The following is a 72,089-nucleotide window of genomic DNA, read 5'->3' as shown; positions in this document are numbered from 1 at the left end:
AGGACTGACACTCTCACTTTCTATGATTTGAACTTTTCCTGTGAGTCCAGTTTTAGATTCCGGTGCTTCACTTCAGGTTTATTGTACCCCTTGGACCTTCTTATTGACGATGAAACATAGAAATAGCATCGGAATTAAATTCAAAAGGCACAATGCCGACTTATGTAAAAGAGGACTGACACACTCACTTTCTATGATTTGAACCACTCCTGTGAGTCCAGTTTTAGATACCGATGCTTCACTTTAGGTTTACTGTATCCCTTGGACCTTCTTATTGACGATGAAACACAGAAATTGCATCGGAATTAAATTCAAACGGCACAATGCCGACTGAAGTACAAGAGGACTGACACTCTCACTTTCTATGATTTGAACCTCTCCTGTGAGTCCAGGTTTAGATTCCGATGCTTCACTTAAGGTTTACTGTATCCCTTGGACCTTCTTATTACGATGAAACACAGAAATTGCATCCGAATTTAGTACAAATGCCACAATGCCAACTTACGTACAAGAGGACTGACACTCTCACTTTCTATGATTTGAACCTTTCCTGTGAGCCCAGTTTTAGATTCCACAGCTTCACTTCAGGTTTACTGTATCCCTTGGACCTTCTTATTGACGATGAAACACAGAAATAGCATCCGAATTTAATACAAATGCCACAATGCCGACTTAAGTACAAGAGGAGTGACACTCTAACTCTCTATGATTTGAACCTGTCTTGTTAGTCCAGTTTAAGTTTCTGATGCTTCACTTCAGGTTTACTGTATCCCTTGGCCCTTCTTATTGACGATGAAACACAGAAATTGCATCGGAATTAAATTTAAAGGGCACAATGCCGACTTAAGTACAAGAGGACTGACACTCTCACTTTCTACGATTTGAACCTCTCCTGTGAGTCCAGTTTTAGATTCCGATGCTTCACTTAAGCTGTACTTTATCCCTTGGACCTTCTTATTGATGATGAAACACAGAGTTTGCTTCCGAATTTAATACAAAAGGTACAATGCCGACCTAAGTACAAGAGGACTGACACTCTAATTTTCTATGATTTGAACCTCTCCTGTGAGTCCAGTTTAAGATTCCGATGCTTCACATCTGGTTTACTGTATCCCTTGGACTTTCTTATAGACGATGAAACACAGAAATTGCACGTGAATTAAATACAAAAATCACAATGGCGACTTAAGTACAAGAGGACTGACACTCTCACTTTCTATGATTTGATCCTCTCCTGTGTGTCCAGTTTTAGATTCCGATGCTTCACTTCAGGTTTACTGTATCCCTTGGACCTTCTTATTGACGATGAAACACAGAAATTGCATCCGAATTTAATACCAATGCCACAATGCCGACTTAAGTACAAGAGGACTGACACTTTCACTTTCTATGATTTGAACCTCTCCTGTGAGTCCAGTTTTAGATTCCGATGCTTCACTTCAGGATTACTGTACACCTTGCACCTTCTTATTGACGATGAAACACAGAAATTGCATCCGAATTTAATACAAATGGCACAATGCCGACTTAAGTACAAGAGGACTGACATTCTAACTTTCTATGATTTGAACCACTCCTGTGAGTCCAGTTTTAGATTCCGATGCTTCACTTAAGGTTTACTGTATCCCTTGGACCTTCTTATTAACGATGAAACACCCAAAATTGCACCCGAATTTAATACAAATGGCCCAATACCGACTCAAGTACAAGAGGAGTGACACTCTAACTTTCTATGATTTGAGCCTCTCCTGTGAGTCCAGTTTTAGATTCCGATGCTTCAATTCAGGTTTACTGAATCCCTTGGACCTTCTTATTGACGATAAAACAGAGAAATTGCATCCGAATTTAATACAAATGCCACAAAGCCGACTTACGTACAAGAGGGCTGACACTCTCACTTTCTATGATTTGAACCTTTCCTGTGAGTCCAGTTTTAGATTCCGATGCTTCACTTCAGGTTTACTGTATCCCTTCGACCTTCGTATTGACGATGAAACACAGATATTGCATCGGAATTTAATACAAATGCCACAATGCCAACTTAAGTACAAGAGGACTGACACTCTCACTTTCTATGATTTGAACCTCGCCTGTGAGTCCAGTTTCAGATTCCGATGCTTCACTTCAGGTTTACTGTATACCTTGCACCTTCGTATTGACGATGAAACACAGAAATTGCATCAGAAATTTAATACAAAAGGCACAATGCCGACTTAAGTACAAGAGGACTGTCATTCTAACTTTCTATGATTTGAACCTCTCTTGTGTGTCCAGTTTTAGATTCCGAAGCTTCACTTCAGGTTTACTGTATCCCTTGGACTTTCTTATTGACGATGAAACACAGAAATTGCACCCGAATTTAATACAAAAGGCACAATACCAACTCAAGTACAAGTGGACAGACACTCTCACTTTCTATGATTTGAACCTTTCTTGTGAGTCCAGTTTTAGATTACAATGCTTCACTTCAGGTTTACTGTATCCCTTGGACCTTCTTATTGACGATGAAACACAGAAATTGCATCCGAATTTAATAAAAATGCCACAATGCCGACTTAAGCACAAGTGGACTGACACTCTCACTTTCTTTTATTTGAACCTCTCCTGTGAGTCCTGTTTTATATTTAGATGCTTCACTTAAGGTTTACTGTATACCTTGCACCTTCTTATTGACGATGAAACACAGAAATTGAATCCGAATTTAATACAAAATTCACAATGCCGACCTAAGTGCAAGAGGACTGACAATCTAACTTTCTATAATTTGAACCTCTCCTGTGAGTCTAGTTTTAGATTCCGATGCTTCACTTCAGGTTTACTGTATCCCTTGAACCTTCTTATTGACGATTAAACACAGAAATTGCATCCGAATTTAATACAAAAGGCACAATACCGACTAAAGTACAAGAGGAGTGACACTCTAATTCTCTATGATTTGATCCTCTCTTGTTAGTCCAGTTTTAGATTCTGATGCTTCACTTCAGGTTTACTGTATCCCTTGGACCTTCTTATTGACGATGAAACACAGAAATTGCATACGAATTTAATACAAAAAGCACAATGCCGACTTAATTACAAGAGGACTGACACTCACATTTTCTATGATTTGAACCTCTCCTGTGAGTCCAGTTTTAGATTCAAATGCTTCACTTCAGGTCTACTGTATCCCTGGGACCTTCTTATGGGCGATGAAACACAGAAATTGCAACCGAATTTAATACAAATGGCACAATGCCGACTTAAGTACAAGAGGACTGACACTCTTACTTTCTGTGATTCGAACCTCTCCTGTGAGGTCAGTTTTAGATTCCGAGGCTTCATTTCAGGTTAACTGTATCATTTGGACCTTCTTATTGACGATAAAACACAGAAATTGTATCCGAATTTAATACAAAAGGCACAATACCGACTTAAGTACAAGAGGATAGACACTCTAACTTTCTATGATTTGAACCTCTCCTGTGAGTCCAGTTTTAGATTCCGATGTTTCACTTCAGGTTTACTGTATCCCTTGGACCTTCTTATTGACGATGAAACACAGATATTGCATCCGAATATAATACAAATGCCACAATGCCGACTTAAGTACAAGGGGACTGACACTCTCACTTTCTATGATTTGAACCTCTCCTGTGAGTCCAGTTTTAGATTCTGATGCTTCACTTCAGGTTTACTGTATCCCTTGGACCTTTATATTGACGATGAAACACAGAAATTGCATCCGAATTTAATACAAAAGACACAATACCGACTTAAGTACAAGAGGAGTAACACTCTAACTCTCTATGATTTGAACCTCTCTTGTTAGTCCAGTTTTAGAATCTGATGCTTCACTTCAGGTTTACTGTATCCCTTGGACCTTCTTATTGACGATGAAACACAGAGATTGCATCCGAATTTAATACAAAAGGCACAATGCCGACTTAAGTACAAGAGGACTGACACTCTCACTTTCTATGATTTTAACCACTCCTGTGAGTCCAGTTTTAGACTCAGATGCTTCACTTCAGGTTTACTGTATCCCTGGGACATTCTTATGGACGATGAAACACAGAAATTGCATCCGAATTTAATACAAATGGCACAATGCCGACTTAAGTACAAGAGGACTGACACTCTCACTTTCTATGATTCGAACCTCTCCTGTGATGTCAGTTTTTGATTCCGATGCTTCACTTCAGGTTAACTGTATCCCTTGGACCTTCTTTTTGACGATAAAACACAGAAATTGTATCCGAATTTAATACAAAAGACACAATGCCGACTTAAGTACAAGAGGATAGACACTCTAACTTTCTATGATTTGAACCTCTGCTGTGAGTCCAGTTTTAGATTCCGATGTTTCACTTCAGGTTCACTGTATGCCTTGGACCTTCCTACTGACGATAAAACACAGAAATTGCATCCGAATTTAATACCAATGCCACAATGCCGACTTAAGTACAAGAGGACTGACATTTTCACTTTCTATGATTTGAACCTCTCCTGTGAGTCCAGTTTTAGATTCCGATGCTTCACTTCAGGATTACTGTACACCTTGCACATTCTTATTGGCGATGAAACACAGAAATTGTATCCGAATTTAATACAAAAGACACAATGCCGACTTAAGTACAAGAGGATAGACACTCTCACTTTCTATTATTTGAACCTCTCCTGTGAGTCCAGTTTTAGATTTCGATGCTTCACTTCAGGTTTACTGTATCCCTTGGACCTTCTTATTGACGATGAAACACAGAAATTGCACATGAATTTAATACAAATGGCACAATGCCGACTTAAGTATAAGAGGACTGACACTCTAATTTTCTATGATTTGAACCTCTCCTGTGAGTCCAGTTTAAGATTCCGATGCTTCACATCTGGTTTACTGTATCCCTTGGGCTTTCTTATTGACGATGAAACACAGAAATTGCATGTGAATTAAATACAAAAATCACAATGGCGACTTAAGTACAAGAGGACTGACACTCTCACTTTCTATTATTTGAACCTCTCCTGTGAGTCCAGTTTTAGATTCCGATGCTTCACTTCAGGTTTACTGTATCCCTTGGACCTTCTTATTGACGATGAAACACAGAAATTGCATCCGAAATTAATACCAATGCCACAATGCCGATTTAAGTACAAGAGGACTGACATTTTCACTTTCTATGATTTGAACCTCTCCTGTGAGTCCAGTTTTAGATTCCGATGCTTGACTTCAGGATTACTGTACACCTTGCACCTTCTTATTGACGATGAAACACAGAAATTGCATCCGAATTTAATACAAAAGGCACAATGCCGACTTAAGTACAAGAGGACTGACATTCTAAATTTCTATGATTTGAACCACTCCTGTGAGTCCAGTTTTAGATTCCGATGCTTCACTTAAGGTTTACTGTATCCCTTGGACCTTCTTATTGACGATGAAACACCCAAAATTGCACCCGAATTAATTACAAAAGGCCCAATACCGACTCAAGTACAAGAGGAGTGACACTCTAACTTTCTATGATTTGAGCCTCTCCTGTGAGTCCAGTTTTAAATTCCGATGCTTCAATTCAGGTTTACTCAATCCCTTTGACCTTCTTATTGACGATAAAACAGAGAAATTGCATCCGAATTTAATACAAATGCCACAATGCCGACTTACGTACAAGAGGACTGACACTCTCACTTTCTATGATTTGAACCTCGCCTGTGAGTCCAGTTTTAGATTCCGATGCTTCACTTCAGGTTTACTGTATCCCTTGGACCTTCTTATTGACGATGAAACACAGAAATTGCACCCGAATTTAAAACAAAAGGCACAATACCAACTCAAGTACGAGAGGACAGACACTCTCACTTTCTATGATTTGAACCTTTCTTGTGAGTCCAGTTTTAGATTACAATGCTTCACTTCAGGTTTACTGTATCCCTTGGACCTTCTTATTGACGATGAGACACAGAAATTGCATCCGAATTTAATAAAAATGCCACAATGCCGACTTAAGCACAAGAGGACTGACACTCTCACTTTCTTTTATTTGAACCTCTCCTGTGAGTCCAGTTTTATATTTAGATGCTTCACTTAAGGTTACTGTATACCTTGCACCTTCTTATTGACGATGAAACACAGAAATTGAATCCGAATTTAATACAAAATTCACAATGCCGAGTTAAGTGCAAGAGGACTGACATTCTAACTTTCTATAATTTGAACCTCTCCTGTGAGTCTAGTTTTAGATTCCGATGCTTCACTTGAGGTTTACTGTATCCCTTGGACCTTTATATTGACGATGAAACACAGAAATTGCATCCGAATTTAATACAAAAGTCACAATACCGACTTAAGTACAAGAGGAGTAACACTCTAACTCTCTATGATTTGAACCTCTCTTGTTAGTCCAGTTTTAGAATCTGATGCTTCACTTCAGGTTTACTGTATCCCCTGGACCTTCTTATTGACGATGAAACACAGAAATTGCATCCGAATTTAATACAAAAGGCACAATGCCGACTTAAGTACAAGAGGACTGACACTCTCACTTGCTATGATTTGAACCACTCCTGTGAGTCCAGCTTTAGACTCAGATGCTTCACTTCAGGTTTACTGTATCCCTGGGACCTTCTTATGGACGATGAAACACAGAAATTGCATCCGAATGTAATACAAATGGCACAATGCCGACTTAAGTACAAGAGGACTGACACTTTCACTTTCTATGATTCGAACCTCTCCTGTGATGTCAGTTTTAGATTCCGATGCTTCACTTCAGGTTAACTGTATCCCATGGAACTTCTTATTGACGATAAACACAGAAATTGTATCCGAATTTAATACAAAAGGCACAATGCCGACTTAAGTACAAGAGGATAGACACTCTAACTTTCTATGATTTGAACCTCTCCTGTGAGTCCAGTTTTAGATTCCGATGTTTCACTTCATTTTCACTGTATCCCTTGGACCTTCTTATTGACGATGAAACACAGAAATTGCATCCAAATTTAATACAAATGCCACAATCCCGACTTAAGTACAAGAGGACTGACATTCTAACTTTCTATGATTTGAACCTCTCCTGTGAGTCCAGTTTTAGATTCCGATGCTTCACTTCAGGTTTACTGTATCCCTTGGACCTTCTTATTGACGATGAAACACAGAAATTGCATCCGAATTTAATACAAATGGCACAATGCCGACTTAAGTATAAGAGGACTGACCTTCTCATTTTCTACGATTGGAACCTCTCCTGTGAGTCCAGTTTTAGATTCCGAAGCTTCACTTCAGGTTTACTGTATCCCTTGGACCTTCCTACTGACGATAAAACACAGAAATAGCATCCGAAATTAATAAAAATGCCACAATGCCGCCATAAGCACAAGAGGACTGACACTCTCACTTTCTTTTATTTGAACCTCTCCTGTGATCCTAGTTTTCGATTTCGATGCTTCACTTCAGGTTTACTGTATACCTTGCACCTTCTTATTGACGATGAAACACAGAAATTGCATCCGAATTTAATACAAAATGCACAATGCCGACTTAAGTACAAGAGGACTGACACTCTCACTTGCTATGATTTGAACCACTCCTGTGAGTCCAGCTTTAGACTCAGATGCTTCACTTCAGGTTTACTGTATCCCTGGGACCTTCTTATGGACGATGAAACACAGAAATTGCATCCGAATTTAATACAAATTGCACAATGCCGACTTAAGTACAAGAGGACTGACACTCTCACTTTCTATGATTCGAACCTCTCCTGTGATGTCAGTTTTAGATTCCGATGCTTCACTTCAGGTTAACTGTATCCCTTGGACCTTCTTATTGACGATAAAACACAGAAATTGTATCCGAATTTAATACAAAAGGCACAATGCCGACTTAAGTACAAGAGGATAGACACTCTAACTTTCTATGATTTGAACCTCTCCTGTGAGTCCAGTTTTAGATTCCGATGTTTCATTTCAGGTTCACTGTATCCCTTGGACCTTCTTATTGACGATGAAACACAGAAATTGCATCCAAATATAATACAAATGCCACAACCCCGACTTAAGTACAAGAGGACTGACATTCTAACTTTCTATGATTTGAACCTCTCCTGTGAGTCCAGTTTTAGATTCCGATGCTTCACTTCAGGTTTACTGTATCCCTTGGACCTTCTTATTGACGATGAAACACAGAAATTGCATCCGAATTTAATACAAATGGCACAATGGCGACTTAAGTACAAGAGGACTGACCTTCTCATTTTCTACGATTGGAACCTCTCCTGTGAGTCCAGTTTTAGATTCCGAAGCTTCACTTCAGGTTTACTCTATCCCTTGGACCTTCCTACTGACGATAAAACACAGAAGTAGCATCCGAAATTAATAAAAATGCCACAATGCCGCCATATGCACAAGAGGACTGACACTCTCACTTTCTTTTATTTGAACCTCTCCTGTGATACTAGTTTTCGATTTCGATGCTTCACTTCAAGTTTTCTGTATACCTTGCACCTTCTTATTGGCGATGAAACACAGAAAATGCATCCGAATTTAATACAAAACTAACAATGCCGACTTAAGTACAAGAGGACTGACATTCTAACTTTCTATAATTTGGACCTCTCCTGCGAGTCCTGTTTTAGATTTCAATGCTTCACTTCAGGTTTACTGTATCCCTTGGACCTTCTTATTGACGATGAAACACAGAAATTGCACATGAATTTAATACAAATGGCACAATGCCGACTTAAGTACAAGAGGAGTGACACTCAAACTTTAATTATTAAATTAAATTAAATTAAATTAAATTAAATTAAATTAAATTAAATTCAAACAGCACAATGCTGAATTAAGTACAAGAGGACTGACACTAACTTTCTATGTATTGAACCTCTCCTGTGAGTCCAGTTTTAGATTCCGGTGCTTCACTTCAGGTATACTTCATCCCTTGGACCTTCTTATTGACGATGAAACACAGAAATTGCACATGAATTTAATACAAATGGCACAATGCCGACTTAGGTACAAGAGGACTGACATTCAAACTTTCTATGATTTGAACCTCTCCTGTGAGTCCAGTTTTAGATACCGATGCTTCACTTTAGGGTTTCTGTATCCCTTGGACCTTCTTATTGTCGATGAAACACAGAAATTGCATCGTAATTAAATTCAAACGGCACAATGCCGACTTAAGTACAAGAGGACTGACACTCTAACTTTCTATGAATTGAACCTCTCCTGTGAGTCCAGTTTTAGATTCCGATGCTTCACTTCAGGTATACAGTATCCCGTGGACCTTCTTATTGACGATGAAACACAGAAATTGCACATGAATTTAGTACAAATGGCACCATTCCGACTTAAGTACAAGAGGACGGACACTCTCACTTTCTACGATTGGAACCTCTCCTGTGAGTCCAGTTTTAGATTCCGATGCTTCACTTCAGGTTTACTGTATCCCTTGGACCCTCTTATTGACGATGAAACACAGAAATTGCACCCGAATTTAATACAAATGGCACAATGCCGTCTTAAGTACAAGAGGACTGACACTCTCACTTTCTTTGATTTGGACCTCTCCTGTGAGTCCAGTTTTATATTCCGAAGCTTCACTTCAGGTTTACTGTATCCCTTGGACCTTCCTACTGACGATAAAACACAGAAATTGCATCCAAAATTAATAAAAATGCCACAATGCCGACATAAGCACAAGAGGACTGACACTCTCACTTTCATTTATTTAAACCTCTCCTGTGAGTCTAGTTTTAGATTTCGATGCTTCACTTCAGGTTTACTGTATACCTTGCACCTTCTTATTGGCGATGAAACACAGAAAATGCATCCGAATTTAATACAAAATTCACAATGCCGACTTAAGTACAAGAGGACTGACACACAAACTTTAATTATTAAATTAAATTAAATTAAATTAAATTAAATTAAATTAAATTAAATTCGAACGGCACAATGCTGACTTCAGTACAAGAGGACTGACACTCTAACTTTCTATGAATTGAACCTCTCCTGTGAGTCCACTTTTAGATTGCAGTGCTTCACTTCAGGAATAGTGTATCCCTTGGACCTTCTTATTGACGATGAAACACAGAAATTGCACATGAATTTAATACAAATGGCACAATGCCGACTTAAGAACAAGAGGACTACCACTCAAACTTTCTATGATTTGAACCTCTCCTGTAAGTCAGTTTTAGATACCGATGCTTCACTTTAGGGTTACTGTATCTTTTGGACCTTCTTATTGACGATGAAACACAGAAATTGCATCCGAATTTAATACAAAACGCACAATTCCGACTTAAGTACAAGAGGACTGACACTCTCACTTTCTATGATTTGAACCTCTCCTGTGAGTCCAGTTTTAGATTCCGATGCTTCACTTCAGGTTTACTGTATCCGTTGGACCTTCTTATTGATGATAAAACACAGAAATTGCACCCGAATTCAATACAAAAGGCACAATACCGACTCAAATACAAGACTAGTGACACTCTAACTTTCTATGATTTGAACCTCTCGTGTGAGTCCAGTTTTAGATTCCGATGCTTCACTTGAGGTTTACTGTATCCCTTGGACCTTCTTATTGACGATGAAACACAGAGTTTGCATCCGAATTTAATACAAAAGGTACAATGCCGACTTAAGTACAAGAGGACTGACACTCAAATTTTCTATGATTTGAACCTCTCCTGTGAGTCCAGTTTAAGATTCCGATGCTTCACATCTGGTTCACTGTATCCCTTGGACCTTCTTATTGACGATGAAAGACAGATATTGCATCCGAATTTAATACAAAAATCACAATGACGACTTAAGTACAAGAGGACTGACACTCTCACTTTCTATGATTTGAACCTCTCCCGTGAGTCCAGTTTTAGATTCCGATGCTTCACTTCAGGTTTACTGTATCCCTTGGACCTTCTTATTGACGATGAAACACAGAAATTGCATCGGAAATAAATTCAAACGGCACAATACCGACTTAAGTACAAGAGGACTGACACTCTCATTTTCAATGATTTGAACCTCTCCTGTGAGTCCAGTTTTAGATTCCGATGCTTCACTTCAGGTTTACTTTATCCGTTGGACCTTCTTATTGACGATGAAACACAGAAAATGCACCCGAATTCAATACAAAAGGCACAATACCGACTCAAATACTACAGCAGTGACACTCTAACTTTCTATGATTTGAACCTCTCCTGTGAGTCCAGTTTTATTCCGATGCTTCACTTCAAGTTTACTGTATCCCTTGGATTTTCTTATTGGCGATGAAACAGAGAAATTGCACATGATTTTAATACAAATGGCACAAAGCCGACTTAAGTACAAGAGGACTGACACTCTTACTTTCTATGGTTTGAACCTCTCCTGTGAGTCCAGTTTCAGATTCCGATGCTTCATTTCAGGTTTACTGTATACCTTGCACCTTCTTATTGACGATGAAACACAGAAATTGCATCCGAATTAAATTCAAAGGGCACAATGCCGATTTAAGTACAAGAGGACTGACACTCTCACTTTCTATAAATTGAACCTCTCCTGTGAGTCCACTTTTAGATTCCGATGTTTCACTTCAGGTTCACTGTATCCCTTGGAGCTTCTTATTGACGATGAAACACAGAAATTGCATCCAAATTTAATACAAATGCCACAATCTCGACTTAAGTACAAGAGGACTGACATTCTAATATTCTATGATTTGAACCTCTCCTGTGAGTCCAGTTTTAGATTCCGATGCTTCACTTCAGGTTTACTGTATCCCCTGGACCTTCTTATTGACGATGAAACACAGAAATTGCATCTGAATTTAATACAAATGGCACAATGCCGACTTAAGTACAAGAGGACTGACCTTCTCATTTTCTACGATTGGAACCTCTCCTGTGAGTCCAGTTTTAGATTCCGAAGCTTCACTTCAGGTTTACTGTATCCCTTGGACCTTCCTACTGACGATAAAACACAGAAATAGCATCGGAAATTAATAAAAATGCCACAATGCCGCCATATGCACAAGAGGACTGACACTCTCACTTTCTTTTATTTGAACCTCTCCTGTGATCCTAGTTTTCGATTTCGATGCTTCACTTCAGGTTTACTGTATACCTTGCACCTTCTTATTGGCGATGAAACACAGAAAATGCATCCGAATTTAATACAAAACTCACAATGCCGACTGAAGTACAAGAGGACTGACATTCTAACTTTCTATGATTTGGACCTCTCTTGCGAGTCCAGTTTTAGATTTCAATGCTTCACTTCAGGTTTACTGTATCCCTTGGACCTTCTTATTGACGATGAAACACAGAAATTGCACATGAATTTAATACAAATGGCACAATGCCGACTTAAGTACAAGAGGAGTGACACTCAAACTTTAATTATTATATTAAATTAAATTAAATTAAATTAAATTAAATTAAATTAAATTCAAACAGCACAATGCTGAATTAAGTACAAGAGGACTGACACTAACTTTCTATGAATTGAACCTCTCCTGTGAGTCCAGTTTTAGATTCCGGTGCTTCACTTAAGGTATACTTCATCCCTTGGACCTTCTTATTGACGATGAAACACAGAAATTGCACATGAATTTAATACAAATGGCACGATGCCGACTTAGGTACAAGAGGACTGACATTCAAACTTTCTATGATTTGAACCTCTCCTGTGAGTCCAGTTTTAGATACCGATGCTACACTTTAGGGTGTCTGTATCCCTTGGACCTTCTTATTGACGATGAAACACAGAAATTGCATCGTAATTAAATTCAAACGGCACAATGCCGACTTAAGTACAAGAGGACTGACACTCTAACTTTCTATGAAATGAACCTCTTCTGTGAGTCCAGTTTTAGATTCCGATGCTTCACTTCAGGTATACTGTATCCCGTGGACCTTCTTATTGACGATGAAACACAGAAATTGCACATGAATTTAGTACAAATGGCACCATTCCGACTTAAGTACAAGAGGACTGACACTCTCACTTTCTACGATTGGAACCTCTCCTGTGAGTCCAGTTTTAGATTCCGATGCTTCACTTCAGGTTTACTGTATCCCTTGGACCCTCTTATTGACGATGAAACACAGAAATTGCACCCGAATTTAATACAAATGGCACAATGCCGACTTACGTACAAGAGGACTGACACTCTCACTTTCTATGATTTGGACCTCTCCTGTGAGTCCAGTTTTAGATTCCGATGCTTCACTTCAGGTATACTGTATACCTTGGACCTTCTTATTGACGATGAAACGTAGAAATTGCACATGATTTTAATACAAATGGCACAAAGCCGACTTAAGTACAAGAGAACTGACACTCTTACTTTCTATGGTTTGAACCTCTCCTGTGAGTCCAGTTTCAGATTCCGATGCTTCATTTCAGGTTTACTGTATACCTTGCACCTTCTTATTGACGATGAAACACAGAAATTGCATCCGAATTAAATTCAAAGGGCACAATGCCGATTTAAGTACAAGAGGACTGACACTGTCACTTTCTATGAATTGAACCTCTCCTGTGAGTCCAGTTTTAGATTCCGATGTTTCACTTCAGGTTCACTGTATCCCTTGGAGCTTCTTATTGACGATGAAACACAGAAATTGCATCCAAATTTAATACAAATGCCACAATCCCGACTTAAGTACAAGAGGACTGACATTCTAACTTTCTTTGATTTGAACCTCTCCTGTGAGTCCAGTTTTAGATTCCGATGCTTCACTTCATGTTTACTGTATCCCCTGGACCTTCTTATTGACGATGAAACACAGAAATTGCATCTGAATTTAATACAAATGGCACAATGCCGACATAAGTACAAGAGGACTGACCTTCTCATTTTCTACGATTGGAACCTCTCCTGTGAGTCCAGTTTTAGATTCCGAAGCTTCACTTCAGGTTTACTGTATCCCTTGGACCTTCCTACTGACGATAAAACACAGAAATAGCATCCGAAATTAATAAAAATGCCACAATGCCGCCATATGCACAAGAGGACTGACACTCTCACTTTCTGTTATTTGAACCTCTCCTGTGATCCTAGTTTTCGATTTCGATGCTTCACTTCAGGTTTACTGTATACCTTGCACCTTCTTATTGGCGATGAAACACAGTAAAAGCATCCGAATTTAATACAAAACTCACAATGCCGACTTAAGTACAAGAGGACTGACATTCTAACTTTCTATGATTTGGACCTCTCCTGCGAGTCCAGTTTTAGATTTCAATACTTCACTTCAGGTTTACTGTATCCCTTGGACCTTCTTATTGACGATGAAACACAGAAATTGCACATGAATTTAATACAAATGGCACAATGCCGACTTAGGTACAAGAGGACTGACATTCAAACTTTCTATGATTTGAACCTCTCCTGTGAATCCAGTTTTAGATACCGATGCTACACTTTAGGGTGTCTGTATCCCTTGGACCTTCTTATTGACGATGAAACACAGAAATTGCATCGTAATTAAATTCAAACGGCACAATGCCGACTTAAGTACAAGAGGACTGACACTCTAACTTTCTATGAATCGAACCTCTCCTGTGAGTCCAGTTTTAGATTCCGATGCTTCACTTCAGGTACACTGTATCCCGTGGACCTTCATATTAACGATGAAACACAGAAATTGCACATGAATTTAGTACAAATGGCACCATTCCGACTTAAGTACAAGAGGACTGACCCTCTCACATTCTACGATTGGAACCTCTCCTGTGAGTCCAGTTTTAGATTCCGATGCTTCACTTCAGGTTTACTGTATCTCTTGGACCCTCTTATTGACGATGAATCACAGAAATCGCACCCGAATATAATACAAATGACACTATGCCGACTTAAGTACAAGAGGACTGACACTCTCACTTTCTATGATTTGGACCTCTCCTGTGAGTCCAGTTTTATATTCCGAAGCTTCACTTCAGGTTTACTGTATCCCTTGGACCTTCCTACTGACGATAAAACACAGAAATTGCATCCGAAATTAATAAAAATGCCACAATGCCGACATAAGCACAAGAGGACTGACACTCTCACTTTCATTTATTTAAACCTCTCCTGTGAGTCTAGTTTTAGATTTCGATGCTTCACTTCAGCTTTACTGTATACCTTGCACCTTCTTATTGGCGATGAAACACAGAAAATGCATCCGAATTTAATACAAAACTCACAATGCCGACTTAAGTACAAGAGGACTGACATTCTAACTTTCTAGGATTTGGACCTCTCCTGCGACTCCAGTTTTAGATTTCAATGCTTCACTTCAGGTTTACTGTATCCCATGGACCTTCTTATTGACGATGAAACACAGAAATTGCACATGAATTTAATACAAATGGCACAATGCCGACTTAAGTACAAGAGGAGTGACACTCAAACTTTAATTATTATATTAAATTAAATTAAATTAAATTAAATTAAATTAAATTAAATTAATTTCAAACAGCACAATGCTGAATTAAGTACAAGAGGACTGACACTAACTTTCTATGAATTGAACCTCTCCTGTGCGTCCAGTTTTAGATTCCGGTGCTTCACTTCAGGTATAGTGTATCCCTTGGACCTTCTTATTGACGATGAAACACAGAAATTGCACATGAATTTAATACAAATGGCACAATGCCGACTTAAGAACAAGAGGACTACCACTCAAACTTTCTATGATTTAAACCTCTCCTTTGAGTCAGTTTTAGATACCGATGCTTCACTTTAGGGTTACTGTATCCCTTGGACCTTCTTATTGACGATGAAACACAGAAATTGCATCCGAATTTAATACAAAAGGCACAATTCCGACTTAAGTAAAAGAGGAGTGACACTCTAACTCTCTATGATTTGAACCTCTCTTGTTAGTCCAGTATTAGATTCTGATGCTTCACTTCAGATTAACTGTATCCCTTGGACCTTCTTATTGACGATGAAACACAGAAATTGCGTCGTAATTAAATTTAATAGGCACAATGCCGACTTAAGTACAAGAGGAATGACACTCTCACTTTCTATGATTTGAACCTCTCCTGTGAGTCCAGTTTTAGATTCCGAAGCTTCACTTCAGGTTTACAGTATCCCTTGGACCTTCCTACTGACGATAAAACACAGAAATAGCATCCGAAATTAATAAAAATGCCACAATGCCGCCATATGCACAAGAGGACTGACACTCTCACTTTCTTTTATTTGAACCTCTCCTGTGATCCTAGTTTTCGATTTCGATGCTTCACTTCAGGTTTACTGTATACCTTGCACCTTCTTATTGGCGATGAAACACAGAAAATGCATCCGAATTTAATACAAAACTCACAATGCCGACTTAAGTACAAGAGGACTGACATTCTAACTTTCTATGATTTTGACCTCTCCAGCGAGTCCAGTTTTAGATTTCAATGCTTCACTTCAGGTTTACTGTATCCCTTGGACCTTCTTATTGACGATGAAACACAGAAATAGCACATGAATTTAATACAAATGGCACAATGCTGACTTAAGTACAAGAGGAGTGACACTCAAACTTTAATTATTATATTAAATTAAATTAAATTAAATTAAATTAAATTAAATTAAATTCAAACAGCACAATGCTGAATTAAGTACAAGAGGACTGACACTAACTTTCTATGAATTGAACCTCTCCTGTGAGTCCAGTTTTAGATTCCGGTGCTTCACTTAAGGTATACTTCATCCCTTGGATCTTCTTATCGACGATGAAACACAGATATTGCACATGAATTTAATACAAATGGCACAATGCCGACTTAGGTACAAGAGGACCGACATTCAAACTTTCTATGATTTGAACCTCTCCTATGAGTCCAGTTTTAGATACCGATGCTACACTGTAGGGCGTCTGTATCCCTTGGACCTTCTTATTGACGATGAAACACAGAAATTGCATCGTAATTAAATTCAAACGGCACAATGCCGACTTAAGTACAAGAGGACTGACACTCTAACTTTCTATGAATTGAACCTCTCCTGTGAGTCCAGTTTTAGATTCCGATGCTTCACTTCAGGTATACTGTATCCCGTGGACCTTCTTATTGACGATGAAACACAGAAATTGCACATGAATTTAGTACAAATCTCACCATTCCGACTTATGTACAAGAGGACTGACACTCTCACTTTCTACGATTGGAACCTCTCCTGTGAATCCAGTTTTAGATTCCGATGCTTCACTTCAGGTTTACTGTGTCCCTTGGACCCTCTTATTGACGATGAAACACAGAAATTGCACCCGAATTTAATACAAATGGCATAATGCCGACTTAAGTACAAGAGGACTGACACTCTCACTTTCTATGATTTGGACCTCTCCTGTGAGTCCAGTTTTATATTCCGAAGCTTCACTTCAGGTTTACTGTATCCCTTGGACCTTCCTACTGACGATTAAACACAGAAATTGCATCCGAAATTAATAATAATGCCACAATGCCGACATAAGCACAAGAGGACTGACACTCTCACTTTCATTTATTTAAACCTCTCCTGTGAGTCTAGTTTTAGATTTCGATGCTTCACTTCAGGTTTACTGTATACCTTGCACCTTCTTATTGGCGATGAAACACAGAAAATGCATCCGAATTTAATACAAAACTCACAATGCCGACTTAAGTACAAGAGGACTGACACACAAACTTTAATTATTAAATTAAATTTAATTAAATTAATTTAAATTAAATTAAATTAAATTCGAACGGCACAATGCTGACTTCAGTACAAGAGGACTGACACTCTAACTTTCTATGAATTGAACCTCTCCTGTGAGTCCAGTTTTAGATTCCGGTGCTTCACTTCAGGTATAGTGTATCCCTTGGACCTTCTTATTGACGATGAAACACAGAAATTGCACATGATTTTAATACAAATGGCACAATGCCGACTTAAGAACAAGAGGACTACCACTCAAACTTTCTATGATTTGAACCTCTCCTGTGAGTCAGTTTTAGATACCGATGCTTCACTTTAGGGTTACTGTATCCCTTGGACCTTCTTATTGACGATGAAACACAGAAATTGCATCCGAATTTAATACAAAAGGCACAATTCCGACTTATGTAAATGAGGAGTGACACTCTAACTCTCTATGATTTGAACCTCTCTTGTTAGTCCAGTATTAGATTCTGATGCTTCACCTCAGGTTTACTGTATCCCTTGGACCATCTTATTGACGATGAAACTCAGAAATTGCGTCGTAATTAAATTTAATAGGCACAATGCCGACTTAAGTACAAGAGGAATGACACTCTCACTTTCTATGATTTGAACCTCTCCTGTGAGTCCAGTTTTAGATTCCGATGCTTCACTTCAGGTTTACTGTATCCCTTGGACCTTCTTATTGACGATGAAACACAGAAATTGCATCCGAATTTAATACAAAATGCACAATGCCTACTTAAGTACAAGAGGACTGACACTCTCACTTTCTATGAAATGAACCTCTCCTGTGAATCCAGTTTTAGATTCCGATGCTTCACTTCAGGTTTACTGTATAACTTGGATTTTCTTATTGACGATGAAACACAGAGTTTGCATCCGAATTTAATACAAAAGGTACAATGCCGACTTAAGTACAAGAGGACTGACACTCAAATTTTCTATGATTTGAACCTCTCCTTTGAGTCCAGTTTAAGATTCCGATGCTTCACATCTGGTTCACTGTATCCCTTGGACCTTCTTATTGACGATGAAACACAGATATTGCATGCGAATTTAATACAAAAATCACAATGACGACTTAAGTACAAGAGGACTGACACTCTCACTTTCTATGATTTGAACCTCTCCCGTGAGTCCAGTTTTAGATTCCGATGCTTGACTTCAAGTTTACTGTATCCCTTAGACCTTCTTATTGACGATGAAACACAGAAATTGCATCCGAATTTAATACAAAATGCACAATGCCTACTTAAGTACAAGAGGACTGACACTCTCACTTTCTATGATTTGAACCTCTCCTGTGAGTCCAGTTTTATATTCCGAGGCTTCTCTTCAGGTTTACTGCATACCTTGCACCTTCTTATTGACGATGAAACCCAGATATTGCATCGGAAATAAATTCAAACGGCACAATACCGACTTAAGTACAAGAGGACTGACACTCTAACTTTCTATGAATTGAACCTCTCCTGTGAGTCCAGTTTTTGATTCTGATGCTTCACTTCAGGTATACTGTATCCCTTGGACCTTCTTATTGACGATGAAACACAGAAATTGCGTCGTAATTAAATTTAATAGGCACAATGCCGACTTAAGTACAAGAGGACTGACACTCTTACTTTCTGTGGTTTGAACCTCTCCTGTGAGTCCAGTTTCAGATTCCGATGCTTCATTTCAGGTTTACTGTATACCTTGCACCTTCTTATTGACGATGAAACACAGAAATTGCATCCGAATTAAATTCAAAGGGCACAATGCCGATTTAAGTACAAGAGGACTGACACTCTCACTTTCTATGAATTGAACCTCTCCTGTGAGTCCAGTTTTAGATTCCGATGCTTCGCTTCAGGTTTACTGTATCCCTTGGATTTTCTTATTGACGATGAAACAGAGAAATTGAATCCGAATTTAATACAAATGCCACAATGCCCACTTAAGTACAAGAGGACTGACACTCTCACTTTCTATGATTTGAACCTTTCTTGTGAGTTCTGTTTTAGATTCCGATGCTTCACTTCAGGTTTACTGTATCCATTTGACCTTCTTATTGACGATGAAACACAGAGTTAGCATCCGAATTTAATACAAAAGGTACAATGCCGACTTAAGTACAAGAGGACTGACACTCTATTTTTCTATGATTTGAACCTCTCCTGTGAGTCCAGTTTAAGATTCCGATGCTTTACATCTGGTTTAGTGTATCCCTTGGACCTTCTTATTGACGATGAAATACAGAAATTGCATCTGAATTTAATACAAAAATCACAATAGCGACTTCAGTAAAAGAGGACTGACACTCTCACTTTCTATGATTTGAACATCTCCTGTGAGTCCAGTTTTAGATTCCGATGCATCACTTAAGGTTTACTGTATCATTTGGACCTTCTTATTGACGATGCAACACTAAAATTGCATCCGAATTTAATGCAAATGCCATAATGCCGACTTAAGTACAAGAGGACTGACATTCTCCATTTCTATGATTTGAACCTCTCCTGTGAGTCCAGTTTTAGATTCCGATGCTTCACTTCAGGTTTACTGTATACCTTGCACCTTCTTATTGACGATGAAACACAGCAATTGCATCGGAATTAAATTCAAAGGGCACAATGCCAATTTAAGTACAAGAGGACTGACACTCTAACTTTCTGTGATTTAAACCGCTCCTGTGAGTCCAGTTTTAGATTCCGATGCTTCACTTAAGGTTTACTGTATCCCTTGTACCTTCTTATTGACGATGAAACACAGAGTTTGCATCCGAATTTAATACAAAAGGTACAATGCCGACTTAAGTACAAGAGGACAGACACTCAAATTTTCTATGATTTGAACCTCTCCTGTGAGTCCAGTTTAAGATTCCGATGCTTCACATCTGGTTTACTGTATCCCTTGGACCTTCTTATTGACGATGAAACACAGAAATTGCATCCGAATTCAATACAAAAATCACAATGGCGACTTAAGTACAAGAGGACTGACACTCTCACTTTCTATGATTTGAACCTTTCCTGTGAGTCCAGTTTTAGATTCCGATGCTTCACTTCAGGTTTACAGTATCCCTTGGACCTTCTTATTGACGATGAAACACAGAAATTCCGTCCGAATTTAATACAAATTCCACAATGCCGACTTGAGTAGAAGAGGACTGACACTCTCAGTTTCTATGATTTGTACCTCTCCTGTGAGTCCAATTTTAGATTCCGATTCTTCACTTCAGGTTTAATGTACACCTTGCACCTTCTTATTGACGATGAAACACAGATATTGCATCCGAATTTAATACAAAAGGCACAATGCCGACTTAAGTACAAGAGGACTGACATTCTAACTTTCTTTGATTTGAACCACTCCTGTGAGGCCAGTTTTAGATTCCGATGCTTCACTTAAGGTTTACTGTATCCTTTGAACCTTCTTATTGACGATGAAACACAGAAATTGCACCCGAATTTAATACAAAAGGCACAATACCGACTCAAGTACAAGCGGTGTGACACTCTCACTTTCTATGTTTTGAACCTTTATTGTGAGTCCAGTTTTAGATTCCGATGCTTCACTTCAGGTTTACTGTATCGCGTGGACCTTCGTATTGACGAAGAAACACAGAAATTACATCGGAAACAAATTCAAGAGGCACAATGCCGACTTAAGTACAAGAGGACTGACACTCTAACTTTCTGTGAATTGAACCTCTCCTGTGAGTCCAGTTTTAGATTCTGATGCTTCACTTTAGGTATACTGTATCCCTTGGACCTTCTTATTGACGATGAAAGACAGAAATTGCACATGAATTTAATACAAATGGCACAATGCCGACTTAAGTACAAGAGGACTGACACCCAAACTTTCTATGAATTGAACCTCTCCTGTGAGTCCAGTTTCAGATTCCGATGCTTCATTTCAGGTTTACTGTATACCTTGGACCTTCTTATTGACGATGAAACACAGAAATTGCACATGAATTTAATACAAATGGCACAAAGCCGACTTAAGTACAAGAGGACTGACACTCTTACTTTCTATGGTTTGAACCTCTCCTGTGAGTCCAGTTTCAGATTCCGATGCTTCATTTCAGGTTTACTGTATACCTTGCACCTTCTTATTGACGATGAAGCACAGAAATTGCATCCGAATTAAATTCAAAGGGCACAATGCCGATTTAAGTACAAGAGGACTGACACTCTCACTTTCTATGAATTGAACCTCTCCTGTGAGTCCAGTTTCAGATTCCGATGCTTCATTTCAGGTTTACTGTATACCTTGGACCTTCTTATTGACGATGAAACACAGAAATTGCACATGAATTTAATACAAATGGCACAATACCGACTCAAATACAAGAGGAGTGACACTCTAACTTTCTATGATTTGAACCTCTCCTGTGAGTCCAGTTTTATTCCGATGCTTCACTTCAGGTTTACTGTATCCCTTGGATTTTCTTGTTGACGATGAAACAGAGAAATTGCAGCCGAATTTAATACAAATGGCACAATGCCGACTTAAGTACAAGAGGACTGACACTCTCACTTTCTATGAATTGAACCTTTATTGTGAGTCCAGTTTTAGATTCCGATGCTTCACTTCAGGTTTACTGTATACCTTGCACCTTCTTATTGACGATGAAACACAGAAATTGCATCGGAATTAAATTCAAAGGGCACAATGCCAATTTAAGTACAAGAGGACTGACACTCTAACTTTCTATGATTTGAACCTCTCCTGTGAGTCCAGTTTTAGATTCCGATGCTTCACTTTAGGTTTACTGTATCCCTTGTACCTTGTTATTGACGATGAAACACAGAGTTTGCATCCGAATTTAATACAAAAGGTACAATGCCGACTTAAGTACAAGAGGACTGACACTCAAATTTTCTATGATTTGAACCTTTCCTGTGAGTCCAGTTTAAGATTCCGATGCTTCAGATCTGGTTTACTGTATCCCTTGGACCTTCTTATTGACGATGAAACACAGAAATAGCATCCGAATTCAATACAAAAATCACAATGGCGACTTAAGTACAAGAAAACTGACACTCTCACTTTCTATGATTTGAACCTTTCCTGTGAGTCCAGTTTTAGATTCTGACGCTTCACTTTAGGTATACTGTATCCCTTGGACCTTCTTATTGACGATGAAAGACAGAAATTGCACATGAATTTAATACAAATGGCACAATGCCGACTTAAGTACAAGAGGACTGACACCCAAACTTTCTATGAATTGAACCTCTCCTGTGAGTCCAGTTTTAGATTCCGATGCTTCATTTCAGGTATACTCTATCCCTTGGACCTTCTTATTGACGATGAAACACAGAAATTGCACATGAATTTAATACAAATGGCACAATGCCGACTTAAGTACAAGAGGACTGACACTCTTACTTTCTAAGATTTGAACCTCTCCTGTGAGTCCAGTTTCAGATTCCGATGCTTCATTTAAGGTTTACTGTATACCTTGCACCTTCTTATTGACGATGAAACACAGAGTTTGCATCCGAATTTAATACAAAAGGTACAATGCCGACTTAAGTACAAGAGGACTGACACTCAAATTTTCTATGATTTCAACCTCTCCTGTGAGTCCAGTTTAAGATTACGATGCTTCACATCTGGTTTACTGTATCCCTTGGACGTTCTTATTGACGATGAAACTCAGAAATTGCATCTGAATTTAATACAAAAATCACAATGGCGACTTAAGTTCAAGAGGACTGACATCCTCACTTTCTATGATTTGTACTTCTCCTGTGAGTCCAGTTTTAGATTCCGATGATTCACTTCAGGTTTACTGTATCCCTTGGACCTTCTTATTGACGATGAAACACAGAAATTGCATCCGAATTTAATACAAATTCCACAATGCCGACTTGAGTACAAGAGGACTGACACTCTCACTTTCTATGATTTGTACCTCTCCTGTGAGTCCAGTTTTAGATTCCGATGCTTCACTTCAGGTTTACTGTACACCTTGCACCTTCTTATTGACGATGAAACTCAGAAATTGCATCCGAATTTAATACAAAAGGCACAATGCCGACTTAAGTACAAGAGGACTGACATTCTAACTTTCTATGATTTGAACCACTCCTGTGAGTCCAGTTTTAGATTCTGATGCTTCACTTAATGTTTATTGTATCGCTTGGGCCATCTTATTGACGATGAAACACAGAAATTGCACCCGAATTTAATTCAAAAGGCACAATACCGACTCAAGTACAAGAGGACTGACACTCTCACTTTCTATGATTTGAACCTTTCCTGTGAGTCCAGTTTTAGATTCCGATGCTTCACTTCAGGTTTACTGTATCCCTTGGACCTTCGTATTGACGAAGAAACACAGAAATTGCATCGGAAATAAATTCAAAAGGCACAATGCCGACTTAAGTACAAGAGGACTGACACTCTACCTTTCTATGAATTGAACCTCTCCTGTGAGTCCAGTTTTAGATTCTGATGCTTCACTTTAGGTATACTGTATCCCTTGGACCTTCTTATTGACGATGAAAGACAGATATTGCACATGAATTTAATATAAATGGCACAATGCCGACTTAAGTACAAGAGGACTGACACTCAAACTTTCTATGATTTGAACCTCTCCTGTGAGTCCAGTTTTAGATTCCGATGCTTCACTTTAGGGTTACTGTATCCCTTGGACCTTCTTAATGACGATGAAACACAGAAATTGCATCCGAATTTAATACAAATGCAACAATGCCGACTTAAGTAAAAGAGGAGTGACACTCTAACTCTCTATGATTTGAACCTCTCTTGTTAGTCCAGTTTTAGATTCTGATGCTTCACTTCAGGTTTACTGTATCCCTTGGACCTTCTTATTGACGATGAAACACAGAAATTGCGTCGTAATTAAATTTAATAGGCACAATGATGACTTAAGTACAAGTGGACTGACACTCTCACTTTCTATGATTTGAACCTCTCCTGTGAAACCAGTTTTAGATTCCGATGCTTCACATCTGGTTTACTGTATCCCTTGGACCTTCTTATTGACGATGAAACACAGAAATTGCATCCGAATTCAATACAAAAATCACAATGGCGACTTAAGTACAAGAGGACTGACACTCTCACTTTCTATGATTTGAACCTTTCCCTTGAGTCCAGTTTTAGATTCCGATGCTTCACTTCAGGTTTACTGTATCCCTTGGACCTTCTTATTGACGATGAAACACAGAAATTCCATCCGAATTTAATACAAATTCCACAATGCCGACTTGAGTACAAGAGGACTGACACTCTTACTTTCTAAGATTTGAACCTCTCCTGTGAGTCCAGTTTCAGATTCCGATGCTTCATTTCAGGTTTACTGTATACCTTGCACCTTCTTATTGACGATGAAACACAGAAATTGCATCGGAATTAAATTCAAAGGGCACAATGCCGATTTCAGTACAAGAGGACTGACACTCTGACTTTCTATGATTTGAACCTCTCCTGTGGGTCCAGTTTTAGGTCCGATGCTTCACTTAAGGTTTACTGTATTCCTTTGACCTTCTTATTGACGATGAAACACTGAAATTGCACCCGAATTTAATAGAAATGGCGCAATGCCGACTTAAGTACAAGCGGATTGACACTCTCACTTTCTATGAATTGAACCTCTCCTGTGAGTCCAGTTTTAGATTCCGATGCTTCACTTCAGGTTTACTGTATCCCTTGGATTTTCCTGTTGACGATGAAACAGAGAAATTTCATCCGAATTTATTACAAATGCCGCAATGCCCACTTAAGTACAAGTGGACTGACACTCTCACTTTCTATGATTTGAACCTCTCCTGTGAGTCCAGTTTTAGATTCCGATGTTCACTTCAGGTTTACTGTATCCATTTGACCTTCTTATTGACGATGAAACACAGAGTTTGCATCCGAATTTAATACAAATGGTACAATGCCGACTTAAGTACAAGAGGACTGACACTCTAATTTTCTATGATTTGAACCTCTCCTGTGAGTCCAGTTTAAGATTCCGATGCTTCACATCTGGTTTACTGTATCCCTTGGACCTTCTAATTGACGATGAAACACAGAAATTGCATCCGAATTTATTACAAAAATCACAATGGCGACTTACATAATAGAGGACTGACACTCTCACTTTCTATGATTTGAACCTCTCCTGTGAGTCGAGTTTTAGATTCCGATGCTTCACTTCAGGTTTACTGTATCCCTTGGACCTTCTTATTGACGATGAAACACTAAAATTTCATCCGAATTTAATACAAATGCCACAATGCCGACATAAGTACAAGAGGACTGACACTCTCACTTTCTATGATTTGAACCTCTCCTGTGAGTCCAGTTTTAGATTCCGATGCTTCACTTCAGGTTTACTGTATGCCTTGCACCTTCTTATTGACGATGAAACACAGAAATTGCGTCGTAATTAAATTTAATAGGCACAATGATGACTTAAGTACAAGTGGACTGACACTCTCACTTTCTATGATTTGAACCTCTCCTGTAAAACCAGTTTTAGATTCCGATGCTTCACTTCAGGTTTACTGTATCCGTTGGACCTTCTTATTGACGATGAAACACAGAAATTGCACCCTAATTCAATACAAAAGGCACAATACCGACTCAAATACAAGAGGAGTGACACTCTAACTTTCTATGATTTGAACCTCTCCTGCGAGTCCAGTTTTAGATTCCGATGCTTCACTTCAGGTTTACTGTATCCCTTGGACCTTCTTATTGACGATGAAACACTAAAATTGCATCCGAATTTAATGCAAATGCCACAATGCCGACATAAGTACAAGGGTACTGACACTCTCCATTTCTATGATTTGAACCTCTCCTGTGAGTCCAGTTTTAGATTCCGATGCTTCACTTCAGGTTTACTGTATACCTTGCACCTTCTTATTGACGATTAAACACAGAAATTGTATCGGAATTAAATTCAAAGCGCACAATGCCAATTTTAGTACAAGAGGACTGACACTCTAACTTTCTATGATTTGAACCTCTCCTGTGAGTCCAGTTTTAGATTCCGATGCTTCACTTAAGGTTTACTGTATGCCTTGTACCTTCTTATTGACGATGAAACACAGAGTTTGCATCCGAATTTAATACAAAAGGTACAATGCCGACTTAAATACAAGAGGACTGACACTCTCACTTTCTATGATTTGAACCTTTCCCTTGAGTCCAGTTTTAGATTCCGATGCTTCACTTCAGGTTTACTGTATCCCTTGGACCTTCTTATTGACGATGAAACACAGAAATTCCATCCGAATTTAATACAAATTCCACAATGCCGACTTGAGTACAAGAGGACTGACACTCTCAGTTTCTATGATTTGTACCTCTCCTGTGAGTCCAATTTTAGATTCCGATGCTTCACTTCAGGTTTACTGTACACCTTGCACCTTCTTATTGACGATGAAACACAGATATTGCATCCGAATTTAATACAAAAGGCAGAATGCCGACTTAAGTACAAGAGGACTGACATTCTAACTTTCTATGATTTGAACCACTCCTGTGAGTCCAGTTTTAGATTCCGATGCTTCACTTAAGGTTTACTGTATCCCTTGGACCTTCTTATTGACGATGAAACACAGAAATTGCACCCGAATTTAAGACAAAAGGCATAATACCGACTCAAGTACAAGAGGACTGACACTCTCACTTTCTATGATTTGAACCTTTATTGTGAGTCCAGTTTTAGATTCCGATGCTTCACTTCAGGTTTACTGTATCCCTTGGACCTTCGTATTGACGAAGAAACACAGAAATTGCATCGGAAATAAATTCAAAAGGCACAATGCCGACTTAAGTACAAGAGGACTGACACTCTAACTTTCTATGAATTGAACCTCTCCTGTGAGTCCAGTTTTAGATTCTGATGCTTCACTTTAGGTATACTGTATCCCTTGGACCTTCTTATTGACAATGAAAAACAGAAATTGCACATGAATTTAATACAAATGGCACAATGCCGACTTAAGTACAAGAGGACTGACACTCAGACTTTCTATGAATTGAACCTCTCCTGTGAGTCCAGTTTTAGATTCCGATGCTACACTTCAGGTATACTGTATCCCTTGGACCTTCTTATTGACGATGAAACACAGAAATTGCACATGAATTTAATACAAATGGCACAATGCCGACTTAAGTACAAGAGGACTGACACTCTTACTTTCTAAGATTTGAACCTCTCCTGTGAGTCCAGTTTCAGATTCCGATGCTTCATTTCAGGTTTACTGCATACCTTGCACCTTCTTATTGACGATGAAACACAGAAATTGCATCGGAATTAAATTCAAAGGGCACAATGCCGATTTCAGTACAAGAGGACTGACACTCTGACTTTCTATGATTTGAACCTCTCCTGTGGGTCCACTTTTAGGTCCGATGCTTCACTTAAGGTTTACTGTATTCCTTTGACCTTCTTATTGACGATGAAACACTGAAATTGCACCCGAATTTAATAGAAATGGCGCAATGCCGACTTAAGTACAAGCGGATTGACACTCTCACTTTCTATGAATTGAACCTCTCCTGTGAGTCCAGTTTTAGATTCCGATGCTTCACTTCAGGTTTACTGTATCCCTTGGATTTTCCTGTTGACGATGAAACAGAGAAATTTCATCCGAATTTATTACAAATGCCGCAATGCCCACTTAAGTACAAGAGGACTGACACTCTCACTTTCTATGATTTGAACCTCTCCTGTGAGTCCAGTTTTAGATTCCGATGCTTCACTTCAGGTTTACTGTATCCATTTGACCTTCTTATTGACGATGAAACACAGAGTTTGCATCCGAATTTAATACAAAAGGTACAATGCCGACTTAAGTACAAGAGGACTGACACTCTAATTTTCTATGATTTGAACCTCTCCTGTGAGTCCAGTTTAAGATTCCGATGCTTCACATCTGGTTTACTGTATCCCTTGGACCTTCTAATTGTCGATGAAACACAGAAATTGCATCCGAATTTATTACAAAAATCACAATGGCGACTTACATAATAGGGGACTGACACTCTCACTTTCTATGATTTGAACCTCTCCTGTGAGTCCAGTTTTAGATTCCGATGCTTCACTTCAGGTTTACTGTATCCCTTGGACCTTCTTATTGACGATGAAACACTAAAATTGCATCCGAATTTAATACAAATGCCACAATGCCGACATAAGTACAAGAGGACTGACACTCTCACTTTCTATGATTTGAACCTCTCCTGTGAGTCCAGTTTTAGATTCCGATGCTTCACTTCAGGTTTACTGTATGGCTTGCACCTTCTTATTGACGATGAAACACAGAAATTGCATCGGAATTAAATTCAAAGGGCACGATGCCAATTTGAGTACAAGAGGACTGATACTCTAACTTTCTATGATTTGAAGCTCTCCTGTGAGTCCAGTTTTTGATTCCGATGCTTCACTTAAGGTTTACTGTATCCCTTGGACCTTCTTATTGACGATGAACCACACAGTTTGCATCCGAATTTAATACAAAAGGTACAATGCCGACTTAAGTACAAGAGGACTGACACTCAAATTTTCTATGATTTGAACCTCTCCAGTGAGACCACTTTAAGATTCCGATGCTTCACATCTGGTTTACTGTATCCCTTGGACCTTCTTATTGACGATGAAACACAGAAATTGCATCCGAATTTAATACAAAAATCACAATGGCGACTTAAGTACAAGAGGACTGACACTCTCACTTTCTATGATTTGAACTTCTCCTGTGAGTCCAGTTTTAGATTCCGATGATTCACTTCAGGTTTACTGTATCCCTTGGACCTTCTTATTGACGATGAAACACAGAAATTGCATCCGAATGTAATACAAATTCCACAATGCCGACCTGAGTACAAGAGGACTGACACTCTCACTTTCTATGATTTGTACCTCTCCTGTGAGTCCAGTTTTAGATTCCGATGCTTCACTTCAGGTTTACTGTACACCTTGCACCTTCTTATTGACGATGAAACACAGAAATTGCATCCGAATTTAATACAAAAGGCACAATGCCGACTTAAGTACAAGTGGACTGACATTCTAACTTTCTATGATTTGAGCCACTCCTGTGAGTCCAGTTTTAGATTCTGATGCTTCGCTTAAGGTTTACTGTATCCCTTGGACCTTCTTATTGACGATGACACACAGAAATTGCACCCGAATTTAATACAAAAGGCACAATACCGACTCAAGTACAAGAGGACTGACACTCTCACTTTCTATGATTTGAACCTTTCCTGTGAGTCCAGTTTTAGATTCTGATGCTTCACTTCAGGTTTACTGTATCCCTTGGACCTTCGTATTGACGAAGAAACACAGAAATTGCATCGGAAATAAATTCAAACGGCACAATGCCGACTTAAGTACAAGAGGACTGCCACTCTAACTTTCTACGAATTGAACCTCTCCTGTGAGTCCAGTTTTAGATTCTGATGCTTCACTTTAGGTATACTGTATCCCTTGGACCTTCTTATTGACGATGAAAGACAGAAATTGCACATGAATTTAATATAAATGGCACAATGCCGACTTAAGTACAAGAGGACTGACACTCAAACTTTCTATGATTTGAACCTCTCCTGTGAGTCCAGTTTTAGATTCCGATGCTTCACTTTAGGTTTACTGTATCCCTTGGACCATCTTATTGACGATGAAACACAGAAATTGCATCCGAATTTAATACAAATGCAACAATGCCGACTTAAGTAAAAGAGGAGTGACACTCTAACTCTCTATGATTTGAACCTCTCTTGTTAGTCCAGTTTTAGATTCTGATGCTTCACTTCAGGTTTACTGTATCCCTTGGACCTTCTTATTGACGATGAAACACAGAAATTGCGTCGTAATTAAATTTAATAGGCACAATGATGACTTAAGTACAAGTGGACTGACACTCTCACTTTCTATGATTTGAACCTCTCCTGTGAAACCAGTTTTAGATTCCGATGCTTCACTTCAGGTTTACTGTAGCCGTTGGACCTTCTTATTGACGATGAAACACAGAAATTGCACCCTAATTCAATACAAAAGGCACAATACCGACTCAAATACAAGAGGAGTGACACTCTAACTTTCTATGATTTGAACCTCTCCTGTGAGTCCAGTTTTAGATTCCGATGCTTCACTTCAGGTTTACTGTAACCCTTGGATTTTTTTATTGACGATGAAACACAGAAATTGCATCCGAATTTAATACATTGGCACATTGCCCACTTAAGTACAAGAGGACTGACACTCTCACTTTCTATGATTTGAACCTTTCCTGTGAGTCCAGTTTTAGATTCCGATACTTCACTTCAGGTTTACTGTATCCCTTTGACCTTCTCATTGACGTGGAAACACTGAAATTGCACCCGAATTTAATACAAATGGCACAATGCCGACTTAAGTAGAAGAGGACTGACACTCTCACTTTCTATTAATTGAACCTCTCCTGTGAGTCCAGCTTTAGATCCCGATGCTTCACTTCAGGTATACTGTATCCCTTGGACCTTCTTATTGACGATGAAACACTGAAATTGCACATGAATTTAATACAGAAGGCACAATGCCGACATAAGTACAAGAGGACTGACACTCTCACTTTCTATGATTTGAACCTCTCCTGTGACTCCAGTTTCAGATTCCGATGCTTCACTTCAGGTTTACTGTATACCTTGCACCTTCATATTGACGATGAAACACAGAAATTGCATCGGAAATAATTACAAAGGGCACAATGCCGATTTAAGTACAAGAGGACTGACACTCTAACTTTTTATGATTTGAACCTCTCCTGTGAGTCCAGTTTTAGATTCCGATGCTTCACTTTAGGGTTACTGTATCCCTTGGACCTTCTTATTGACGATGAAACACTGAAATTGCACATGAATTTAATACAGAAGGCACAATGCCGACATAAGTACAAGAGGACTGACACTCTCACTTTCTATGATTTGAACTTCTCCTGTGAGTCCAGTTTCAGATTCCGATGCGTCACTTCAGGTTTACTGTATACCTTGCACCTTCTTATTGACGATGAAACACAGAAATTGCATCCGAATTTAATACAAAAATCACAATGGCGACTTAAGTACAAGAGGACTGACACTCTCACTTTCTATGATTTGAACTTCTCCTGTGAGTCCAGTTTTAGATTCTGATGCTTCACTTCAGGTTTACTGTATCCCTTGGAACATCTTATTGACGATGAAACACAGAGTTTGCATCCGAATTTAATACAAAAGGTACAATGCCAACTTAAGTACAAGAGGACTTACACTCTAATTTTCTAAGATTTGAAACTCTGCTGTGAGACCAGTTTAAGATTCCGATGCTTCACATTTGGTTTACTGTATCCCTTGGACCTTCTTATTGACGATGAAACACAGACATTGCGTCCGAATTGAATACAAAATTCACAATGGCGACTTAAGTACAAGAGGACTGACACTCTCACTTTCGATGATTTGAACCTCTCCTGTGAGTCCAGTTTTAGATTCCGATGCTTCACTTCAGGTTTACTGTATCCCTTGGACCTTCTTATTGACGATGGAACACAGAAATTGGATCCGAATTTAATACTAATGCCACAATGATGACTTAAGTACAAGAGGACTCACACTCTCACTTTCTATGATTTGAACCTCTCCTGTGAGTCCAGTTTTAGATTCCGATGCTTTACTTCAGGTTTACTGTATACCTTGCACCTTCTTATTGACGATGAAACACAGATATTGCATCGGAATTAAATTCAAAGGGCACAATGCCGAATTAAGTACAAGAGGACTGACACTCTAACTTTCTATGATTTGAACCTCTCCTGTGAGTCCAGTTTTAGATTCCGATGCTTCACTTAAGGTTTACTGCATCCCTTGGACCTTCTTATTGACGATGAAACACAGAAATTGCACCCGAATTTAATACAAAAGGCACAATACCAACACAAGTACAAGAGGACAGACACTCTCACTTTCTATGATTTAGACCTTTCCTGTGAGTCCAGTTTTAGATTACAATGCTTCACTTCAGGTTTACTGTATCCCTTGGACCTTCTTATTGACGATGAAACACAGAAATAGCATCCGAAGTTAATAAAAATGCCACAATGCCGACTTAAGCACAAGAGGACTGACACTCTCACTTTCTTTTATTTGAACCTCTCCTGTGAGTCCAGTTTTATATTTAGATGCTTCACTTAAGGTTTACTGTATACCTTGCACCTTCTTATTGACGATGAAGCACAGAAATCGCATCCGAATTTAATACAAAACTTACAATGCCGACTTAAGTGCAAGAGGACTGACATTCTAACTTTCTATGATTTGAACCTCTCCTGTGAGACCAGTTTTAGATTCCGATGCATCACTTCAGGTTTACTGTATCCCTTGGACCTTCTTATTGACGATGAAACACAGAAATTCCATCCGAATTTAATACAAATTCCACAATGCCGACTTGAGTACAAGAGGACTGACACTCTCAGTTTCTATGATTTGTACCTCTCCTGTGAGTCCAATTTTAGATTCCGATGCTTCACTTCCGGTTTACTGTACACCTTGCACCTTCTTATTGACGATGAAACACAGATATTGCATCCGAATTTAATAAAAAAGGCACAATGCCGACTTAAGTACAAGAGGACTGACATTCTAACTTTCTATGATTTGAACCACTCCGGTGAGTCCAGTTTTAGATTCCGATGCTTCACTTAAGGTTTACTGTATCCCTTGGACCTTCTTATTGACGATGAAACACAGAAATTGCACCCGAATTTAAGACAAAAGGCATAATACCGACTCAAGTACAAGTGGACTGACACTCTCACTTTCTATGATTTGAACCTTTATTGTGAGTCCAGTTTTAGATTCCGATGCTTCACTTCAGGTTTACTGTATCCCTTGGACCTTCGAATTGACGAAGAAACACAGAAATTGCATCGGAAATAAATTCAAAAGGCACAATGCCGACTTAAGTACAAGAGGACTGACACTCTAACTTTCTATGAATTGAACCTCTCCTGTGAGTCCAGTTTTAGATTCTGATGCTTCACTTTAGGTATACTGTATCCCTTGGACCTTCTTATTGACGATGAAAGACAGAAATTGCACATGAATTTAATACAAATGGCACAATGCCGACTTAAGTAAAAGAGGACTGACACTCAAACTTTCTATGAATTGAACCTCTCCTGTGAGTCCAGTTTTAGATTCCGATGCTAAACTTCAGGTATACTGTATCCCTTGGACGTTCTTATTGACGATTAAACACAGAAATTGCACATGAATTTAATACAAATGGCACAATGCCGACTTAAGTACAAGAGGACTGACACTCTTACTTTCTAAGATTTGAACCTCTCCTGTGAGTCCAGTTTCAGATTCCGATGCTTCATTTCAGGTTTACTGTATACCTTGCACCTTCTTATAGACGATGAAACACAGAAATTGCATCGGAATTAAATTCAAAGGGCACAATGCCGATTTCAGTACAAGAGGACTGACACTCTGACTTTCTATGATTTGAACCTCTCCTGTGGGTCCAGTTTTAGGTCCGATGCTTCACTTAAGGTTTACTGTATTCCTTTGACCTTCTTATTGACGATGAAACACTGACATTGTACCCGAATTTAATAGAAATGGCGCAATGCCGACTTAAGTACAAGCGGATTGACACTCTCACTTTCTATGAATTGAACCTCTCCTGTGAGTCCAGTTTTAGATTCCGATGCTTCACTTCAGGTTTACTGTATCCCTTGGATTTTCCTATTGACGATGAAACAGAGAAATTTCATCCGAATTTATTACAAATGATGCAATGCCCCCTTAAGTACAAGAGGACTGACACTCTCACTTTCTATGATTTGAACCTCTCCTGTGAGTCCAGTTTTAGATTCCGATGCTTCACTTCAGGTTTACTGTATCCATTTGACCTTCTTATTGACGATGAAACACCGAGTTTGCATCCGAATTTAATACAAAAGGTACAATGCCGACTTAAGTACAAGAGGACTGACACTCTAATTTTCTATGATTTGAACCTCTCCTGTGAGTCCAGTTTAAGATTCCGATGCTTCACATCTGGTTTACTGTATCCCTTGGACCTTCTAATTGACGATGAAACACAGAAATTGCATCCGAATTTATTACAAAAATCACAATGGCGACTTACATAATAGAGGACTGACACTCTCACTTTCTATGATTTGAACCTCTCCTGTGAGTCCAGTTTTAGATTCCGATGCTTCACTTCAGGTTTACTGTATCCCTTGGACCTTCTTATTGACGATGAAACACTAAAATTGCATCCGAATTTAATACAAATGCCACAATGCCGACATAAGTACAAGAGGACTGACACTCTCACTTTCTATGATTTGAACCTCTCCTGTGAGCCCAGTTTTAGATTCCGATGCTTCACTTCAGGTTTACTGTATGCCTTGCACCTTCTTATTGACGATGAAACACAGAAATTGCATCGGAATTAAATTCAAAGGGCACGATGCCAATTTAAGTACAAGAGGACTGATACTCTAACTTTCTATGATTTGAACCTCTCCTGTGAGTCCAGTTTTAGATTTCGATGCTTCACTTAAGGTTTACTGTATCCCCTGGTCCTTCTTATTGACGATGAACCACAGAGTTTGCATCCGAATTTAATACAAAAGGTACAATGCCGACTCAAGTACAAGAGGACTGACACTCAAATTTTCTATGATTTGAACCTCTCCAGTGAGACCACTTTAAGATTCCGATGCTTCACATCTGGTTAACTGTATCCCTTGGACCTTCTTATTGACGATGAAACACAGAAATTGCATCCGAATTTAATACAAAAATCACAATGGCGACTTAAGTACAAGAGGACTGACTCTCTCACTTTCTATGATTTGAACTTCTCCTGTGAGTCCAGTTTAAGATTCCGATGCTTCACATCTGGTTTACTGTATCCCTTGGACCTTCTTATTGACGATGAAACACAGACATTGCGTCCGAATTGAATACAAAATTCACAATGGCGACTTAAGTACAAGAGGACTGACACTCTCACTTTCTATGATTTGAACCTCTCCTGTGAGTCCAGTTTTAGATTCCGATGCTTCACTTCAGGTTTACTGCATCCCTTGGACCTTCTTATTGACGATGAAACACAGAAATTGCACCCGAATTTAATACAAAAGGCACAATACCAACACAAGTACAAGAGGACAGACACTCTCACTTTCTATGATTTAGACCTTTCCTGTGAGTCCAGTTTTAGATTACAATGCTTCACTTCAGGTTTACTGTATCCCTTGGACCTTCTTATTGACGATGAAACACAGAAATAGCATCCGAATTTAATAAAAATGCCACAATGCCGACTTAAGCACAAGAGGACTGACACTCTCACTTTCTTTTATTTGAACCTCTCCTGTGAGTCCAGTTTTATATTTAGATGCTTGACTTAAGGTTTACTGTATACCTTGCACCTTCTTATTGACGATGAAACACAGAAATTGCATCCGAATTTAATACAAAACTTACAATGCCGACTTAAGTGCAAGAGGACTGACATTCTAACATTCTATGATTTGAACCCCTCCTGTGAGACCAGTTTTAGATTGCGATGCATCACTTCAGGTTTACTGTATCCCTTGGACCTTCTTATTGACGATGAAACACAGAAATTCCATCCGAATTTAATACAAATTCCACAATGCCGACTTGAGTACAAGAGGACTGACACTCTCAGTTTCTATGATTTGTACCTCTCCTGTGAGTCCAATTTTAGATTCCGATGCTTCACTTCAGGTTTACTGTACACCTTGCACCTTCTTATTGACGATGAAACACAGATATTGCATCCGAATTTAATACAAAAGGCACAATGCCGACTTAAGTACAAGAGGACTGACATTCTAACTTTCTATGATTTGAACCACTCCGGTGAGTCCAGTTTTAGATTCCGATGCTTCACTTAAGGTTTACTGTATCCCTTGGACCTTCTTATTGACGATGAAACACAGAAATTGCACCCGAATTTAAGACAAAAGGCATAATACCGACTCAAGTACAAGAGGACTGACACTCTCACTTTCTATGATTTGAACCTTTATTGTGAGTCCAGTTTTAGATTCCGATGCTTCACTTCAGGTTTACTGTATCCCTTGGACCTTCGTATTGACGAAGAAACACAGAAATTGCATCGGAAATAAATTCAAAAGGCACAATGCCGACTTAAGTACAAGAGGACTGACACTCTAACTTTCTATGAATTGAACCTCTCCTGTGAGTCCAGTTTTAGATTCTGATGCTTCACTTTAGGTATACTGTATCCCTTGGACCTTCTTATTGACGATGAAAGACAGAAATTGCACATGAATTTAATACAAATGGCACAATGCCGACTTAAGTAAAAGAGGACTGACACTCAAACTTTCTATGAATTGAACCTCTCCTGTGAGTCCAGTTTTAGATTCCGATGCTAAACTTCAGGTATACTGTATCCCTTGGACGTTCTTATTGACGATGAAACACAGAAATTGCACATGAATTTAATACAAATGGCACAATGCCGACTTAAGTACAAGAGGACTGACACTCTTACTTTCTAAGATTTGAACCTCTCCTGTGAGTCCAGTTTCAGATTCCGATGCTTCATTTCAGGTTTACTGTATACCTTGCACCTTCTTATAGACGATGAAACACAGAAATTGCATCAGAATTAAATTCAAAGGGCACAATGCCGATTTCAGTACAAGAGGACTGACACTCTGACTTTCTATGATTTGAACCTCTCCTGTGGATCCAGTTTTAGGTCCGATGCTTCACTTAAGGTCTACTGTATTCCTTTGACCTTCTTATTGACGATGAAACACTGACATTGCCCCCCAATTTAATAGAAATGGCGCAATGCCGACTTAAGTACAAGCGGATTGACACTCTCACTTTCTATGAATTGAACCTCTCCTGTGAGTCCAGTTTTAGATTCCGATGATTCACTTCAGGTTTACTGTATCCCTTGGATTTTCCTATTGACGATGAAACAGAGAAATTTCATCCGAATTTATTACAAATGCCGCAATGCCCCCTTAAGTACAAGAGGACTGACACTCTCACTTTCTATGATTTGAACCTCTCCTGTGAGTCCAGTTTTAGATTCCGATGCTTCACTTCAGGTTTACTGTATCCATTTGACCTTCTTATTGACGATGAAACACCGAGTTTGCATCCGAATTTAATACAAAAGGTACAATGCCGACTTAAGTACAAGAGGACTGACACTCTAATTTTCTATGATTTGAACCTCTCCTGTGAGTCCAGTTTAAGATTCCGATGCTTCACATCTGGTTTACTGTATCCCTTGGACCTTCTAATTGACGATGAAACACAGAAATTGCATCCGAATTTATTACAAAAATCACAATGGCGACTTACATAATAGAGGACTGACACTCTCACTTTCTATGATTTGAACCTCTCCTGTGAGTCCAGTTTTAGATTCCGATGCTTCACTTCAGGTTTACTGTATCCCTTGGACCTTCTTATTGACGATGAAACACTAAAATTGCATCCGAATTTAATACAAATGCCACAATGCCGACATAAGTACAAGAGGACTGACACTCTCACTTTCTATGATTTGAACCTCTCCTGTGAGCCCAGTTTTAGATTCCGATGCTTCACTTCAGGTTTACTGTATGCCTTGCACCTTCTTATTGACGATGAAACACAGAAATTGCATCGGAATTAAATTCAAAGGGCACGATGCCAATTTAAGTACAAGAGGACTGATACTCTAACTTTCTATGATTTGAACCTCTCCTGTGAGTCCAGTTTTAGATTCCGATGCTTCACTTAAGGTTTACTGTATCCCTTGGTCCTTCTTATTGACGATGAACCACAGAGTTTGCATCCGAATTTAATACAAAAGGTACAATGCCGACTTAAGTACAAGAGGACTGACACTCAAATTTTCTATGATTTGAACCTCTCCAGTGAGACCACTTTAAGATTCCGATGCTTCACATCTGGTTTACTGTATCCCTTGGACCTTCTTATTGACGATGAAACACAGAAATTGCATCCGAATTTAATACAAAAATCACAATGGCGACTTAAGTACAAGAGGACTGACACTCTCACTTTCTATGATTTGAACTTCTCCTGTGAGTCCAGTTTTAGATTCCGATGATTCACTTCAGGTTTACTGTATCCCTTGGACCTTCTTATTGACGATGAACCACAGAAATTGCATCCGAATGTAATACAAATTCCACAATGCCGACTTGAGTACAAGAGGACTGACACTCTCAGTTTCTATGATTTGTACCTCTCCTGTGAGTCCAATTTTAGATTCCGATGCTTCACTTCAGATTTACTGTACACCTTGCACCTTCTTATTGACGATGAAACACAGATATTGCATCCGAATTTAATACAAAAGGCACAATGCCGACTTAAGTACAAGAGGACTGACATTCTAACTTTCTATGATTTGAACCACTCCGGTGAGTCCAGTTTTAGATTCCGATGCTTCACTTAAGGTTTACTGTATCCCTTGGACCTTCTTATTGACGATGAAACACAGAAATTGCACCCGAATTTAAGACAAAAGGCATAATACCGACTCAAGTACAAGAGGACTGACACTCTCACTTTCTATGATTTGAACCTTTATTGTGAGTCCAGTTTTAGATTCCGATGCTTCACTTCAGGTTTACTGTATCCCTTGGACCTTCGTATTGACGAAGAAACACAGAAATTGCATCGGAAATAAATTCAAAAGGCACAATGCCGACTTAAGTACAAGAGGACTGACACTCTAACTTTCTATGAATTGAACCTCTCCTGTGAGTCCAGTTTTAGATTCTGATGCTTCACTTTAGGTATACTGTATCCCTTGGACCTTCTTATTGACGATGAAAGACAGAAATTGCACATGAATTTAATACAAATGGCACAATGCCGACTTAAGTAAAAGAGGACTGACACTCAAACTTTCTATGAATTGAACCTCTCCTGTGAGTCCAGTTTTAGATTCCGATGCTAAACTTCAGGTATACTGTATCCCTTGGACGTTCTTATTGACGATGAAACACAGAAATTGCACATGAATTTAATACAAATGGCACAATGCCGACTTAAGTACAAGAGGACTGACACTCTTACTTTCTAAGATTTGAACCTCTCCTGTGAGTCCAGTTTCAGATTCCGATGCTTCATTTCAGGTTTACTGTATACCTTGCACCTTCTTATAGACGATGAAACACAGAAATTGCATCAGAATTAAATTCAAAGGGCACAATGCCGATTTCAGTACAAGAGGACTGACACTCTGACTTTCTATGATTTGAACCTCTCCTGTGGATCCAGTTTTAGGTCCGATGCTTCACTTAAGGTTTACTGTATTCCTTTGACCTTCTTATTGACGATGAAACACTGACATTGCCCCCCAATTTAATAGAAATGGCGCAATGCCGACTTAAGTACAAGCGGATTGACACTCTCACTTTCTATGAATTGAACCTCTCCTGTGAGTCCAGTTTTAGATTCCGATGATTCACTTCAGGTTTACTGTATCCCTTGGATTTTCCTATTGACGATGAAACAGAGAAATTTCATCCGAATTTATTACAAATGCCGCAATGCCCCCTTAAGTACAAGAGGACTGACACTCTCACTTTCTATGATTTGAACCTCTCCTGTGAGTCCAGTTTTAGATTCCGATGCTTCACTTCAGGTTTACTGTATCCATTTGACCTTCTTATTGACGATGAAACACCGAGTTTGCATCCGAATTTAATACAAAAGGTACAATGCCGACTTAAGTACAAGAGGACTGACACTCTAATTTTCTATGATTTGAACCTCTCCTGTGAGTCCAGTTTAAGATTCCGATGCTTCACATCTGGTTTACTGTATCCCTTGGACCTTCTAATTGACGATGAAACACAGAAATTGCATCCGAATTTATTACAAAAATCACAATGGCGACTTACATAATAGAGGACTGACACTCTCACTTTCTATGATTTGAACCTCTCCTGTGAGTCCAGTTTTAGATTCCGATGCTTCACTTCAGGTTTACTGTATCCCTTGGACCTTCTTATTGACGATGAAACACTAAAATTGCATCCGAATTTAATACAAATGCCACAATGCCGACATAAGTACAAGAGGACTGACACTCTCACTTTCTATGATTTGAACCTCTCCTGTGAGCCCAGTTTTAGATTCCGATGCTTCACTTCAGGTTTACTGTACACCTTGCACCTTCTTATTGACGATGAAACACAGAAATTGCATCCGAATTTAATACAAAAGGCACAATGCCGACTTAAGTACAATGGGACTGACATTCTAACTTTCTATGATTTGAGCCACTCCTGTGAGTCCAGTTTTAAATTCTGATGTTTCGCTTTAGGTTTACTGTATCCCTTGGACCTTCTTATTGACGATGACACACAGAAATTGCACCCGAATTTAATACAAAAGGCACAATACCGACTCAAGTACAAGAGGACTGACACTCTCACTTTCTATGATTTGAACCTTTCCTGTTAGTCCAGTTTTAGATTCTGATGCTTCACTTCAGGTTTACTGTATCCCTTGGACCTTCGTATTGACGAAGAAACACAGAACTTGCATCGGAAATAAATTCAATCGGCACAATGCCGACTTAAGTACAAGAGGACTGACACTCTAACTTTCTATGAATTGAACCTCTCCTGCGAGTCCAGTTTTAGATTCTGATGCTTCACTTTACGTATACTGTATCCCTTGGACCTTCTTATTGACGATGAAAGACAGAAATTGCACATGAATTTAATATAAATGGCACAATGCCGACTTAAGTACAAGAGGACTGACACTCAAACTTTCTACGATTTGAACCTCTCCTGTGAGTCCAGTTTTAGATTCCGATGCTTCACTTTAGGGTTACTGTATCCCTTGGACCTTCTTATTGACGATGAAACACAGAAATTGCATCCGAATTTAATACAAATGCAACAATGCCGACTTAAGTAAAAGAGGAGTGACACTCTAACTCTCTATGATTTGAACCTCTCTTGTTAGTCCAGTTTTAGATTCTGATGCTTCACTTCAGGTTTACTGTATCCCTTGGACCTTCTTATTGACGATGAAACACAGAAATTGCGTCGTAATTAAATTTAATAGGAACAATGATGACTTAAGTACAAGTGGACTGACACTCTCACTTTCTATGATTTGAACCTCTCCTGTGAAACCAGTTTTAGATTCCGATGCTTCACTTCAGGTTTACTGTAGCCGTTGGACCTTCTTATTGACGATGAAACACAGAAATTGCACCCTAATTCAATACAAAAGGCACAATACCGACTCAAATACAAGAGGAGTGACACTCTAACTTTCTATGATTTGAACCTCTCCTGTGAGTCCAGTTTTAGATTCCGATGCTTCACTTCAGGTTTACTGTATCCCTTGGACTTTTTTATTGACGATGAAACACAGAAATTGCATCCGAATTTAATACATTGGCACATTGCCCACTTAAGTACAAGAGGACTGACACTCTCACTTTCTATGATTTGAACCTTTCCTGTGAGTCCAGTTTTAGATTCCGATGCTTCACTTCAGGTTTACTGTGTCCCTTTGACCTTCTCATTGACGTGGAAAAACTGAAATTGCACCCGAATTTAATACAAATGGCACAATGCCGACTTAAGTACAAGAGGACTGACACTCTCACTTTCTATTAATTGAACCTCTCCTGTGAGTCCAGCTTTAGATGCCGATGCTTCACTTCAGGTATACTGTATCCCTTGGACCTTCTTATTGACGATGAAACACTGAAATTGCACATGAATTTAATACAGAAGGCACAATGCCGACATAAGTACAAGAGGACTGACACTCTCACTTTCTATGATTTGAACTTCTCCTGTGAGTCCAGTTTCAGATTCCGATGCTTCACTTCAGGTTTACTGTATACCTTGCACCTTCATATTGACGATGAAACACAGAAATTGCATCGGAAATAATTACAAAGGGCACAATGCCGATTTAAGTACAAGAGGACTGACACTCTAACTTTTTATGATTTGAACCTCTCCTGTGAGTCCAGTTTTAGATTCCGATGCTTCACTTCAGGTTTACTGTATCCCTTGGACCTTCTTATTGACGATGGAACACAGAAATTGCATCCCAATTTAATACTAATGCCACAATGCCGACTTAAGTACAAGAGGACTCACACTCTCACTTTCTATGATTTGAACCTCTCCTGTGAGTCCACTTTTAGATTCCGATGCTTCACTTTAGGTTTACTGTATACCTTGCACCTTCTTATTAACGATGAAACACAGATATTGCATCGGAATTAAATTCAAAGGGCACAATGCCGAATTAAGCACAAGAGGACTGACACTCTAACTTTCTATGATTTGAACCTCTCCTGTGAGTCCAGTATTAGATTCCGATGCTTCACTTAAGGTTTACTGCATCCCTTGGACCTTCTTATTGACGATGAAACACAGAAATTGCACCCGAATTTAATACAAAAGGCACAATACCAACACAAGTACAAGAGGACAGACACTCTCACTTTCTATGATTTGGACCTTTCCTGTGAGTCCAGTTTTAGATTACAATGCTTCACTTCAGGTTTACTGTATCCCTTGGACCTTCTTATTGACGATGAAACACAGAAATAGCATCCGAATTTAATAAAAATGCCACAATGCCGACTTAAGCACAAGAGGACTGACACTCTCACTTTCTTTTATTTGAACCTCTCCTGTGAGTCCAGTTTTATATTTAGATGCTTCACTTAAGGTTTACTGTATACCTTGCACCTTCTTATTGACGATGAAACACAGAAATTGCATCCGAATTTAATACAACTCTTACAATGCCGACTTAAGTGCAAGAGGACTGACATTCTAACTTTCTATGATTTGAACCTCTCCTGTGAGTCCAGTTTTAGATTCCGATGCATCACTTCAGGTTTACTGTATACCTTGGACCTTCTTATTGACGATGAAACACAGAAATTGCATCCGAATTTAATACAAAAGGCACAATACCGACTTAAGTACAAGAGGAGTGACAGTCTAACTCTATGATTTGAACCTCTTTTGGTAGTCCAGTTTTAGATTCTGATGCTTCACTTCAGGTTTACTGTATCCCTTGGACCTTCTTATTGACGATGAAACACTGAAATTGCATCCGAATTTAACACAAAAGGCACAATGTCGACTTAAGTACAAGAGGACTGACACTCTCACTTTCTATGATTCGAACCTCTCCTGTGAGGTCAGTTTTAGATTCCGATGCTTCACTTCAGGTTAACTGTATCCCTGGGACCTTCTTATTGACGATAAAACACAGAAATTGTATCCGAATATAATACAAAAGGCACAATACCGACTTAAGTACAAGAGGATAGACACTCTCACTTTCTATGATTTGAACCTCTCCTGTGAGTCCAGTTTTAGATTCCGATGTTTCACTTCAGGTTTACTGTATCCTTTGGACCTTCCTACTGACGATGAAACACAGAAATTGCATCCGAATTTAATACAAATGCCACAATGACGACTTAAGTACAAGGGGACTGACACTCTCACTTTCTATGATTTGAACATCTCCTGTGAGTCCAGTTTTAGATTCTGATGCTTCACGTCAGGTTTACTGTATCCCTGGGACCTTCTTATGGACGTTGAAACGCAGAAATTGCATCCGAATTTAATACAAATGGCACAATGCCGACCTAAGTACAAGAGGACTGACACTCTCACTTTCTATGATTCGAACCTCTCCTGTGTGGTCAGTTTTAGATTCCGATGCTTCACTTCAGGTTAACTGTATCACTTGGACCTTCTTATTGACGATAAAACACAGAAATTGTATCCGAATTTAATACAAAAGGCACAATACCGACTTAAGTACAAGAGGATAGACAATCTAACTTTCTATGATTTGAACCACTCCTGTGAGTCCAGTTTTAGATTCCGATGTTTCACTTCAGGTTTACTGTATCCCTTGGACCTTCTTATTGACGATGAAACACAGAAATTGCATCCGAATTTAATACAAATGCCACAATGCCGACTTAAGTACAAGAGGACTGACATTCTAACTTTCTATGATTTGCACCTCTCCTGTGAGTCCAGTGTTAGATTCCGATGCTTCACTTCAGGTTTACCGTATCCCTTGGACCTTCTTATTGACGATGAAACACAGAAATTGCATCCGAATTTTATACACATGGCACAATGTAGACTTTAGTACAAGAGGGCTGACACTCTCACTTCCTACGATTGGAACCTCTCCTGTGAGTCCAGTTTTAGATTCCGATGCTTCACTTCAGGTTTACTGTATCCCTTGGACATTCTTATTGACGATGAAAGACAGAAATTTGCATCCGAATTTAATACAAATGGCACATTGCCGACTTAAGTACAAGAGGACTGACACTCTCACTTTCTATGATTTGAACCTCTCCTGTGAGTCCAGTTTTAGATTCCAATGCTTCTCTTCAGGTTTACTGTATCCCTTGGACCTTCTTATTGACGATGAAACACAGAAATTGCACCCGAATTTAATACAAATGGCACAATGCCGACTTAAGTACAAGAGGACTGACACTCTCACTTTCTATGATTTGGACCACTCCTGTGAGTCCAGTTTTAGATTCCGATGCTGCACTTCAGGTTTACTGTATCCCTTGGACCTTCCTACTGACGTTGAAACACAGAAATTGCATCCGAATTTAATGAAAATGCCACAATGCCGACTTAAGCACAAGAGGACTGACACTCTCACTTTCTTTTATTTGAACCTCTCCTGTGAGTCTAGTTTTAGATTTCGATGCTTCACTTCAGGTTTACTGTATACCTTGCACCTTCTTATTGACGATGAAACACAGAAATTGCACCCGAATTTAATACAAATGCCACAATGCCCACTTAAGTACAAGAGGACTGACACTCTCACTTTCTACGATTGGAACTTCTCCTGTGAGTCCAGTTTTAGATTCCGATGCTTCACTTCAGGTTTACTGTATCCCTTGGACCTTCTTATTGACGATGAAAGACAGAAATTTGCATCCGAATTTAATACAAAAGGCACATTGCCGACTTAAGTACAAGAGGACTGACACTCTCACTTTCTATGATTTGAACCTCTCCTGTGAGTCCAGTTTTAGTTTCCAATGCTTCACTTCAGGTTTACTGCATCCCTTGTACCTTCTTATTGACGATGAAACACAGAAATTGCACCCGAAATTAATACAAATGCCACAATGCCGACTTAAGTACAAGAGGACTGACACTCTCACTTTCTATGATTTGAACCTCTCCTGTGAGTCCAGTTTTAGATTCCGATGCTTCACTTCAGGTTTACTGTATCCCTTGGACCTTCCTACTGACGATGAAACACAGAAATTGCATCCGAATTTAATAAAAATACCACAATGCCGACTTAAGCACAAGAGGACTGACACTCTCACTTTCTTTCATTTGAACCTCTCCTGTGAGTCTAGTTTTAGATTTCGATGCTTCACTTCAGGTTTACTGTATACCTCGCACCTTCTTATTGCCGACGAAACACAGCAAATGCATCCGAATTTAATACAAAACTCACAATGCCGACTTAAGTACAAGAGGACTGACATTCTAACTTTCTATGATTTGAACCTATCCTATGAGTCCAGTTTTAGATTCCGATGCTTCACTTCAGGTTTACTGTATCCCTCGGACCTTCTTATTGACGATGAAACACAGAAATTGCACCCGAATTTAATACAAAAGGCACAATACCGACTCGAATAAAAGAGGAGGGGGTTTTAACTTTCTATGATTTGAACCTCTCCTGTGAGTCCAGTTTTAGATTCCGATGCTTCACTTCAGGTTTACTGTATCCCTTGGATTTTCTTATTGACGATGAAACACAGAAATTGCATCCGAATTTAATACAAATGCCGCAATGCCCAATTAAGTACAAGAGGACTGACACTCTCACTTTCTATGATTTGAACCTTTTCTGTGAGTCCAGTTTTAGATTCCGATGCTTCACTTCAGGTTTACTGTATCCCTTGGACCTTCTTATTGACGATGGAACACAGAAATTGCATCCGAATTTATTACAAAAGGCACAATACCGACTTAAGTACAAGAGGAGTGACAGTCTAACTCTATGATTTGAACCTCTCTTGGTAGTCCAGTTTTAGATTCTGATGCTTCACTTCAGGTTTACTGTATCCCTTGGACCTTCGTATTGACGATGAAACACTGAAATTGCATCCGAATTTAACACAAAAGGCACAATGTCGACTTAAGTACAAGAGGACTGACACTCTCACTTTCTATGATTCGAACCTCTCTTGTGAGGTCAGTTTTAGATTCCGATGGTTCACTTCAGGTTAACTGTATCCCTTGGACCTTCTTATTGACGATAAAACACAGAAATTGTATCCGAATATAATACAAAAGGCACAATACCGACTTAAGTACAAGAGGATAGACACTCTCACTTTCTATGATTTGAACCTCTCCTGTGAGTCCAGTTTTAGATTCCGCTGTTTCACTTCAGGTTTACTGTATCCTTTGGACCTTCCTACTGACGATGAAACACAGAAATTGCATCCGAATTTAATACAAATGCCACAATGACGACTTAAGTACAAGGGGACTGACACTCTCACTTTCTATGTTTTGAACATCTCCTGTGAGTCCAGTTTTAGATTCTGATGCTTCACGTCAGGTTTACTGTATCCCTGGGACCTTCTTATGGACGTTGAAACGCAGAAATTGCATCCGAATTTAATACAAATGGCACAATGCCGACCTAAGTACAAGAGGACTGACACTCTCACTTTCTATGATTCGAACCTCTCCTGTGTGGTCAGTTTTAGATTCCGATGCTTCACTTCAGGTTAACTGTATCACTTGGACCTTCTTATTGACGATAAAACACAGAAATTGTATCCGAATTTAATACAAAAGGCACAATACCGACTTAAGTACAAGAGGATAGACACTCTAACTTTCTATGATTTGAACCACTCCTGTGAGTCCAGTTTTAGATTCCGATGTTTCACTTCAGGTTTACTGTATCCCTTGGACCTTCTTATTGACGATGAAACACAGAAATTGCATCCGAATTTAATACAAATGCCAAAATGCCGACTTAAGTACAAGAGGACTGACATTCTAACTTTCTATGATTTGCACCTCTCCTGTGAGTCCAGTGTTAGATTCCGATGCTTCACTTCAGGTTTACCGTATCCCTTGGACCTTCTTATTGACGATGAAACACAGAAATTGCATCCGAATTTAATACACATGGCACAATGTAGACTTTAGTACAAGAGGGCTGACACTCTCACTTCCTACGATTGGAACCTCTCCTGTGAGTCTAGTTTTAGATTCCGATGCTTCACATCAGGTTTACTGTATCCCTTGGACATTCTTATTGACGATGAAAGACAGAAATTTGCATCCGAATTTAATACAAATGGCACATTGCCGACTTAAGTACAAGAGGACTGACACTCTCACTTTCTATGATTTGAACCTCTCCTGTGAGTCCAGTTTTAGATTCCAATGCTTCTCTTCAGGTTTACTGTATCCCTTGGACCTTCTTATTGACGATGAAACACAGAAATTGCACCCGAATTTAATACAAATGGCACAATGCCGACTTAAGTACAAGAGGACTGACACTCTCACTTTCTATGATTTGAACCACTCCTGTGAGTCCAGTTTTAGATTCCGATGCTTCACTTCAGGTTTACTGTATCCCTTGGACCTTCCTACTGACGTTGAAACACAGAAATTCCATCCGAATTTAATGAAAATGCCACAATGCCGACTTAAGCACAAGAGGACTGACACTCTCACTTTCTTTTATTTGAACCTCTCCTGTGAGTCTAGTTTTAGATTTCGATGCTTCACTTCAGGTTTACTGTATACCTTGCACCTTCTTATTGACGATGAAACACAGAAATTGCACCCGAATTTAATACAAATGCCACAATGCCCACTTAAGTACAAGAGGACTGACACTCTCACTTTCTACGATTGGAACTTCTCCTGTGAGTCCAGTTTTAGATTCCGATGCTTCACTTCAGGTTTACTGTATCCCTTGGACCTTCTTATTGACGATGAAAGACAGAAATTTGCATCCGAATTTAATACAAAAGGCACATTGCCGACTTAAGTACAAGAGGACTGACACTCTCACTTTCTATGATTTGAACCTCTCCTGTGAGTCCAGTTTTAGTTTCCAATGCTTCACTTCAGGTTTACTGCATCCCTTGGACCTTCTTATTGACGATGAAACACAGAAATTGCACCCGAATTTAATACAAATGCCACAATGCCGACTTAAGTACAAGAGGACTGACACTCTCACTTTCTATGATTTGAACCTCTCCTGTGAGTCCAGTTTTAGATTCCGATGCTTCACTTCAGGTTTACTGTATCCCTTGGACCTTCCTACTGACGATGAAACACAGAAATTGCATCCGAATTTAATAAAAATACCACAATGCCGACTTAAGCACAAGAGGACTGACACTCTCACTTTCTTTCCCTTGAACCTCTCCTGTGAGTCTAGTTTTAGATTTCGATGCTTCACTTCAGGTTTACTGTATACCTTGCACCTTCTTATTGCCGACGAAACACAGTAAATGCATCCGAATTTAATACAAAACTAACAATGCCGACTTAAGTACAAGAGGACTGACATTCTAACTTTCTATGATTTGAACCTATCCTATGAGTCCAGTTTTAGATTCCGATGCTTCACTTCAGGTTTACTGTATCCCTCGGACCTTCTTATTGACGATGAAACACAGAAATTGCACCCGAATTTAATACAAAAGGCACAATACCGACTCGAATACAAGAGGAGTGGGTTTTAACTTTCTATGATTTGAACCTCTCCTGTGAGTCCAGTTTTAGATTCCGATGCTTCACTTCAGGTTTACTGTATCCCTTGGATTTTCTTATTGACGATGAAACGCAGAAATTGCATCCGAATTTAATACAAATGCCGCAATGCCCAATTAAGTACAAGAGGACTGACACTCTCACTTTCTATGATTTGAACCTTTTCTGTGAGTCCAGTTTTAGATTCCGATGCTTCACTTCAGGTTTACTGTATCCCTTGGACCTTCTTATTGACGATGGAACACAGAAATTGCATCCGAATTTAATACAATAGGCACAATACCGACTTAAGTACAAGAGCAGTGACACTCTAACTCTCTATGATTTGAACCACTCTTGTTAGTCCAGTTTTGAATTCTGATGCTTCACTTCAGGTTTATTGTATCTTTTGGACCTTCTTATTGACGATGAATCACAGAAATTGCATCCGAATTTAATACTAAAGCCACAATGCCGACTTAAGTACAAGAGGACTCAGACTCTCACTTTCTATGATTTGAACCTCTCCTGTGAGTCCAGTTTTAGATTCCGATGCTTCACTTCAGGTTTACTGTATCTCTTGGACCTTCTTATTGACGATGAAACACAGAAATTGCATCCGAATTTAATACTAATGCCACAATGCCGACTTAAGTACAAGAGGACTCACACTCTCACTTTCTATGATTTGAACCTCTACTGTGAGTCCAGTATTAGATTCCGATGCTTCACTTCAGGTTTACTGTATACCTTGCACCTTCTTATTGACGATGAAACACAGAAATTGCATCGGAATTAAAGTCAAAGGGCACAATGCCGAATTAAGTACAAGAGGACTGACACTCTATTTTTCTATGATTTGAACCTCTCGTGTGAGTCCAGTTTTAGATTCCGATGCTTCACTTAAGGTTTACTTTATACCTTGGCCCTTCTTATTGACGATGAATCACAGAGTTTGCATCCGAATTTAATACAAAATGTACAATGCCGACTTAAGTACAAAATGAGTGACACTCTAATTTTCTATGATTTGAACCTCTCCTGTGAGTACAGTTTAAGGTTCCGATGCTTCACATCTGGTTTACTGTATCATTTGGACCATCTTATTGACGATGAAACACAGAAATTGCATCCGAATTTAATACAAAAATCACAATGGCGACTCAAGTACAAGAGGACTGACACTCTCACTTTCTATGATTTGAACCACTCCTGTGAGTGAAGTTTTAGATTCCGATGCTTCACTTCAGGTTTACTGTATCCCTTGGACCTTCTTACTGACGATGAAACACAGAAATTGCATCCCAATTTAATACAAATGCCACAATGCCGACTTAAGTACAAGAGGACTGACACTCTCACTTTCTATGATTTGAACCACTCCTGTGAGTCCAGTTTTAAATTCTGATGCTTCACTTAAGGTTTACTGTATCCCTTGGACCTTCTTATTGACGATGAAACACAGAAATTGCACCCGAATTTAATACAAAAGGCACAATACCAACTCAAGTACAAGAGGACAGACACTCTCACTTTCAATGATTTGGACCTTTCCTGTGAGTCCAGTTTTAGATTACAATGCTTCACTTCAGGTTTACTGTATCCCTTGGACCTTCTCATTGACGATGAAACACAGAAATAGCATCCGAATTTAAAAAAAATGCCACAATGCCGACTTAAGCACAAGAGGACTGACACTCTCACTTTCTTTTATTTGAACCTCTCCTGTGAGTCCAGTTTTATATTTAGATGCTTGACTTAAGGTTTACTGTATACCTTGCACCTTCTTATTGACGATGAAACACAGAAATTGCATCCGAATTTAATACAAAACTTACAATGCCGACTTAAGTGCAAGAGGACTGACATTCTAACTTTCTATGATTTGAACCTCTCCTGTGAGTCCAGTTTTAGATTCCGATGCATCACTTCAGGTTTACTGTATACCTTGGACCTTCATATTGACGATGAAACACAGAAATGGCATCCGAAGTTAATACAAATGGCACAATACCGACTTAAGTGTCAAGAGGAGTGACAGTCTAACTCTATGATTTAAACCTCTCTTGTTAGTCCAGTTTTAGATTCTGATGCTTCACTTCAGGTTTACTGTATCCCTTGGACCTTCTTATTGACGATGAAACACAGAAATTGCATCCGAATTTAACACAAAAAAAAGGCACAATGCCGACTTAAGTACAAGAGGACTGACACTCTCACTTTCTATGATTCGAACCTCTCCTGTGAGGTCAGTTTTAGATTCCGATGCTTCACTTCAGGCTAACTGTATCAGTTGGACCTTCTTATTGACGGAAAACACAGAAATTGTATCCGAATATAATACAAAAGGCACATTACCGACTTAAGTACAAGAGGATAGACACTCTCACTTTCTATGATTTGAACCTCTCCTGTGAGTCCAGTTTTAGATTCCGATGTTTCACTTCAGGTTTACTGTATCCTTTGGACCTTCCTACTGACGATGAAACACAGAAATTGCATCCGAATTTAATACAAATGCCACAATGCCGACTTAAGTACAAGGGGACTGACACTCTCACTTTCTATGATTTGTACCTCTCCTGTGAGTCCAGTTTTAGATTCAGATGCTTCACTTCAGGTTTACTGTATCCCTGGGACCTTCTTATGGACGATGAAACACAGAAATTGCATCCGAATTTAATACAAATGCCACAATGCCGACTTAAGTACAAGAGGACTGACATTCTAACTTTCTAGGATTTGCACCTTTCCTGTGAGTCCAATTTTAGATTCCGATGCTTCACTTCAGGTTTACTGTATCCCTTGGACCTTCTTATTGACGATGAAACACAGAAATTGCATCCGAATTTAATACAAATGGCACAATGTAGACTTTAGTACAAGAGGACTGACACTCTCACTTTCTACGATTGGAACCTTTCCTGTGAGTCCAGTTTTAGATACCGATGCTTCACTTCAGGTTTACTGTATCCCTTGGACCTTCCTACTGACGATGAAACACAGAAATTCCATCCGAATTTAATAATGATGCCACAATGCCCACTTAAGTACAAGAGGACTGACACCCTCACTTTCTACGATTGGAACCTCTCCTGTGAGTCCAGTTTTAGATTCCGATGCTTCACTTCAGGTTTACTGTATCCCTTGGACCTTCTTATTGACGATGAAAGACAAAAATTTGCATCCGAATTTAATACAAAAGGCACATTGCCGACTTAAGTACAAGAGGACTGACACTCTCGCTTTCTATGATTTGAACCTCTCCTGTGAGTCCAGTTTTAGTTTCCAATGCTTCACTTCAGGTTTACTGCATCCCTTGGACCTTCTTATTGACGATGAAACTCAGAAATTGCACCCGAATTTAATACAAATGCCACAATGCCGACTTAAGTACAAGAGGACTGACACTCTCACTTTCTATGATTTGAACCTCTCCTGTGAGTCCAGTTTTAGATTCCGATGCTTCACTTCAGGTTTACTGTATCCCTTGGACCTTCGTATTGACGATGAAACACAGAATTTGCATCCGAATTTAATACAAAAGGCACAATACCGACTTAAACACAAGAGGTGTGACACTCCAACTCTCTATGATTTGAACCTCTCTTGTTAGTCCAGTTTTAGATTCTGATGCTTTACTTCAGGTTTACTGTATCCCTTGGACGTTCTTATTGACGATGAAACACAGAAATTGCATCCGAATTTAATACAAAAGACACAATCCCGACTTAAGTACAAGAGGACTGACACTCTCACTTTCTATGACTGGAACCTCTCCTGTGAGTCCAGTTTTAGATTCCGATGCTTCACTTCAGGTTTACCTTATCCCTTGGACCCTCTTATTGACGATGAAACACAGAAATTGCATCCGAATTTAATACAAATGGCACAATGCCGACTTAAGTACAAGAGGACTGACACTCTCACTTTCTATGATTCGAACCTCTCCTGTGAGGTCAGTTTTAGATTCCGATGCTTCACTTCAGGTTTACTGTATCCCTTGGACTTTCTTATTGACGATAAAACACAGAAATTGCATCCGAATTTAATACAAAAGGCACAATACCGACTTAACTACAAGAGGATAGACACTCTAACTTTCTATGATTTGAACCTCTCCTGTGACTCCAGTTTTACATTCCGATGTTTCACTTCAGGTTTACTGTATCCCTTTGACCTCCTTATTGACGATGAAACACATAAATTGCATCCGAATTTAATACAACAGGCACAATGCCGACTTAAGTACATCGGGACTGACACTCTCACATTCTATGATTTGAACCTCTCCTGTGAGTCCAGTTTTAGATTCCGATGCTTCACTTCAGGTTTACTGTATCCCTTGGACCTTCGTATTGACGATGAAACACAGAATTTGCATCCGAATTTAATACAACAGGCACAATACCGACTTAAGTACAATAGGAGTGACACTCTAACTCTCTATGATTTGAACCTCTCTTGTTAGTGCAGTTTTAGATTCTGATGCTTCACTTCAGGTTTACTGTATCCCTTGGACCTTCTTATTGACGATGAAACACAGAAATTGCATCCGAATTTAATACAAAACTCACAATGCCGACTAAAGTACAAGAGGACTGACACTCTCACTTTCTATGATTGGAACCTCTCCAGTGTGTCCAGTTTTAGATTTAGATGCTTCACTTCAGGTTTACTGTATCCCTTGGACCTTCTTATTGACGATGAAACACAGAAATTGCATCCGAATTTAATACAAATGGCACAATGCCGACTTAAGTACAAGAGGACTGACACTCTCACTTTCTATGATTGGAACCTCTCCAGTGTGTCCAGTTTTACATTCCGATGCTTCACTTCAGGTTTACTGTATCCCTTGGACCTTCGTATTGACGATGAAACACAGAATTTGCATCCGAATGTAATACAAAAGGCACAATGCCGACTTAAGTACAAGAGGACTGACACTCTCACTTTCTATGATTGGAACCTCTCCAGTGTGTCCAGTTTTAGATTTAGATGCTTCACTTCAGGTTTACTGTATCCCTTGGACCTTCTTATTGACGATGGAACACAGAAATTGCATCCGAATTTAATACAAATGGCACAATGCCGACTTAAGTGCAAGAGGACTGACACTCTCACTTTCTATGATTTGAACCTCTCCTGTGAGTCCAGTTTTAGATTCCGATGCTTCACTTCAGGTTTACTGTATCCCTTGGATCTTCTTATTGACCATGAAACACAGAAATTGCATCCGAATTTAATAAAAATGCCACAATGCCGACATAAGCACAAGAGGACTGACACTCTCACTTTCTTTTATTTGAACCTCTCCTGTGAGTCTAGTTTTAGATTTCGATGCTTCACTTCAGGTTTACTGTATACCTTGCACCTTCTTATTGGCGACGAAACACAGAAAATGCATCCGAATTTAATACAAAACTCACAATGCCGACTTAAGTACAAGAGGACTGACATTCTAACTTTCTATGATTTGAACCTCTCCTGTGAGTCCAGTTTTACATTCCGATGTTTCACTTCAGGTTTACTGTATCCCTTGGACCTTCTTATTGACGATGAAACACGGAAATTGCATCCGAATTTAATACAACAGGCACAATGCCGACGTAAGTACATCGGGACTGACACTCTCACTTTCTATGATTTGAACCTCTCCTGTGAGTCCAGTTTTAGATTCCGATGCTTCACTTCAGGTTTACTGTATCCCTTGGACCTTCGTATTGACGATGAAACACAGAATTTGCATCCGAATTTAATACAAAAGGCACAATACCGACTTAAGTACAAGTGGAGTGACACTCTAACTCTCTACGATTTGAACCTCTCTTGTTAGTCCAGTTTTAGATTCTGATGCTTCACTTCAGGTTTACTGTATCCCTTGGACCTTCTTATTGACGATGAAACACAGAAATTGCATCCGAATTTAATACAAAAGGCACAATGCCGACTTAAGTACAAGAGGACTGACACTCTCGTTTTCTATGATTGGAACCTCTCCAGTGTGTCCAGTTTTAGATTTACATGCTTCACTTCAGGTTTACTGTATACCTTGCACCTTCTTATTGGCGATGAAACACAGAAAATGCATCCGAATTTAATACAAAACTCACAATGCTGACTTAAGTACAAGAGGACTGACACTCTCACTTTCTATGATTTGAACCTCTCCTGTGAGTCCAGTTTTAGATTCCGATGCTTCACTTCAGGTTTACTGTATCTCTTGGATTTTCTTATTGACGATGACACACAGAAATTGCATCCGAATTTAATACAAATGCCACAATGCCCACTTAAGTACAAGAGGACTGACACTCTCACTTTCTATGATTTGAACCTCTCCTGTGAGTCCAGTTTTAGATTCAGATGCTTCACTTCAGGTTTACTGTATCCCTGGGAGCTTTTTATGGACGATGAAACACAGAAATTGCATCCGAATTTAATACAAATGGCACAATGCCGACTTAAGTACAAGAGGACTGACACTCTCACTTTCTATGATTCGAACCTCTCCTGTGAGGTCAGTTTTAGATTCCGATGCTTCACTTCAGGTTTACTGTATCCCTTGGACCTTCTTATTGACGATAAAGCACAGAAATTGCATCCGAATGTAATACAAAAGGCACAATACCGACTTAACTACAAGAGGATACACACTCTAACTTTCTATGATTTGAACCTCTCCTGTGAGTCCAGTTTTACATTCCGATGTTTCACTTCAGGTTTACTGTATCCCTTGGACCTTCTTATTGACGATGAAATACAGAAATTGCATCCGAATTTAATACAACAGTCACAATGCCGACTTAAGTATATCGGGACTGACACTCTCACTTTCTATGATTTGAACCTCTCCTGTGAGTCCAGTTTTAGATTCCGATGCTTCACTTCAGGTTTACTGTATCCCTTGGACCTTCGTATTGACGATGAAACACAGAATTTGCATCCGAATTTAATACAAAAGGCACAATACCGACTTAAGTACAAAAGGAGTGACACTCTAACTCTCTACGATTTGAACCTCTCTTGTTAGTCCAGTTTTAGATTCTGATGCTTCACTTCAGGTTTACTGTATCCCTTGGACCTTCTTATTGACGATGAAACACAGAAATTGCATCCGAATTTAATACAAAAGGCACAATGCCGACTTAAGTACAAGAGGACTGACACTCTCGTTTTCTATGTTTGGAACCTCTCCAGTGTGTCCAGTTTTAGATTTACATGCTTCACTTCAGGTTTACTGTATACCTTGCACCTTCTTATTGGCGATGAAACACAGAAAATGCATCCGAATTTAATACAAAACTCACAATGCTGACTTAAGTACAAGAGGACTGACATTCTAACTTTCTATGATTTCAACCTCTCCTGTGGGTCCAGTTTTAGATTCCGATGCTTTACTTCAGGTTTACTGTATCCCTTGGACCTTCTTATTGACGATGAAACACAGAAATTGCGCCCGAATTTAATACAAAAGGCACAATACCGACCCAAATACAAGAGGAGTGACACTTTAACTTTCTATGATTTGAACCTCTCCTGTGAGTCCAGTTTTAGATTCCGATGCTTCACTTCAGGTTTACTGTATCCCTTGGATTTTCTTATTCACAATGAAACACAGAAATTGCATCCGAATTTAATACAAATGCCACAATGCCCACTTAAGTACAAGAGGACTGACACTCTCACTTTCTATGATTTAAACCTTTCCTGTGAGTCCAGTTTTAGATTCAGATGCTTCACTTCAGATTTACTGTATCCCTGGGACCTTCTTATGGACGATGAAACACAGAAATTGCATCCGAATTTAATACAAATAGCACAATGCCGACTTAAGTACAAGAGGACTGACACTCTAACTTTCTATGAATCGAACCTCTCCTGTGAGGTCAGTTTTAGATTCCGATGCTTCACTTCAGATTTACTGTATCCCTTGGACCTTCTTATTGACGATAAAACACAGAAATTGCATCCAAATTTAATACAAAAGGCACAATACCGACTTAAGTACAAGAGGATAGACACTCTAACATTCTATGATTTGAACCTCTCCTGTTAGTCCAGTTTTAGATTCCGATGTTACACTCCAGGTTTACTGTATCCCTCGGACATTCTTATTGACGATGAATCACAGAAATTGCATCCGAATTAAATACAATTGCCACAATGGTGACTTAAGTACAAGGGGACTGACACTCTCACTTTCTATGATTTGAACCTCTCCTGTGAGTCCAGTTCCAGACTCCGGTGCTTCACTTCAGGTTTACTGTATCCCTTGGTCCTTCTTATTGACGATGAAACACAGAAATTGCATCCGAATTTATTACAAATTCCACAATGCCGACTTAAGTACAAGGGGACTGACACTCTCACTTTCTATGATTTGAACCTCTCCTGTGAGCCCAGTTTTAGATTCTGATGCTTCACGTCAGGTTTGCTGTATCCCTTGGACCTTCTTATTGACGATGAAACATAGATATTGCTTCCGAATTTAATACAAATGGCACAATGCCGACTCAAGTACAAGAGGACTGACACTCTCACTTTCTATGATTTGAATCTCTCCTGTGAGTCCAGTTTTAGATTCCAATGCTTCACTTCAGGTTTACTGTATCCCTTGGACCTTCTTATTGACGATGAAACACAGAAATTGCACCCGAATTTAATACAAATAGCACAATGCCGACTTAAGTACAAGAGGACTGACACTCTCACTTTCTATGATATGAACCTCTCCTGTGAGTTCAGTTATAGATTCCGATGCTTCACTTCAGGTTTACTGTATCCCTTGGACCTTCTTCTGGCCGATGAAACACAGAAATTGCATCCGAATATAATAAATATGCCACAATGTCGACTTAAGCACGAGAGGACTGACACTCTCACTTTCTATGATAGGATCCTCTCCTGTGAATCCAGTTTTAGATTCCGATGCTTCACGTCAGGTTTACTGTATCCCTTGGACCTTCTTATTGACGATGAAACACAGAAATTGCACCCGAATTTAATACAACTGGCACAATGCCGACTTAAGTACAAGAGGACTGACACTCTCACTTTCTATGATTTGAACCTCTCCTGTGAGGTCTGTTTTAGATTCCGATGGTTCACTTCAGATTTACTGTATCCCTTGGACCTTCTTATTGATGATAAAGCACAGAAATTGTATCCAAATTTAATACAAAAGGCACAATACCGACTTAAGTACAAGAGGATAGACACTCAAAATTTCTATGATTTGAACCTCTCCTGTGAGTCCAGTTTTAGATTCCGATGTTTCACTTCAGGTTTACTGTATCCCTTGGACCATCTTATTGACGATGAAACACAGAAATTGCATCCGCATTTAGTACAAATGACACAATGCCGACTTAAGTACAAGGGGACTGACACTCTCACTTTCTATGATTTGAAATTGTCCTGTGAGTCCAGTTTTAGATTCCGATGCTTCACTTCTGGTTTACTGTATCCCTTGGACCTTCTTATTGACGATGAAACACTGAAATTGCATCCGAATTTAATAAAAATACCACAATGCCGACTTAAGCACAAGAGGACTGACACTCTCACTTTCTTTTATTTTAACCTCTCCTGTGAGTCCAGTTTTAGATTTTGATGCTTCACTTCAGGTTTACTGTATACCTTGCACCTTCTAATTGGCGATGAAACACAGAAAATGCATCCGAATTTAATACAAAACTCACAATGTCGACTTAAGTACAAGAGGACTGACATTCTAATTTTCTATGATTCGAACCTCTCCTGTAAGTCCAGTTTTAGATTCCGATGCTTCACTTCAGGTTTACTGTATCCCTTGGACCTTCTTATTGACGATGAAACACAGAAATTGCACCCGAATTTAATACAAAAGGCACAATACCGACTCAAATACAAGAGGAGTGACACTTTAACTTTCTATGATTTGAACCTCTCCTGAGAGTCCAGTTTTAGATTCCGATGCTTCACTTCAGGTTTACTGTATCCCTTGGATTCTCTTATTGTCGATAAAACACAGAAATTGCATCCGAATTTAATACAAATGAAACAATGCCCACTTCAGTAAAAGAGGACTGACACTCTCACCTTCTATGATTTAAACCTTTCCTGTGAGTCCAGTTTTAGATTCAGATGCTTCACTTCAGGTTTACTGTAACCCTGGGACCTTCTTATGGACGATGAAACACAGAAATTGCATCCGAATTTAATACAAATAGCACAATGCCGACTTAAGTACAAGAGGACTGACACTCTCACTATCTATGATTCGAACCTCTACTGTGAGGTCAGTTTTAGATTCCGATGCTTCACTTCAGGTTTACTGTATCCCTTGGACCTTCTTATTGACGATAAAACACAGAAATTGCATCCGAATTTAATACAAAAGGCACAATACCGACATAAGTACAAGAGGATAGACACGCTAACTTTCTATGATTTGAACCCCTTCTGTGAGTCGCGTTTTAGATTCCGATGTTTCACTTCAGGTTAACTATATCCCTCGGACCTTCTTATTGACGATAAAACACAGAAATTGCACCCGAATTTAATACAATTGCCACAATGCCGACTTAAGTACAAGGGGACAGACACTCTCACTTTCTATGATTTGAACCTCTCCTGTGAGTCACGTTTTAGATTCCGATGCTTCACTTCAGGTTTACTGTATCCCTTGGACCTTCTTATTGACCATGAAACACAGAAATTGCATCCGAATGTAATAAAAATGCCACAATGCCGACATAAGCACAAGAGGACTGACACTCTCACTTTCTTTTATTTGAACCTCTCCTGTGAGTCTAGTTTTAGATTTCGATGCTTCACTTCAGGTTTACTGTATACCTTGCACCATCTTATTGGCGACGAAACACAGAAAATGCATTCGAATTTAATACAAAACTCACAATGCCGACTTAAGTACAAGAGGACTGACATTCTAACTTTCTATGATTTGAACCTCTCCTGTGAGTCCAGTTTTACATTCCGATGTTTCACTTCAGGTTTACTGTATCCCTTGGACCTTCTTATTGACGATGAAACACGGAAATTGCATCCGAATTTAATACAACAGGCACAATGCCGACGTAAGTACATCGGGACTGACACTCTCACTTTCTATGATTTGAACCTCTCCTGTGAGTCCACTTTTAGATTCCGATGCTTCACTTCAGGTTTACTGTATCCCTTGGACCTTCGTATTGACGATGAAACACAGAATTTGCATCCGAATTTAATACAAAAGGAACAATACCGACTTAAGTACAAGAGGAGTGACACTCTCGTTTTCTATGATTGGAACCTCTCCAGTGTGTCCAGTTTTAGATTTACATGCTTCACTTCAGGTTTACTGTATACCTTGCACCTTCTTATTGGCGATGAAACACAGAAAATGCATCCGAATTTAATACAAAACTCACAATGCTGACTTAAGTACAAGAGGACTGACACTCTCACTTTCTATGATTTGAACCTCTCCTGTGAGTCCAGTTTTAGATTCCGATGCTTCACTTCAGGTTTACTGTATCTCTTGGATTTTCTTATTGACGATGACACACAGAAATTGCATCCGAATTTAATACAAAAGCCACAATGCCCACTTAAGTACAAGAGGACTGACACTCTCACTTTCTATGATTTGAACCTTTTCTGTGAGTCCAGTTTTAGATTCCGATGCTTCACTTCAGGTATACTGTATCCCTTGGACCTTCTTATTGACGATGAAACACAGAAATTGCATCCGTATTTAATACAAATGGCACAATGCCGACTTAAGTTCAAGAGGACTGACACTCTCACTTTCTATGATTTGAACCTCTGCTGTGAGTCCAGTTTTAGATTCAGATGCTTCACTTCAGGTTTACTGTATCCCTGGGAGCTTTTTATGGACGATGAAACACAGAAATTGCATCCGAATTTAATACAAATGGCACAATGCCGACTTAAGTACAAGAGGACTGACACTCTCACTTTCTATGATTCGAACCTCTCCTGTGAGGTCAGTTTTAGATTCCGATGCTTCACTTCAGGTTTACTGTATCCCTTGGACCTTCTTATTGACGATAGAACACAGAAATTGCAACCGAATGTAATACAAAAGGCACAATACCGACTTAACTACAAGAGGATACACACTCTAACTTTCTATGATTTGAACCTCTCCTGTGAGTCCAGTTATACATTCCGATGTTTCACTTCAGGTTTACTGTATCCCTTGGACCTTCTTATTGACGATGAAACACAGAAATTGCATCCGAATTTAATACAACAGTCACAATGCCGACTTAAGTATATCGGGACTGACACTCTCACTTTCTATGATTTGAACCTCTAATGTGAGTCCAGTTTTAGATTCCGATGCTTCACTTCAGGTTTACTGTATCCCTTGGACCTTCGTATTGACGATGAAACACAGAATTTGCATCCGAATTCAATACAAAAGGCACAATACCGACTTAAGTACAAAAGGAGTGACACTCTAACTCTCTACGATTTGAACCTCTCTTGTTAGTCCAGTTTTAGATTCTGATGCTTCACTTCAGGTTTACTGTATCCCTTGGACCTTCTTATTGACGATGAAACACAGAAATTGCATCCGAATTTAATACAAAAGGCACAATGCCGACTTAAGTACAAGAGGACTGACACTCTCGTTTTCTATGTTTGGAACCTCTCCAGTGTGTCCAGTTTTAGATTTACATGCTTCACTTCAGGATTACTGTATACCTTGCACCTTCTTATTGGCGATGAAACACAGAAAATGCATCCGAATTTAATACAAAACTCACAATGCTGACTTAAGTACAAGAGGACTGACATTCTAACTTTCTATGATTTCAACCTCTCCTGTGGGTCCAGTTTTAGATTCCGATGCTTTACTTCAGGTTTACTGTATCCCTTGGACCTTCTTATTGACGATGAAACACAGAAATTGCACCCGAATTTAATACAAAAGGCACAATACCGACCCAAATACAAGAGGAGTGACACTTTAACTTTCTATGATTTGAACCTCTCCTGTGAGTCCAGTTTTAGATTCCGATGCTTCACTTCAGGTTTACTGTATCCCTTGGATTTTCTTATTCACGATGAAACACAGAAATTGCATCCGAATTTAATACAAATGCCACAATGCCCACTTAAGTGCAAGAGGACTGACACTCTCACTTTCTATGATTTTAACCTTTCCTGTGAGTCCAGTTTTAGATTCCGATGCTTCACTTCAGATTTACTGTATCCCTGGGACCTTCTTATGGACAATGAAACACAGAAATTGCATCCGAATTTAATACAAATAGCACAATGCCGACTTAAGTACAAGAGGATAGACACTCTAACTTTCTATGATTTGAACCTCTCCTGTTAGTCCAGTTTTAGATTCCGATGTTACACTCCAGGTTTACTGTATCCCTCGGACCTTCTTATTGACGATGAATCACAGAAATTGCATCCGAATTAAATACAATTGCCACAATGGTGACTTAAGTACAAGTGGACTGACACTCTCACTTTCTATGATTTGAACCTCTCCTGTGAGTCCAGTTTTAGATTCTGATGCTTCACGTCAGGTTTGCTGTATCCCTTGGACCTTCTTATTGACGATGAAACACAGATATTGCATCCGAATTTAATACAAATGGCACAATGCCGACTCAAGTACAAGAGGACTGACACTCTCACTTTCTATGATTTGAATCTCTCCTGTGAGTCCAGTTTTAGATTCCAATGCTTCACTTCAGGTTTACTGTATCCCTCGGACCTTCTTATTGACGATGAAACACAGAAATTGCACCCGAATTTAATACAAATAGCACAATGCCGACTTAAGTACAAGAGGACTGACACTCTCACTTTCTATGATATGAACCTCTCCTGTGAGTCCAGTTATAGATTCCGATGCTTCACTTCAGGTTTACTGTATCCCTTGGACCTTCTTCTGGCCGATGAAACACAGAAATTGCATCCGAATATAATAAATATGCCACAATGTCGACTTAAGCACGAGAGGACTGACACTCTCACTTTCTATGATAGGATCCTCTCCTGTGAATCCAGTTTTAGATTCCGATGCTTCACGTCAGGTCTACTGTATCCCTTGGACCTTCTTATTGACGATGAAACACAGAAATTGCACCCGAATTTAATACAACTGGCACAATGCCGACCTAAGTACAAGAGGACTGACACTCTCACTTTCTATGATTTGAACCTCTCCCGTGAGGTCTGTTTTAGATTCCGATGGTTCACTTCAGATTTACTGTATCCCTTGGACCCCCTTATTGATGATAAAGCACAGAAATTGTATCCGAATTTAATACAAAAGGCACAATACCGACTTAAGTACAAGAGGATAGACACTCAAAATTTCTATGATTTGAACCTCTCCTGTGAGTCCAGTTTTAGATTCCGATGTTTCACTTCAGGTTTACTGTATCCCTTGGACCATCTTATTGACGATGAAACACAGAAATTGCATCCGCATTTAGTACAAATGACACAATGCCGACTTAAGTACAAGAGGACTGACACTCTCACATTCTTTTATTTTAACCTCTCCTGTGAGTCCAGTTTTAGATTTTGATGCTTCACTTCTGGTTTACTGTATACCTTGCACCTTCTAATTGGCGATGAAACACAGAAAATGCATCCGAATTTAATACAAAACTCACAATGTCGACTTAAGTACAAGAGGACTGACATTCTAATTTTCTATGATTTGAACCTCTCCTGTAAGTCCAGTTTTAGATTCCGATGCTTCACTTCAGGTTTACTGTATCCCTTGGACCTTCTTATTGACGATGAAACACAGAAATTGCACCCGAATTTAATACAAAAGGCACAATACCGACTCAAATACAAGAGGAGTGACACTTTAACTTTCTATGATTTGAACCTCTCCTGTGAGTCCAGTTTTAGATTCCGATGCTTCACTTCAGGTTTACTGTATCCCTTGGATTCTCTTATTGTCGATAAAACACAGAAATTGCATCCGAATTTAATACAAATGAAACAATGCCCACTTAAGTACAAGAGGACTGACACTCTCACCTTCTATGATTTAAACCTTTCCTGTGAGTCCAGTTTTAGATTCAGATGCTTCACTTCAGGTTTACTGTAACCCTGGGACCTTCTTATGGACGATGAAACACAGAAATTGCATCCGAATTTAATACAAATAGCACAATGCCGACTTAAGTACAAGAGGACTGACACTCTCACTATCTATGATTCGAACCTCTACTGTGAGGTCAGTTTTAGATTCCGATGCTTCACTTCAGGTTTACTGTATCCCTTGGACCTTCTTATTGACGATAAAACACAGAAATTGCATCCGAATTTAATACAAAAGGCACAATACCGACATAAGTACAAGAGGATAGACACGCTAACTTTCTATGATTTGAACCCCTTCTGTGAGTCCCGTTTTAGATTCCGATGTTTCACTTCAGGTTAACTATATCCCTCGGACCTTCTTATTGACGATAAAACACAGAAATTGCACCCGAATTTAATACAATTGCCACAATGCCGACTTAAGTACAAGGGGACAGACACTCTCACTTTCTATGATTTGAACCTCTCCTGTGAGTCAAGTTTTAGATACCGATGCTTCACTTCAGGTTTACTGTATCCCTTGGACCTTCCTATTGACAATGAAACACAGAAATTGCATCCGAATTTAATACAAAAGGCACAATACCGACTTAAGTACAAGAGGAGTGACACTCTAACTCTCTACGACTTGAACCTCTCCTGTGAGTCCAGTTTTAGATTCCGATGCTTCACTTCAGGTTTACTGTATCCCGTGGACCTTCTTATTGACGATGAAACACAGAAATTGCATCCGAATCTAATACAAAAGCACAATGCCGACTTAAGTACAAGAGTACTGACACTCTCACTTTCTGTGATTGGAACCTCTCCTGTGAGTCCAGTTTTAGATTCCGATGCTTCACTTCAGGTTTACTGTATCCCTTGGACCTTCTAATTGACGATGAAACACAGAAATTGCATCCGAGATTAATACAAATGGCACAATGCCGACTTAGGTACAAGAGGACTGACACTCTCACTTGCTATGATTTGAACCTCTCCTGTGAGTCCTGTTTTAGATTCAGATGCTTCACTTCTGGTTTACTGTATCCCTGGGAACTTCCTATGGACGATGCAACACAGAAATTGCATCCGAATTTAATACAAATGGCACAATGCCGACTTAAGTACAAGAGGACTGACACTCTCACTTTCTATGATTCGAACCTCTCCTGTGAGGTCAGTTTTAGATTCCGATGCTTCACTTCAGGTTTACTGTATCCCTTGGACTTTCTTATTGACGATAAAACACAGAAATTGCATCCGAACTTAATACAAAAGGCACAATACCGACTTAACTACAAGAGGATAGACACTCTAACTTTCTATGATTTGAACCTCTCCTGTGAGTCCAGTTTTACATTCCGATGTTTCACTTCAGGTTTACTGTATCCCTTTGACCTTCTTATTGACGATGAAACACATAAATTGCATCCGAATTTAATACAACAGGCACAATGCCGACTTAAGTACATCGGGACTGACACTCTCACATTCTATGATTTGAACCTCTCCTGTGAGTCCAGTTTTAGATTCCGATGCTTGACTTCAGGCTTACTGTATCCCTTGGACCTTCGTATTGACGATGGAACACAGAATTCGCATCCGAATTTAATACAAAAGGCACAATACCGACTTAAGTACAACAGGAGTGACACTCTAACTCTCTATGATTTGAACCTCTCTTGTTAGTGCAGTTTTAGATTCTGATGCTTCACTTCAGGTTTACTGTATCCCTTGGACCTTCTTATTGACGATGAAACACAGAAATTGCATCCGACTTTAATACAAAAGGCACAATGCCGACTTAAGTACAAGAGGACTGACATTCTCACTTTCTATGATTGGAACCTCTCCAGTCTGTCCAGTTTTAGGTTTAGATGCTTCACTTCAGGTTTACTGTATCCCTTGGACCTTCTTATTGACGATGAACCACAGAAATTGCATCCGAATTTAATACAAATGGCACAATGCCGACTTAAGTACAAGAGGACTGACACTCTCACTTTCTATGTTTGGAACCTCTCCAGTGTGTCCAGTTTTAGATTCCGATGCTTCACTTCAGGTTTACTGTATTCCTTGGACCTTCGTATTGACGATGAAACACAGAATTTGCATCCGAATTTAATACAAAAGGCACAATGCCGACTTAAGTACAAGAGGACTGACACTCTCACTTTCTATGATTGGAACCTCTCCAGTGTGTCCAGTTTTAGATTTAGATGCTTCACTTCAGGTTTACTGTATCCCTTGGACCTTCTTATTGACGATGAAACACAGAAATTGCATCCGAATTTAATACAAATGGCACAAAGCCGACTTAAGTACAAGAGGACTGACACTCTCACTTCCTATGATTTGAACCTCTCCTGTGAGTCCAGTTTTAGATTCCGATGCTTCACTTCAGGTTTACTGTATCCCTTGGACCTTCTTATTGACGATGAAACACAGATATTGCATCCGAATTTAATAAAAATGCCACAATGCCGACATAAGCACAAGAGGACTGACACTCTCACTTTCTTTTATTTGAACCTCTCCTGTGAGTCTAGTTTTAGATTTCGATGCTTCACTTCAGGTTTACTGTATACCTTGCACCTTCTTATTGGCGACGAAACACAGAAAATGCATCCGAATTTAATACAAAACTCACAATGCCGACTTAAGTACAAGAGGACTGACATTCTAACTTTCTATGATTTGAACCTCTCCTATGAATCCAGTTTTAGATTCCGATGCTTCACTTCAGATTTACTGTATCCCTTGGACCTTCTTATTGACGATGAAACACAGAAATTGCACCCGAATTTAATACAAAAGGCACAATACCGACTCAAATACAAGAGGAGTGGCACTTTAACTTTCCATGATTTGAACCTCTCCTGTGAGTCCAGTTTTAGATTCCGATGCTTCACTTCAGGTTTACTGTATCCCTTGGATTTTCTTATTGACGATGAAACACAGAAATTGCATCCGAATTTAATACAAATGCCACAATGCCCACATAAGTACAAGAGGACTGACACTCTCACTTTCTATGATTTAAACCTTTTCTGTGAGTCCAGTTTTAGATTCCGATGCTTCACTTCGGGTATACTGTATCCCTTGGACCTTCTTATTGACGATGAAACACAGAAATTGCATCCGAATTTAATACAAATGGCACAATGCCTACTTAAGTACAAGCGGACTGATACTCTCACTTTCTATGATTCGAACCTCTCCTGTGAGGTCAGTTTTAGATTCCGATGCTTCACTTCAGGTTTACTGTATCCCTTGGACCTTCTTATTGACGATAAAACACAGAAATTGCATCCGAATGTAATACAAAAGGCACAATACCGACTTAACTACAAGAGGATACACACTCTAACTTTCTATGATTTGAACCTCTCCTGTGAGTCCAGTTTTCCATTCCGATGTTTCACTTCAGGTTTACTGTATCCCTTGGACCTTTTTATTGACGATGAAACACAGAAATTGCATCCGAATTTAATACAACAGGCACAATGCAGACTTAAGTACATCGGGACTGACACTCTCACTTTCTATGATTTGAACCTCTCCTGTGAGTCCAGTTTTAGATTCCGATGCTTCACTTCAGGTTTACTGTATCCCTTGGACTTTCGTATTGACGATGAAACACAGAATTTGCATCCGAATTTAATACAAAAGGCACAATACCGACTTAAGTACAAGAGGAGTGACACTCTAACTCTCTACGATTTGAACCTCTCTTGTTAGTCCAGTTTTAGATTCTGATGCTTCACTTCAGGTTTACTGTATCCCTTGGACCTTCTTATTGACGATGAAACACAGAAATTGCATCCGAATTTAATACAAAAGCCACAATGCCGACTTCAGTACAAGAGGACTGACACTCTCGTTTTCTATGATTGGAACCTCTCCAGTGTGTCCAGATTTAGATTTACATGCTTCACTTCAGGTTTACTGTATACCTTGCACCTTCATATTGGCGATGAAACACAGAAAATGCATCCGAATTTAATACAAAACTCACAATGCTGACTTAAGTACAAGAGGACTGACATTCTAACTTTCTATGATTTCAACCTCTCCTGTGGGTCCAGTTTTAGATTCCGATGCTTTACTTCAGGTTTACTGTATCCCTTGGACCTACTTATTGACGATGAAACACAGAAATTGCACCCGAATTTAATACAAAAGGCACAATACCGAATCAAATGCAAGAGGAGTGACACTTTAACTTTCTATGATTTGAACCTCTCCTGTGAGTCCAGTTTTAGATTCCGATGATTCACTTCAGGTTTACTGTATCCCTTGGACCTACTTATTGACGATAAAACACAGAAATTGCATCCGAATTTAATAGAAAAGGCACAATACCGACATAAGTACAAGAGGATAGACACGCTAACTTTCTATGATTTGAACCCCTTCTGTGAGTCCCGTTTTAGATTCCGATGTTTCACTTCAGGTTAACTATATCCCTCGGACCTTCTTATTGACGATAAAACACAGAAATTGCACCCGAATTTAATACAATTGCCACAATGCCGACTTAAGTACAAGGGGACAGACACTCTCACTTTCTATGATTTGAACCTCTCCTGTGAGTCAAGTTTTAGATACCGATGCTTCACTTCAGGTTTACTGTATCCCTTGGACCTTCCTATTGACGATGAAACACAGAAATTGCATCCGAATTTAATACAAAAGGCACAATACCGACTTAAGTACAAGAGGAGTGACACTCTAACTCTCTACGACTTGAACCTCTCCTGTGAGTCCAGTTTTAGATTCCGATGCTTCACTTCAGGTTTACTGTATCCCGTGGACCTTCTTATTGACGATGAAACACAGAAATTGCATCCGAATCTAATACAAAAGCACAATGCCGACTTAAGTACAAGAGTACTGACACTCTCACTTTCTGTGATTGGAACCTCTCCTGTGAGTCCAGTTTTAGATTCCGATGCTTCACTTCAGGTTTACTGTATCCCTTGGACCTTCTAATTGACGATGAAACACAGAAATTGCATCCGAAATTAATACAAATGGCACAATGCCGACTTAGGTACAAGAGGACTGACACTCTCACTTGCTATGATTTGAACCTCTCCTGTGAGTCCTGTTTTAGATTCAGATGCTTCACTTCTGGTTTACTGTATCCCTGGGAACTTCCTATGGACGATGCAACACAGAAATTGCATCCGAATTTAATACAAATGGCACAATGCCGACTTAAGTACAAGAGGACTGACACTCTCACTTTCTATGATTCGAACCTCTCCTGTGAGGTCAGTTTTAGATTCCGATGCTTCACTTCAGGTTTACTGTATCCCTTGGACTTTCTTATTGACGATAAAACACAGAAATTGCATCCGAACTTAATACAAAAGGCACAATACCGACTTAACTACAAGAGGATAGACACTCTAACTTTCTATGATTTGAACCTCTCCTGTGAGTCCAGTTTTACATTCCGATGTTTCACTTCAGGTTTACTGTATCCCTTTGACCTTCTTATTGACGATGAAACACATAAATTGCATCCGAATTTAATACAACAGGCACAATGCCGACTTAAGTACATCGGGACTGACACTCTCACATTCTATGATTTGAACCTCTCCTGTGAGTCCAGTTTTAGATTCCGATGCTTGACTTCAGGCTTACTGTATCCCTTGGACCTTCGTATTGACGATGGAACACAGAATTCGCATCCGAATTTAATACAAAAGGCACAATACCGACTTAAGTACAACAGGAGTGACACTCTAACTCTCTATGATTTGAACCTCTCTTGTTAGTGCAGTTTTAGATTCTGATGCTTCACTTCAGGTTTACTGTATCCCTTGGACCTTCTTATTGACGATGAAACACAGAAATTGCATCCGACTTTAATACAAAAGGCACAATGCCGACTTAAGTACAAGAGGACTGACATTCTCACTTTCTATGATTGGAACCTCTCCAGTCTGTCCAGTTTTAGGTTTAGATGCTTCACTTCAGGTTTACTGTATCCCTTGGACCTTCTTATTGACGATGAACCACAGAAATTGCATCCGAATTTAATACAAATGGCACAATGCCGACTTAAGTACAAGAGGACTGACACTCTCACTTTCTATGTTTGGAACCTCTCCAGTGTGTCCAGTTTTAGATTCCGATGCTTCACTTCAGGTTTACTGTATTCCTTGGACCTTCGTATTGACGATGAAACACAGAATTTGCATCCGAATTTAATACAAAAGGCACAATGCCGACTTAAGTACAAGAGGACTGACACTCTCACTTTCTATGATTGGAACCTCTCCAGTGTGTCCAGTTTTAGATTTAGATGCTTCACTTCAGGTTTACTGTATCCCTTGGACCTTCTTATTGACGATGAAACACAGAAATTGCATCCGAATTTAATACAAATGGCACAAAGCCGACTTAAGTACAAGAGGACTGACACTCTCACTTCCTATGATTTGAACCTCTCCTGTGAGTCCAGTTTTAGATTCCGATGCTTCACTTCAGGTTTACTGTATCCCTTGGACCTTCTTATTGACGATGAAACACAGATATTGCATCCGAATTTAATAAAAATGCCACAATGCCGACATAAGCACAAGAGGACTGACACTCTCACTTTCTTTTATTTGAACCTCTCCTGTGAGTCTAGTTTTAGATTTCGATGCTTCACTTCAGGTTTACTGTATACCTTGCACCTTCTTATTGGCGACGAAACACAGAAAATGCATCCGAATTTAATACAAAACTCACAATGCCGACTTAAGTACAAGAGGACTGACATTCTAACTTTCTATGATTTGAACCTCTCCTATGAATCCAGTTTTAGATTCCGATGCTTCACTTCAGATTTACTGTATCCCTTGGACCTTCTTATTGACGATGAAACACAGAAATTGCACCCGAATTTAATACAAAAGGCACAATACCGACTCAAATACAAGAGGAGTGGCACTTTAACTTTCTATGATTTGAACCTCTCCTGTGAGTCCAGTTTTAGATTCCGATGCTTCACTTCAGGTTTACTGTATCCCTTGGATTTTCTTATTGACGATGAAACACAGAAATTGCATCCGAATTTAATACAAATGCCACAATGCCCACATAAGTACAAGAGGACTGACACTCTCACTTTCTATGATTTAAACCTTTTCTGTGAGTCCAGTTTTAGATTCCGATGCTTCACTTCGGGTATACTGTATCCCTTGGACCATCTTATTGACGATGAAACACAGAAATTGCATCCGAATTTAATACAAATGGCACAATGCCTACTTAAGTACAAGCGGACTGATACTCTCACTTTCTATGATTCGAACCTCTCCTGTGAGGTCAGTTTTAGATTCCGATGCTTCACTTCAGGTTTACTGTATCCCTTGGACCTTCTTATTGACGATAAAACACAGAAATTGCATCCGAATGTAATACAAAAGGCACAATACCGACTTAACTACAAGAGGATACACACTCTAACT

The sequence above is a fragment of the Schistocerca serialis genome, unplaced genomic scaffold (assembly GCF_023864345.2).
Source record: "Schistocerca serialis cubense isolate TAMUIC-IGC-003099 unplaced genomic scaffold, iqSchSeri2.2 HiC_scaffold_871, whole genome shotgun sequence".
NCBI lineage: Eukaryota > Metazoa > Arthropoda > Insecta > Orthoptera > Acrididae > Schistocerca > Schistocerca serialis.
The sequence above is the reverse complement of the archived record's forward strand: the minus strand, read 5'-3'. Positions refer to the sequence as shown.